At 48.8% G+C, this 69443-nt stretch overlaps 2 protein-coding genes and 2 long non-coding RNA genes across 6 annotated transcripts in view; 2 read left to right on the top strand and 2 right to left on the bottom strand.

Annotated features, from left to right (window-relative positions):
• The first annotated feature begins 16339 nt into the window (after positions 1-16339).
• Positions 16340-20528, top strand: RAX (retina and anterior neural fold homeobox). Its single transcript, XM_055559576.1, has 3 exons — positions 16340-16628; positions 16924-17180; positions 19946-20528. The coding sequence occupies exons 1-3, from the start codon at positions 16340-16342 to the stop codon at positions 20456-20458; spliced, it is 1059 nt and encodes a 352-aa protein (XP_055415551.1). The 3' UTR covers positions 20459-20528.
• Positions 20529-44470: 23942 nt separating this feature from the next.
• GRP (gastrin releasing peptide) lies at positions 44471-57822 on the bottom strand. Its single transcript, XM_055559347.1, has 3 exons — positions 57533-57822; positions 50223-50450; positions 44471-44670 (listed from the first exon to the last, which is right to left on the bottom strand). Exons 1-3 carry the CDS (start codon positions 57669-57671, stop codon positions 44633-44635), a joined length of 405 nt encoding a protein of 134 aa, XP_055415322.1. The 5' UTR covers positions 57672-57822; the 3' UTR covers positions 44471-44632.
• On the top strand, positions 45830-47137 carry LOC129636069 (uncharacterized). Its single transcript, XR_008706613.1, has 2 exons — positions 45830-46218; positions 46585-47137. It is a non-coding gene; the product is annotated as an uncharacterized LOC129636069 (long non-coding RNA).
• Positions 57823-65368: 7546 nt separating the features above from the next.
• LOC129636068 (uncharacterized) overlaps positions 65369-69443 on the bottom strand; it is a 10742-nt gene continuing 6667 nt past the window's right edge. For all 3 annotated transcript variants that reach the window (XR_008706611.1, XR_008706612.1, XR_008706610.1), the window contains 2 exons: positions 66430-66654; positions 65369-65801 (listed from right to left, as the gene is read on the bottom strand). This is a non-coding gene — a long non-coding RNA (uncharacterized LOC129636068). The remainder of the gene's footprint in view (positions 65802-66429; positions 66655-69443) is intronic.

The raw sequence follows: 69443 nt of genomic DNA, 5'->3' as shown, positions 1-69443 counted from the left end.
ATTGGCATGTGAATTATGATTTGTTTTATACCAGAAAGTTTGAAATATTCACAATTTTTAAAACCACAAATAAAGGATAAGACTTATTTTCAGGGACTTCCCTGATCGTCCAATGGTTAAGACTTCAAGCTTCCACTGCAGGGGGCACAAGTTTGATCCCTGGTCCGGAAACTAGATCCCAAATCCTGCAGCAGAGATCCTAGGTCCCACAGGTAAGACCCTGCACAGCCAAATAAATATTTTAAAAATAAAATGTAAATACCATTTTTAAAAAAGATTCCACATGTTGCATAGCATGGCCACAAAAAAAAATTTTCCTTTTAGTCCAATGCCTGACTATGTCATATAATTGGAGTGGATGAGCTGAATGGGAGATGCATGGGACCCTGTTTCGTCTAGTTTGTCGTGACATAAAATAGCATGCCTTCCTAATTATCCCACAGACCAGCTGCAGGATGATGTACAAGACTTGATTTCTTGTCAAAGATGCAGCCAGTGCTGCTCAGACAGTCGCTACATTGGCAGTTCTCTTGACAACCCAAACTGCTCCAATACCATTTGGAGCTGTATAACTGTAGAGGACTCTGGCCATGGGTATCTGATTCCTCTCATTTGACAACACTCCACACAGCCCCACACCACGGCATATCACACCACACCGCAGCACACCATGTCACCGCAGTACCGTGTCACATGCCTGTGTGGCGGGGGTTGGGGTGGGCAGGGAAGGGCATGGATTAGGACATTGAGAAGGCATTTTCCTTCTAGAAGGAAGACGTGTCTATACCATGGGACAGACACAAAACACAGAATCCAACAACAACTACTACTGCTACTAAGTCGCTTCAGTCGTGTCCGACTCTGTGCGACCCCATAAACCGCAGCCCATTAGGCTCTCCCGTCCCTGGGATTCTCCAGGCAAGAACACTGGAGAGGGTTGCCATTTCCTCCTCCAATGCATGAAAGTGAAAAGGGCAAGTGAAGTCGCTTAGTCATGTCCGACTCTTCGCGACCCCATGGACTGCAGCCCACCAGCCTCCTCCATCCATGGGATTTTCCAGGCAAGAGTACTGGAGTGGGGTGCCATTGCCTGCTCCAACAACTATAAAGGGCCCAAAGGAATCTATTCCACACTCACACACGGTAAAGTGATCCCTTCTACAATAGCCCAGTGGAGCCTTAGCTGAAAGCTCCCTGAGGTAGATCATGAAAGTGGCTCACTTGTGTCCGACTCTTTGCCACCCCATGGACTATAATATAGTCCAATTTTCCAGGCCAGAATACTGAAGTGGGTAGCCTTTTCCTTCTCCAGGAGATCTTCCCTACCCAGGAATCGAACCGGGGTCTCCTGAATTGCAATTGGATTCTTTACCAGCTGAGCCACAAGGGAAGCCCAGGAATACTGGCATGTGTAGCCTATCCCTTCTCCAGTGGATCTTCCTGATTCAGGAATTGAACCGGGGTCTCCTGCATTGCAGGCGGATTCTTTACCTACTGAGCTATCAGGGAAGCCCAGTGGTACAGAATTCACCTTCGGCTGCTGCAAGGGAATTCAGCCACCACCCCTTCCAACTGTGGGTTTGTGGACACCTCTAATTGTTAAAAAAGCCTTCCTTGTCTTAAGCTGATATCGGCAGCACCTCCGACCCCTTAGCCCCGGCTCTCTCGTATGCCGCTCCGCAGCTGAGCCTCAGGTCCCACTCAAGCCCCTGATGGTGCCCCCACTCAGCCTTCTCATTCCCAGTGAGGACGTCTTCAGTTCTTTCCTCAATTCTCACCGCACAGTGTTGACACCCTTAACCCACCGGGCAATACTGCTCTGACCGTCGCTGTCCGCAGGTGAAGCCGGCCTTGCAGAAGGCTCTGGTGCTGTCGCTCCCCACACCTGGCCTCCCTTGATGTTTGAGCTAGCTGATAGTCGGGAATTAGGATCCTAGCACCAGTTCTGCCAGCGCGTGACCTTCACCCAGTCATTGATTGTCTCTGGAAGTTCATTTTCACAAGAGTGAAAACGGAGGGGCTGGCTGACTTTACATTCTCTGATTCACGCAATGCTTTCAAGGGTGGTCGATATCCAGTGCAGATTTATCTTGTGAAACAGAGCAGATTGGCCCATGGTCACTGTTGCAGACCGGGGTTTCTTTACTAACTCCAGCTGAGCAGAAGGACAGCAGGCCCCTGGGTGGACAGGGGACTGAGTCTTCGTAGGTACCAGAAAGGAAAGGGGTCAAGAACACAGAGGGCTGCCCATGGAGAGAAAATTTAGGGGTCCAGGGAGCATTTCTAGCCAGGCCGAAGGAACCGTAGTGAGTCTGGGGAGAGGTATGGTAGAGTGGAGTCCAAGAAGACAAATTAAATGGACTTTCCAATTTGCCAGGAGTTAGTTTAGTCCTCACTTAGATATGCACCCTTCCAGTGTAATGAAGGAATATTAACACAGCTCAGCCATTCGGAGGCCAAATAATTCAGTTTGTGAGGTGTATGAGCACTTCCTCTTCGCTCTTTGTCTACCTGCTAGATCACCGCTTACAAACAGAACCATCAGAGACAGGGAGAAGAGTGAGACTAAAAGTGATCACAGCTTCTGATAACAGGATAATTTCCTACGGAATTAAACATCCCTCTGAAAAGAACTGCAAGCTCTGGACACAACACAGACAGAAACAACAGCCTGAAGGCACCAGAGAAGAGCCCAAAGCAGGTTTGCACTGGAGGGGAATCAGATCTACACTTGGAGGGGAAAAAAAGCACTCATGAGTTTTTGTTTGTTTATAGGTTACTACTGCCAGCTCGCCCCACTCAAACCAAGTTAGTTAAAACTCAGGAAACGTGCAGTCATATTGGCTGCAGTTGTATGGGCTCCAAGAACCAGCAGAGTCTGGGATAAAAGAGCGATTCCCGGAAGGGAGACGGACCTACGAGGGAAGTCCTGAAATCCGTGTAGTCAGTCACTGTCAGTCGCTCAGTCGTGTCCGATTCTTTTGACCCCATGGACTGTAGCCCATCAGGCTTCTCTGTCCATGGACTTCTCCAGGCAAGAACACTGGAGTGGGTTGCCACTCCCTTTTGCAGGGGATCTTGCTGACCTAGGGATCGAACCCAGGTCTCCTGCACTGCAGGCAGATTCTTTACCATTAGAGCCACCAGGAAATCTATGTAGATACTGGCTAATCCCTGACCTATGCATGCGTTAGGCTGACTGCAAGCAGCCCCGTTAACTGTTTCTTAACTGAACTAAGAATTCTGTCGCTGCCCATCCGAGAGAAACAGTTTGCAGTTGTATCCAGCTAAGTTCACTAACAGATAAACAAAAATACTCTTTAAAAAACATAACTCACCAAATAAGTAGAAAGGAAGAAATAATAAAGAGCACAAATCAGTGACATAAAAAACAAAATATGGAAAAAAAATAAACTCAGAAGTTTTTTTTTTTAAAGGATCAACAAAGTTGACAAATGCTAGAAAGACTGCTTAAGGGGGAAAAAAGACTGAACACAAATATCAACACGAGAAACAAAAGAAGGAATACGGTACAGGTCCTCCAGATACTAATAAAAAGTTGGAGTGCGTGCTAAGTCGCTTCAGTCGTGTCTGACTCTGCGGCCCTATGGACTGTAGCCTACCAGGCTCCTCTGTCCATGGGATTCTCCAGACAAGAATACTGGAGTGGGTTGCCATGCCTTCCTCCAAGGGATCTTCCCAACCCAGGGATCAAACCCAAGTCTCTGCATCCCTTGCAGCCCGGTTCTTTACCACTAGCGCCACGTGGGAAACCCATGAAAGTGAAAGTCACTCAGTCGTGTCTGACTCTTTGCGACCCCATGGACTATACAGTCCATGGAATTCTCCAGGCCAGAATACTGAAGCAAGTAGCTTTTCCCTTCTCCAGGGGATCTTCCCATCCCAGGGATTGAACCCAGGCCTTGTGCTTTGCAGGCAGATTCTTTACCAGCTGAGCCACAAGGCAAGCACAAGAATACTGGAGTGGGTTGCCTATCCCTTCTCCAGCGGATCATCCCCACCCAGGAATCAAACTGGGGTCTCCTGCATTGCAGGTGGATTCTTTACCAACTGAGCTATCAGGAAGTTTAATAGGCAGAAAACAAAACAAAAGTTTGATAAGGGAATATTATGGTGAATTTTGTGCCAATAAATTTGACAACTTTGTGAACTTGACACATCTTTGATACAACACACCTCACTAGTACTGACACATGATAAATAGAACAACTCCATGTTTATTTAAGAAATAGAAATAATTCTCAAAATTCTATCCACAAAGAAAAACCCAGGCCCACATGACTTCACTGGTAAATTCCACCAAATATTCAAGGAAGAAACAACATCAGCCTTACAGAGACCCTTTCAGGAAACAGGAGTGGAGGGTTTAAACTGGGAGCCGAGCTGCCTGGGTCTAAACCTCGGCCCTAAATTTAGCAGGTGGGTCCCTGACCAAGCTCATCCTCAGTCGTGTCTGACTCCTTACAGCCCCATGGACTATAGCCAGGCTCCTCTGTCCATGGGACTCTCCAGGCTAGAGTACTGGAGTGAGTTGCCATTCCCTTCTCCAGGGGATCTTCCCAACCCAGGGATCATACCAAGTCGCCTGTGTCTCCTGCGTTGCAGGCAAATTCTTTACCTGTTGAGATATCAGAGAAGAAAGAAAATATGAGAGGAGGGACTTCTTCCAAGCAAATTAATTAGGCAAATACCCTGACTCTCAATTCTGATCAAAACATTATAAGCAGACCAATTTCCCTGTTGCCTAGAGATTAAAAAATATCCTCAGCAACTAATAACAAATCAAATTCAGCAATATAGAAAACGGATAATACATCATAAACAAGTTAGCTTTATAAGCAAGCTTTATTTAAGTGACAGACTGGGAGAAATATTTTCAAAATGTGTATCTGATGAAAGACTGGAATTGGGGAGAAATATATTTCTATTTTTTCAGATCTAATTACATATAAATATATAGTTTAATGCATTTTATACAGATTACATACACAGCTTGATTCCAGTCTTTTGTCAGGTACAAATTATATAATTTGTAGAAATATATATTTAAACTCTTGCAACTAAACAATTAAAATTTTAAAAGCAAGAAAAGAAAGGCAAAATCATTGAGCAAGGAAGATACACCAATGGTTGAGCACGTGAAAAGGTGTTCGCTGCAACTGTCAGGAAAATGAAAATTAAAAACAACCGCAAAATGACTTTCTTTCTGTTTTCTTTCTCTTTGGCCACACAGCATGGCTTGTCGGGTCTTGGTTTCCCAACCAGGGGTCAAACCCATACCCCTTGCCGTGGACGTGCAGAGTCCTAACCACAGACTGCCAGGGGATTCCTTCTTTCTCCTTTTTTTCTTTTTTTAACAAAATGACATTTTACCAGTAAAGTGTTTAAAATTTTAAAAACTGACAGCAACAAGTGTGGGTCGAAATGTGTTGTAATTGTACTGTTTAGATATTATTGCAGGGAGTATTAACTAACACAACAACTTTTGGGAAAAGTTCTGGAAGTTTCATATAAAAATAACACACTAAGCTAAACTGCCTCTGACCTAGCATTCCGCTCTCAGGATTTGAAAGTGCATGTCCTCAAAGAAGATGTGCCCACGAATGTTGACAGCAGCTTTCTTCATAAGAGCCAGGAAGTAGAAACAGTCCAGGGGCCTGTTAACGGGTGCATGCGTAAACAGCCACGGAATATTCCCACAGCTCAGCAGCAAAAATGAATGGCCCTCTGACACAGGAAACAACACGGATCCATCGCAAAAGCATGAACCTGAATGAAAGCCGTCTTGTGCTAACGCAACTCCATTTGTAACAAGTTCTTGAACAGGTAAACTATTCAATGGTGAAAAACACTAGAAAAATGTTTGCCTCTACAGGAATGGTGGTGAGCGCTGACCAGGAAGGGGCAGGCAGGAATTTTCTGGGGTGAGTTTAATGCACCCTATCTTGATAGGCGTTTGCTACAAAAAAGCATATTAAGGTATACATCTTTGCCAAATTCATTAAATAGTACATTAGATGTAGACATTTCACCATATGTATGTTTTATTGAAAAAGAAAAAGAGAATCCTTAAAAAACTATTGAACTCTAGCCAACGATATACTCGCGATTGTGTATTTGGGGATAAAATGCACTGAAACCTGCAGCTTACCTTAAGAAATACGAAAAGGAACAAACAAAACCAAGAGATGGATTGATAGATAAGAGATGGGTAGATGGAGAGATAGAATAGAACAATATAGCAAAGTATTAATTTTAAAATCTAGGTGGTGGGTACATGGTGTTTATAATCCTTCAACTTTATTATATGTTTTAAATTTATCCAAATATATATTTTATATTTATAATTAAATGTTGGGGCAAAATGTGCAAACTTCTCTACTTTTGGCAGCTCTAGTGAAAAATGTATGACAGGAAGAAAGGCTGAAACAAACAAGTGAAACACAGTATTCTCCATACACGTTAATCTTTCACTTTCCTCTCTGCCTAAGCGTTTAAATGCAGAACAGATATTTGCTTCATACTCTTGTGTTCATGTGTAGGACTCTTATTTAAGAGTTCAGAGCATTGAACAATATGTAAATATCACTCCCACAAAAGATGAAACTTTCTACAAGAATTTCACATCTCTTAATGCAATTAAAATAGAAAAGTTAATGCATTTTAATGCTCATAGCAGCACTATTTACAATAGCCAAGACATGGAATTCAGTCAATCTGATTTCAATATTGACCATCTGGTGATGTCCACGTGTAGAGTCTTCTCTTTTGTTGTCGAAAGAGGGTGTTTGCTATGACCAGTGTGTTCTCTTGGTAAAATCCTGTTAGCCTTTACCCTGATTCATTTTGTAGTGAAGGCCAAACTTGCCTGTTACTCCGGGTATCTCTTGATTTCCTACTTTTGCATTCCAGTCCCCTATGATGAAAAGGACATCTTTTTTGGGTGTTAGTTCTAGAAGATCTTGTAGGTCTTCATAGAACCATTCAACTTCACCTTCTTCAGCGTTAGTGGCTGGGGCACAGATTTGGATTACTGTGATGTTGAATGGTTTGCCTTGGAAACAAACCAAGACCATTCTGTTGTTTTTGAGACTGCACCCAAGTACTGCATTTCAGACTCTTTTGTTGACTGTGAGGGTTACTCCATTTCTTTAAGGGATTCTTGCCCACTGCTGCTGCTGCTGCTAAGTCGCTTCAGTTGTGTCCGACTCTGTGCGACCCCATAGACGGCAGCCCACCAGGCTCCCCCGTCCCTGGGATTCTCCAGGCAAGAACACTGGAGTGGGTTGCCATTTCCTTCTCCAATGCATGAAAGTGAAAAGTGAAAAGTGAAAGTGAAGTCGCTCAGTCGTGTCCGACTCTTAGCGACCCCATGGACTGCAGCCTAGCAGGCTCCTCCATCCATGGGATTTTCCAGGCAAGAGTACTGGAGTGGGGTGCCATTGCCTTCTCCGATTCTTGCCCACAGTAGTAGATATAATGGTCATCTGAATTGAATTCGCCCATTCCTGTCCATTTTAGTTCACGAATTCTTAAGATGTCATATAAATTAAACTCAGATTCAGAAATTGTGAAAATTTTGTGCCTCCTAAAAAACTCTTATTATGGAAAAATTACAAATCTAATCAAAAGTAGAAATACAGGTATAACAAATCCACATGGGCCCACGTTTAGCACTCGGGTGGCACTTTAGCCAGTGCCACTGTCCTTGGAAAACTCTGTACTGTTGAAATTCCGTCTATAAACTGAAGCCATCATTCTTAGATGGTGTCTAAGCCCTTGAGCTGTAGAAGGATAATATAAGTAAATACAGTGATGCTTGCTTGTTTTCTTAGGTCATTTTAGAGATCTTAAAAGATTCCCAAGTTGTGTTTCTTTAACTCTCATTCCTTTAACTTACAACACATCTAACCTTTAGTTAGTGCTGCAAACTCCTGACATTTGAATAAAGATGACTTCTGGGGAGCATCTTGAAAACCCCATTGAAAGCATCTTGTGGTTAAAAGGGGCTAATTAGATTGGTCGGGACATAAGATCAGCATTTTTAGGGCTTAAGGGGTCAAAGGAGAAAGTACAATAAAAATTGACAAACAAATGTCCATAACGTTGCAGTCAAGTGTAAAAGCTCATAGTCTGCCGTAGAGACAGGAGCCCCTCTGGAGAAAGGAACGGCATTCCCTAAGACGGCGCACCCCGCCAGGAGAGAACGGCGCAGCGGGCTCCCGCAGACGGCAGTGGCGGCGTGGAGCCCCGGCTCCGGGTTTGACGAACATTCACATCAAAGGCGGAGCAGGCAACCCCAGCCAGCGCTGATGCTAACAAGACTGGAGTGGACTGAGCTGACTTTTGAAAGCGATCAAATGATTTCTACGGACTATTTGGGAAGGACAAGCGAAACAGTTTGACGTTTCCAAACGTCTGGGAAATAATTAATATTTTAGAAAAGCTCCAAAGGACTGAATAAAAGATGCAGAAAAAAAAAAGTATACCCATGCTCATGAATAGCTGTGTGAAATGAGACAATTTACTAAATCTGTGTCCTCCTCTGTGAAACAGAGTTCCTCACAGTTATTCATTAAATCAGCCACAACTGTGTCTCACACATGTTCTAAATGCTAGGGATCTGAAAACAAGGTCCCCTTTCTCATGCAGCGTAGATTCTAATGAGGGGAGACAGGTAACAAAGAAATCAATAAAGAGGAAGGCAGTTTTGGAGAGTGGAAGGTGCTGTGAGACCAATAAAATGAGGACGAAGGATCACGGGAACATGTGAGAGGGCATTGCAGGCAGCGAGCACAGTCAGTGCATCGGCCCTGAGCAGCAAGGGGCGCAGGCGTTTTCGAGAGAAAAGGCCCGTGAGGCTGTAGCCCAGTGAGCAAGTGGGAGCTGATGGGAGAGTGGCCGGAAGTACTCCAGGAGGCCATCCGGAAACTGGGGGAGAGACAAACAGGCTTATAAGAATCCTGCCCTTATAGGGTGCCAGGAAGACGAAATGAGAACTGACCCCCTGATCACTGCCCTTTCAAAAACGGGAGGGGAGGACTCTCCTGGGGTCCAGTGGTTAAGAACCGGCCTGCCGATGTTGGGGGCGTGGGTTTGATCCCTGGACTGGGAAGATTCTATGTATCTGAGGGCAACTAAGCCCGTTTGCCACAGCTACTGAGCCGGCTTGCTCTTAGAGCCCCTGCTCGGCAACAAGAGAAGCCACTGCCGTGAGAAGCCCGATCTCGGGAACTGGAGAGCAGCCCCTGCTCTCCAAGACCGTAGAAAGCCTGGGCACAGCAACAAAGGCACAGCACAGCCAGAAATCAAGTAAACAAAAATTCTGAAGAGAAAAACCCTGGAGACGACCAAACTCTGGGTGGCAGTTGGGTCAAGGCTGCTGCAAAGCGGGCATCCTCAGATTTGCCTTCTTAGCACCCTAAGAGGATTGATGGGCTTCAAGACCATCAGCCCCTTGAGATAAATGTCTCTTGTGCTTCCCCTAGACACTCTGAATTCAATTAGTTTAATTAGAAAACAAGTAAAGAGGAATTATCTGAATATAGCTTTGCTTTGCTTCTAACAATTAAAAAAAAACCAAAAAAGCACATTTCTTTGGCAGAAATCCAAGTTTCCCTTTATTTACCTATTATGAGATAATGATGTAAATGTCCCACATTTTTTGGCAAAAAGGTGAGCATCTCTTGCCCAAGAGGTCATATTTTACTTTTTAGAAGTAATGACACTTTCTGATTTCTTCACTCTTGAATGAAGTAGGAGCACTGATACGCTAGTCAATATTTTAAAAACATATTTTTAAAACATTAAAGGACATTGAGAGTGAGAATGCTCTGATTTTGCAGTGTTTGCTAATTTGGATTGTAAAAATACTCCCACTATGGCTGACTTCAAGCTACTTAGAGGAACTCAGAGCTGGCAAAAGGTGCTAACCTTTGGTGCACAAGTCAGGAAGAGCTGGTTCTCTTGAAGCAATGAGTCAGGATATCAACTGTTTGCTTCAAAGGCCCTGCAAATCTGTTGCCAAGGGCGCTTTTCTCCTCCACGAAGGCTACCTGGATTTGCATCAGCTGCAAAAGCAAGCTCAGGGCCAAGGTAACTTGACAAGTGACTGGGAAGTATCCTGAGGAGCAGCTTCGTTGCGTGTGCACAACAAACATATTCCTCTGGGATTCAAGCGCGGACCAGGTCTGTGTGCAAGCATGGGGCACCCAGTGACGGGTCCTGCAAGCTGAGGGGCAATGGCAAAGCCACAGCAGCCTGGTGGAGTCTGGGAGTCTGGAGCCTAGCCTCCAGCCCCGCTCCATGCAGATACGCTGTCCCATTAGGGTGATCTGGATCCACGTTTCCACACCCACTAAGGAAAAATGGCAGCTAGAAGCAAAACAGCAGATACCAAGCTTTGTCACCAAGCTTCCTCTTCTAATTCCTAAGCCTGTGCTCAGTCACTAAGTCATATCCAACTCTTTGGGACCTCATGGGTGCCCACCAGGCTCCTCCATCCATGGATTCTCCAGGCAATAATACTGGAGTGGGTTGCCATGCTCTCCTCCAGGGGATCTTCCACACCCAGGGATCAAACCCGGGTCTCCTGCATTGCAGGCAGATTCTTTACCACTGAGCCATCTGGGAAGCTCGTGGTCCTCTGAAATAACAGAAAACTAAACCGAAGGTTAGTTTTAAGTATTGTTGTTCCCAAAATGATGTAATTAGGAAGCAAGGAGAGTGCCAAAGAGGACAGGCTTCTTCCTAATTACTGGATGGTCTGCAGAGAGCTATGGTCCCTGTTCCTACATCAAAGGAAGACTTTCAAATGGAGCCTTCTGCAGGAAAACACAGCTGTCCCCAACGGGGCTGTTTCATTTTTGTTAGTACATGAGATGTCCATTTTCATCTGCTCTTCCAACAAGGCGCTCAGTTCAGCCAGAGATGCCTGTGAGGCCCATCTCTTCATCGGCTTATGTATTTTAGCCACAATTATGTTATAGGATTTTTATTCACTGCAATACACTTATATCAACACTTTTGTTTTCTGCTGCACTGCTCGCCTTGTGGGATCTCAGTTCCCCAACCTGGGGTTGAACCCAGTTCCCCAACCTGGGGTTGAACCCAGTTCCCCTGAAGTGGAAACCCACAGTCCTAACTAACGGATCACCAGGGAATTCCAAACACTTATTTCAATGTAGCCTAAAAATAGTAGAGAAGATTTAGGTGGTCATGTTGGCTAATAAGCTGGAATTTAGGAAGTGTGTTGATCATTTGTGCCAATTTGGTGGAAGTGACGAGGGATTGTCTACTTATAAAAAAAATCGAATTTGTGATAAGAACTCCAAGAACATTTTCCTAATATACCTTCTGTGACGCTTCAAGTAGGGAAGTGTTTCCTCAGTTGGGAAGATCTGATAGTGAGAGATAGTATATTTTATCTCTGGACTCAGTATGTCAGTATTAACAAGTGAGTTTTGCTATTGATTTTTTGGGCAAGGATTGTCAGTGGCCTGTATATTGTACTGATGATATACCGTAATAGACAGTATAGAGGAGAATGCGTGTGTGCACGCTAAGTTGCTTCAGTCATGTCTGATTCTTTTCGATCCTATGGACTGTAGCCTGCCAGGCAGTAAAGAACCTGCCTGCCAATGCAGGAAATGTACGAGATGTGGGTTCGATCCCTGGGTCGGGAAGATCCCCTGGAGGAGGGCATGGAAAGAATACACTCCAGTATTCTTGTGTGGAGAATCCCATGGACAGAGGAGCCTGGCGGGCTACAGTCCATGGGATCGCAAAGAGTCGGACACGCCTGAAGCGACTTAGCAACATGTATGTGTACACACACCATATTGGGAGGTGGTACATGAAGTGATTAGATGGATATTCCTGAAAAAGCACCAGGGTTCAAGTCCTAACTCCACCTGAAACCAGCTGTAAACCTCTGGCAAGTGACGTGTCCTCTCTGTGTCTCGGGTTCCTTGTCTGGAAAGTGGAGATAATAATAGTGTCTACTTCACAGGGTTATCGTGAGAATTATGATAAACAGGGTTATCGTAATTAGGTAATCTCCGTAAAGGACTCAGAAGAGTGCCCACTGGCATATAGTTAGTGTTCAATAAATAATGTGTCATGTATACATCAATTTTAACTTTTGATAACTGAATTCGTTTGACTTCAGTGTGTGTGTCTGTGTCTGTGTCTGTGTGTGTGCGCGCGCGTGTGTTTTCAGTGATTATATGTGTTGAATTTTGCTTTGGCTATAACTAAAGTTAGGTTGCTATGCCCAAATGAGCATGTATCAGCTTGCAGGAGGAGACGGTGTGGCAGGAGGAGATGGTGTGGCAGGAGGAGACGGTGTGGCAGGAGACAGATGGACTTACTCCCGAATTAAAAGGCATCTACTAAGGGGATAGTCTCCATGAAGACATCACGTTGGTTTTATACACTTTATGGAGTGATAACCCAAAGGTCTTCCAACAGGCACTTTATCCGCCCGAGCCTGAAACATCTCTTCAAGGTGAGATTACTAGATTCCAAAACCATGAGCTCACTTAGTGAGTATGCGCCGTGCACAGAAAAGTCACTCCGTAAATGCTCGTTTCCTCAGGAGTGTTGTGGGCAAAGCGGTCCACCCAGAAGGGACACCCTCTTACACATCAAAGGTGAAGAGCCACCGCCCTGCTAGTATTTGGACTTTGTTTGGACTTTGTTTTCTGCAAGCTTACCAGTCCCTAGCCCCTTTCTTCTCAAAATCTTCCAGCTCCGATTGTCATTCTAGATCACCTACTCCACATCACGCCCAGCCTCCGACCCTCAGACACCCCCTAAGTCCTAACCACCCTCTTTCTCCTTACTTCCGGAAAGTTTTCCCCAAACCACGCCAAGTCTGAAGGGGTTCAGCAGCATAAAATTCAATCCACACGGGGTGGGGAAGGGGGTTTTCTTTGATCTACCTAATGAATTAATGAATTAAACAGAAGTGGGGTTCAGAAGCCAGGCTTCTTACTTTTGCTGAAGCTGGGCTGATTACGAGCAGGCATAACTGCTGGAAAAATGCAGCTTTGGGCCAGAAGAATTAGGGACATGGCCGAGTCCATTCATCTTCCCTAATCGAGTTCTTGGGAAATACACATGTAGATTAGCCCCTAACAATGGCCCCCGGCTGATTGCTTGGAGGACCCTGCACTGTGCCCACAATGGTCCTGACTAGCTCTTTATGCCAGGCACAAAAGAAGCCCCAGCCTCCCCTTGTCCTGCTTTGCCCTGTCTCCTCTGTGGTCCCTTGCCAGTGGCTGTTGAAGTCCTTTCTGCTTTTCTCTGAAATAAACTCTGAAATGAACTGTAAATAGAAGCTAACCTCACCTGCACCTGTTGGGGAGTGCGGGGCAGTTCCAGAGGGAATTAACTTTGGAAAACAAGGCCGTAAGCCCCTTAGCATGTGGGCAGGAGCTTAAGAAAATGCTGCCAATCTTTGTTGAGCGGTGGTTACAGAGATCAATGTAATATTGGGCGAGTTGACAAAAAACGCATACTCAGAGGGGAAACAACAGATAGCAACCGATTATCCCTGCTGCTACCCTCAGGTCACTAAGGGGTCGTCAGCCCCCCCCTTTGTAACCAGGTGGGGGACCGTATGGGGTGCCACCAGCCTGTTTTCAGGGAGAGCGCTTCTGGCAGCCTAGGAAAGCTGAAGGGGGCTGGCCGCAGGCTTCTCCTGCCCTGGGGCGGGGCCCTGCCAAGGGTCTGTCCTTCGCCCTGGACCCCAGCGCCCAAAGGCCACTGTCTGAACCGCATCTCTCTGAGGAACTAAGCTACCTCTGCCTCAGCGTCTTGTACACAGGATTCAGGGTCTGGGGAGGATTAAAGACAGACTGCAGACTAAGATGCATCTTGAATCTGTTCAAAAATATCACACTCTGCCGTAAGGATTACAAATGAGGGACAGCCAGACAGCACTGGATAAGGAGTCGGAGAGTCTGAGTTCTGGTCCTGTCCGCTCCACTTAAGGGCTGTATCACTTAGAGCCTCAGTCTTCTCTTCTGTAAAATGGGGGCAAATATATTTTTCTGGCTCACCTTGCAGGGTTGTGAGGCTAGGATGGTATGAAGAATGTGCTGCCACCCATAAAGTGATATGCAAAACTGTAAAGTGAGTATTGATCTTCATTAATGTAGCTTTTTAAAAAAAAGTTTCTCATGTGAATCAGTAGCTCAAGTTTACCCACGGCAAACTCATGTGTTTGCTATTTTAATTTACCTTTTTATAGTTTTATTAAAAACAGAGAGATTAGTGGACTGAACCCCTCCCGTGTGCCCATTCTGGAGAATTAATAATCATTTCCATTTAAAGATCCTTAACATTGTCTCGTGCCCTTTTAAATGTCCTTCTAATATTAATTTAAAGGTGGAGGATCCTAAAATATGAGTTTTTCTCTTGTTGTTGGCAGAGGATGAGATGCTTAGATAGCATCACCAACTCAATGGACATGAATTTGAGAAAGCTCCGGGAGATAGTGAGGAACAGGGAAGCCTGGCGTGCTGCAGTCCATGGGGTGGCAAAGAGTCGGATACACTTAGCGATTGAACAACAGCACTTCCTTTGTCTTGCTGTCATACTGGAAGTTAAACCCCTGAGGCCATGGGCCCCAGCCTCTCCTTTCTTGTGTGATGTCAAGGCCCACATCAGTGTCCCACCCTCAGTAGGGACACAGTAGGTGCCCATCTTAATGCAAGATGAAGTCAATCAACATGGGGGCAGGGGAGACGCGCCTACCTAGAGATCAGAGGGCAAAGGAATTTTAAAAATCTCAGGTTTCTATCTGTATGAGATGGTGGATGTTAACTAAACCAGTAATCATTTATGTGTGTATGCATTTGTATATGTGTCAAGTCATTATGCTGCACACCTTAAACTTACATAGTCAACACAACTAGGAAACAAAAGGAAAAGAATCTCTAGATCCTTAGGCTTTTATTTGGAAAGCGTTTTGGTTCACACTTCCTGCCAGCATTTCAATGAAGGTCAGGGGTGCTTCCCGGGATCTAGCATCAGGTGTGAGCAGTGCTGTTCACAGCACTGGGAGAAGGTGGGGGCGGGGGGAAAGTTCACCCGCGCAAATCATCTTTCCACTTGGCCTGTGGAAGCCACTCCGGGCCATGGAAGTCTCGTGGAGTCCCCAAAGGAGAAAGAAATACAGGTCGATGGCGCCCGGAGCCCGCAGAGAGGCGAGACCTTGCCCCGGGGGGAATGTCCTTCCGTCCTCAGCCTGAGGTTGGGTCATCTCGGCCTGGAACATTGTTCGGTGGGGAGGGGTCCTCTCAGGACAAACACCCAGCGGGTCTCCCACCGGCTTGAGGCCGGCCGCGCGTCGTCGGACTCGGTGCCCCCGAGCCTCGGGCTGGGCGGTGGGCCCGGGAGGTCTACGGGCCTGGGGACGCGGATGGCCCCACCGCCCCTGGAGCGAGCGCCGTCGTCAGGGAGCTGCGCGAGCGCGATTCGAGGGGACAGGGAGAAGCGGTTAAGTCAAACACAACCAACCTGAAACCTAAGGCTTCAAACTACGGAGAAAGAGGAGCGCAGGCAGGGGGACATACATAGGGAGAGAGAGGAGAGAATTCAAACTGTTAAGGAGCGTGGACAGACTTCCGACGCCGTAGAGCCTGGTAGCTTTCTCCGGCTCTTTCCAAGGGTCGCCGCAGGCGCTCAGCCCAGCGGAGGACCGGAGCCTGGGGGGCAGAAGGCGGGTCTGGGGTAGCGGAGGGGGCTGAAAGGAAGCTGAGCCCCCGGGGGAGGTGGGACGGAGGGCGTCGGCCCCACGCGGGCAGGCCTGGGCGAAGCGGGCCCTCGGAGCCGGGCACCCAGGCCAGTCAAACAGGGCCTCCTGCTTGTGAACGGTGGATGGAGAGAGGGGAGGGGGAAGGTTCCGAGCGCGCCCCGCCCGGCTGGGTGGGCGAGGACCCTGATGAAGGGGAAGGACCCCGGGGAAGGACCCGCCCCGCTGCAGGGAGGGGCCAGGGCAGACGACGGTGCGGGCGAGGGGAGGAGCCGGGGCGGGCGCGCTCCCAGCCTTAGCACCCCGAGTCCCGGCCACCCGCGGGCGGAGCTCCAACTCCAGCCGGGACCCAGGCGCCCGCGGACCCGGCGCTCGCCCGCCTCTAGTGCGCGCAGGCGGGGCTGGCGGCGCTCGCGGCTCTTGGCCGCGGTTCGGTCCCCCTCGGGCTGGACGGCCGCCCCCGGGGGAGCCGACTTCGAGCCTCTGCTCGCGGTCTTCTGGGCCGGCTGCGAAGCCGAGAGCGCGGGCCGCGTCCTCCCGGCCCCGGCGCCCCCCATGCACCTGCCGGGCTGCGCCCCAGCCATGGCCGACGGCAGCTTCTCGCTCGCCGGCCACCTGCTCCGCAGCCCCGGCGGGAGCACCTCGCGGCTGCACAGCATCGAAGCCATCCTGGGATTTACCAAGGACGACGGGGTCCTCGGCTCCTTCCCGGAGGAGCGGGCCGCCCGGGGCACCAAGGAGCGGGATAGGAGGCCAGGCGCGCGGCCCGCCGGCCCCAAGGCGCCTGCCGGAGGCACCGAACAGTCTCCGCCGCCCGCACCGGCGCCAGCCCCGGAGTACGAAGGTGAGTGCACACCCTGGCTGCTCCGAGACCCTCTTAGGGCTCCCAGACTCAGGAGCTCTTCGAGAAGAGGAGAGAGCCCCTGCCTTCACTGTTATTAAAGCATCTGGGCGCGGGGCTGGGGGCTGTGTGCATAGCAAGGGCTTCCCACCTGAGCTCTGGGAAAGCTTAGGGACCCCTCGCAGCCCTCACCCCACCCCGCCTCCTTGGGCCAACTAGGAGCCCGCGTGGGTAGGCAGGGCGGCCCCCGTGTACCCCGAGCAAGTGTCTCTGACCGTCGGGGGTCTCGTCGTCCCAGCCCCCCGCCCCTACTGCCCCAAGGAGACCGGGGAGGCCCGACCGAGCCCTGGGCTGCCTGGAGGACCGTCCGCCCCCGGCGACTCGAAGCTGTCGGAGGAGGAGCAGCCCAAAAAGAAGCATCGACGGAACCGCACGACCTTCACCACGTACCAGCTGCACGAGCTGGAGCGCGCGTTCGAGAAGTCGCACTACCCCGACGTGTACAGCCGCGAGGAGCTGGCGGGCAAAGTCAACTTACCCGAGGTCCGAGTCCAGGTAAAGCGCGCAAACGGGCCCGGGGGAGGGCGGGTGGCCCAGGCTTCGGCCGGTGCTCCCTAGAATCCCCGGGCGGCCTCGCGTGTATGGCGGCACTTTGCCGGTGGACCTTCCTCGACTTGGCTCGACCAGAACCCTCCCCCCCCCACCTCCCGAGAGCGTCACTGATTTTCCAGGCGCCCCGCGCACCGGCCCTTGGACGGTCTGTTCCAGTTCGTAGTAGCATCTCCCCTTTGGGTCCTTTGCTTCTAAACTAAAGGAGTTGGGAATGGCTGACGAAATGGAGAGGCGACAGCATCCTGGACTAGGGAGGGAGCTCTGGGAGGGGGGTGGTCGGGAAGCCCTGAGTGGAGAGAGAGTGTAGGTAGCGGCTCCAGTGTAACCGGATTGAGGGCCCAAATGCTACCCTGTTCGCTAACTGTGCGCACCTCCGTGAAAACGAAAACCCTGTCTTCTTACGGAAGCCTGGCGCCTCGCAGTTGAAACTTTCGGAGGATTTAAGAAACTGACTTTTGCTTCTCTGGTGCACCTCCAGCCAAACTTCCCGCTGCTGCAGAGGCCCTTTTCTTTTTTATTTAAAGGGGTTTTCGCTTTAATTAAGGCTGAATTATCTTTAATCCCTGATCATTAAAATATTTGAAAGCCTTAAATATTTGCTAGTCATCTGTGAAAAATCTGGGAGGATTTCCAAATTGGGAGAGGCCTGAAGGGGAGACATTGGGAACAAATTTCGTGGCATCTGTAAGGCCCTGGGGCTGAGATGGGACTTCTGCGTGTGTCTAATGAATTGGATTTCCAGGAAGGGAGGAAACTCAGACGTTTGGAGCTTTTAGTCTTGTCTTAAAAAGTAAAAGTGGACAGACTCTTGCTTTTTGTCTTTTCTGTTTAGTTAAAGGGGTTAAACTAACGTCATGGTTTTAAAACATGGTTCCCTAATGTGACTTTAGCACTAACTGGCAGGGACAGTACAATTTCTTCTAATTCAGGGCAGAGGAGCTGCAAGGGTTTCACTGAAGGGGTGGACATTTCAGCACCTGCTTTACAGGGAGGGAGGGTGGGGTAGGGAGAAGGGAAGAAAACAAGTGGAAAATGAAGAAAAGGGAAAGGGCAAAGCCTGCCAGTGCCCCTCTGGGATACAGGCCCAGCCCACTCAAGGGCTGTCTCCACAGCACTGTCCCACCTTCCTTCTCCTTCACTTGTTCCTTCCCTCTTGACTTGTTCGGGGATGTTTGCTTCTTGTCTAAGATGTGTTCTTCTTGAGAACAGTGTCTGACTTCTCTATCCCAGGGCCAGCACAGTGGCCCAGCATATGGTGTGTGCTTAACACATGGCTATGATGTCATCAAATGGGGGGATCACAGGGTCCCCACTGTGTTGAGGGAGCAGTAAAGCAGGAGAAGAGCAGACTACCACAGGCTTTAGCCCTGGAACTCTGGATACGGGACCTAAAGCCTGATGTTTCATGGGATGGGGTGGGGTTTGGTGGCGGGCAGTGGGATGTGCCAGTGTTCATATATCTAATGCTTCTTGGGAAATTAGGGCCTGGGATACACAGATGAATCATTTATAGAAAGGGGCCCAGGGAATCTGCATTTTCTGTTCTTTCTCTCCCACCCACCAAATTCCAGCCTTGCAGATACTTGTCCTGCTCTGCTCAGGTGTTGGGTGGTTTTTTTTCCTCAGTTTTCCTAGGGAGTCCCTCTCCCTATTATTAACTCAGAACTGCTGTCTCCCTTGTGGGGTGTCAACCTTTCCCACATTTTCCTTCATAAATTCAACACTGAAGCCACCAGTTTGGCCAAAGTTCCTTCTAGATTCTGCACTAAACTGGACCAGTTCTCTGTGTTCTGTTTCCCCGGTGGTAACTTGGTAGTGAAGCCTTAATTACGCCTTCTCCTGTGCTTTTTATCAAATCAGCAATGGAAGTTTCAGCATTAAGCGACTTCAATCTTTAAAGAAGAGAGAGAGACTCTTGGCATGGACTCTCTAAAACAAAAAGAGAAACTTGAACTCATTGAATTCATCTTAGGGTCATGTCAAAACTAACTCCATACAATAAAAGTAGACTATTGAACTATTGTAATCCTTGAAAGCCATTTTTAAGAAATATCAGAAATACGAGTCAGATATCAATTAAATAAAAATGAAAATCTTAGGAGAGCAGCCACATGCATATTTAAATATGCCCGGGATAATAAAATCAACCCAGTTTGTCCTTCAGTTACTGTAACCAGTAATGTGGAGACAGGTCCATTTTAACAGCCAGTGTTGCCAGTTAGAGTACGTCGAGCCTTCGTTTATACCTATGTTTATAACGGAGGCAGAGGTAGATAGGCCACTGTGAGCCGTGCCACCCGGGGAGGAAGCCGGGTCTAAAGCGAAATGTCAGGATGGGCTGCCAGCCAGCAGTCTCAGAAATTTGGTGAGATCGGGTTTCCCACGGTCCGGTTCCAGGGTTAACTTCATCCCCCCCCCCCCACCCCCGCCTGTTTGGTGCCACGAGTTGGAAACAACCACAGCTAAGCGTGAGGAGAAACAAGGACAGGGTGGAACCGCCACGGAGGACCGGGGTGGGACAGAGTCTCCGAGCGCGTGAGGGAAGAGGGTAGCCTTGGGCAGACGGGACAGAACGGAAGGGCACCGCGGGTGTGCAGCAGGGCTCGCGGGGTGAGAGGGGCAGGGGGAGCCGTGGAGCCCCGGTTTTCCTCGGGAGCGGGGAGTCCTGCGCCCTCCGCACCACGACGGCGCTCTGCTGCCTTCCGCAGGTGTGGTTCCAGAATCGACGCGCCAAGTGGCGGCGGCAGGAGAAGCTGGAGGTGTCGTCCATGAAGCTCCAGGACTCGCCCCTGCTCTCCTTCAGCCGCTCCCCGCCCGCCGCAGCCCTGGCGCCTCTCGGGGCGGGCCCTGGGGGCGGCGGCGGCGGGCCGGCGGGGGGCGCCCTGCCGCTCGAGTCGTGGCTCGGGCCGCCGCTGCCGGCCGGGGGCGCTACGGCGCTGCAGAGCCTGCCGGGCTTCGGGCCGCCGGCGCAGAGCCTGCCCGCCAGCTACACGCCGCCGCCGCCGCCGCCGCCCTTCCTGAACTCCCCGCCGCTCGGCCCCGGCCTGCAGCCCCTCGGGCCGCCGCCGCCGCCGCCGCCGCCCGCCTACCCGTGCGGGCCCGGCTTCGGGGACAAGTTCCCGCTGGACGAGGCGGACCCACGCAACAGCAGTATCGCAGCGCTGCGCCTGAAGGCCAAGGAGCACATCCAGGCCATCGGGAAGCCGTGGCAGGCCCTCTAGGGGCCCCGGGGACCCAATCGGGCCAGACGCCGTCCCGTGAGCCGACCCCGAGCCACAGGCGCGCGCACCCCTTCTCCCTGGGTCCCCCGGGCTCGGCCCCTCCTGCCCAGCGCCACGCGAACAACTGGGTCCGGGTCGGGCATCTGCGCCTGGCTCGCACCGGAGGGCTGACTCCTAGGCCAGTCGAGGCCCTCTGGCCACCCCTACGTCCCCACGGACCCCTGGCCTCGCTGCTGGACGAAGACAGGTGGCCACGTTGCCCCCACCCGGCGGGCCCCGGAGCCTCCAGATTCAAGAAACCCGAAGCCTCTGACCTCGGCGCCTCCAGGGCGGCGTGGCAACCCCGAACAAGGACGGCTAGGAGGAAGGGGAGACGGAGAAGGTTTGAGGGACTGTTTGTAATAAGTAGCTTCAAAGAATTGAGGTGGGGCGGAGAATTAAAGATTGACCTGTTTTGGTTTGACTGGTTCAGCGCTCTCAGGACTGCGGGGGCGCGGAGGAAGCTGTGTGTATGAATGCGGGTTCTGGGCGGGGTGGGGGGGTGGTGCCTCGGGTGATGGATCAGGGCTTGCGGAAAAGCAGTTGGCTGCGGAGGAGCCGGGCCGCCCCCCCAACACCCCCACTCCCACCCCCCCCAACACCCCCACTCCCACCCCACCCCCCTGCTCATCCTCACCCGGCGCTGCGCTGCCGCCCGGACTCGCCCGCGTCTACGACCCCGTGGCGCCCTAGACCCGAGCTCCCCTTTCCTGGCGCGACAGGCGCCTACGAGTGTGCGGGGTTCTGGGTGCTTGGAGCCAAAGGTTCAGCTGCCTGCGCGTTCCCAGCCCCTCGATACCCTAATAGCCGGGCTGCCGCCGCTACTTGGAAGGACTGACTCCAATAGGAAGCATCCACCTACACCATCTTCCTAGGGTAAGAGCAGAACTTCCCGAAGCTCCTGGCGGCCCCGCCTCCCTCTTTCCAACCCGCGACGGCTCCAGAGCCTCTCAGATCCTTGTTCAAGTGTCCAGCTCGGGGCCAGCTCCTGCTACCCAGGGTTGATGACATTAGTGCTCCGGAGGCTGGAGCAGGCCGACGTTCGTCAGCTCCGCGTCTCAGGCTCGCCTCCCTGGACCGCTCCGCTCCTCCCAGCCCAGCGGTTCGGCGTGGCGCGCGTGGGGCTGGCAGCCGCACTCCGGAAGGATGTCCTGGAGCGCTGTGCGCCGCGACCCGGGGCGCACGTCCTCGCGGGCGCGTCGTGGACAGGATTGCAGTTCTTTGGCGCCGTCTCTGGGGCTGGGGGAGGAATTCAGAAGTCTCTATGGGCGCCAGCATCTCGCGGGGTACTCGCGGAGTACTGTCTGAGGGTCGTTAGGACGTTAGTGAACCACCCCAGCTCCCTTTCCTCCTGTGACGAGCCGGGCCTCCCTGGGAAATGGGAAGGATAGGTAGTTTACCGCATGGTGTAAACTCTTGGCGACCTGGCAGGAGGCAATACACGTTGTGATCCCACTTTTCTGATCCGGAGTATCCCTGTGTGACCCTTGGGTTCCTGAAACCTACCCGGGGAAAGGAGGACTGTCGGGGCTGGAAATGGAGGGAGCGTCATCACAGGACCCAGTCCTTGCCCTGTGGGTCCTTAGGGTCTGGGCATAACCAGGGCTGTGTACACCTAGGCCCTCCTCTGGAGCCTAACACATAGTAAGCTGGTCAGTAAGATTTTATTGAGTGGGTTGTTTTTCCCAAGCCGTGGTTGTTGCTATTTGGGTTATCCGACTCTTTTGCGACCCCAGGGCCTATAGACCCCCAGACACCTCTGTCCATGGGATTTCCCAGGCAAGTATAATGGAGTGGATTGCTATTTCCTCCTCCAGAGGATCTTCCTGACTCTGGAGGGTCAAATCCTGGAGCATCAAACCTGCATTTCCTGCATTGGCTGACAGATTCTTTACCACTGAGATATCTGGGAAGCCCCTTTCCAGGAAGGTAGGGAGTAATACATTTAATGCTTTTCTTTGACAATAAAAATGAATGGAGTGGCCCAAGTGATATCAGCTCTCGGCAGGAAAAAAAATAGGTAAACTCAGGATAAATAAGTAAGTAAATTTCTCTCACTTTGGCCTATCTTCTCTTTCATCCTTCAATGCCTTCATTTTACTAGGAATAATTTATTCAGAGAACTTCAGTGGTACCTGAAGTACCTGAAGTGTGGTACTCCACTTCAGATGAGTACCACACTTATTCCTCCCTCTTTCACCTTAGTCCTGGACACCTCTGACCTTTTCTTTCTCACCATTAGCATCTACTTTGATTTCCTTAAGGACTTCCCTGGTGGCTCAGACAATGCGGGAGACCTGGGTTCAATCCCTGGGTCAGGAAGATCCCCTGGAGAAGGAAATGGCAATCCACTCCAGTACTATTGCCTGGAAAAGCCCATGGACAGAGGAGCCTGGTAGGCTACAGTCCACGGGGTCACAAAGAGTCGACTTCACTTTGGTCATTTTCATTGCTCCTTCTGTCTCCTCTCTGCCACTTTCCTTCCTATTCTTTTTCTTTCTTTCTGCATATGCAGCTTTCCACCATTTTCCTCTCTTCTTTTACTCTGAGAATGAATATTCTAAACCATATCTTTAGGCACCAACAAACTGAACCATACCTGGATTCAGGAACAAGTCCCTGGAGGATGATCAAAATCCTAATAGCTAATCACTATTGAAAGCTTACTATGTGCCTGCACTCTTCTAAGTGGTTTTCATCTCAGTGAAGCCTCACAAGGACTCTACCAGGAAGATTCAACTAGCCCCATTTTATGAATGAGGAGACTGAGGTATTGGAGAGGTTGCACCAATCAACTCTGCTTGTAAGCCTTGGAGCTGGAATAACTAGAAGTCCTCCATCAATTCACGATCATATCGCGTGTTCAGGAAATATTTGCTGAATAAGGACTCCTTAATTCCAGTTCCCACGAACAGCTCATTAGGCCACACTGGGAATGAGATGCTGAGGAATGGATGCTAGCTGTGAGTGCCTTCCTGGGCTTCCTGGGGGAGATGTGGACGAGCCGAGGCCCCTCTCTCCGCAGTCCTACGGGCTGCCTAGCAGGGCGGATTTAAGGGCCCGTAGTGAGTCAAGCTCCCAACCCCGGGAGGAGGGGTGCAGGTGAGGCGGGCAGGCGGTACTTTACTCAGGCTGGACGTGAGAATGGCTTGCGGTAAAGAGTGTTAAAACCCTAGACGATCGAGAAATACCCGGGGCCGCCGCGCAAGCTCACGGCTACGGAAAGCAGTTTGCGGAGACGGCGGCCAAGGAAGAGCCCCAGATTCCGAAACAAGACTCTCCCGACTGTGATGGGGGCGGAGGGGGGGGGGGGGGCGGGGGCACCCGCCTTTCTAGGACTCTGGGGAAACTGTCCCCCACCCCAGTAAACCTGCATCCCTTAGGAAGTGGCCCTTGACTTCCACAATGAGGCTGCGAGTTTGGTCCAGACTGTGCTACATGTGTGCACCGCAGCGGGACAGTAACCTGTTGGCACTGGTTTCGCGGGGGTCGGGGAGAAAAGGCGGTGTGCGGCTCTAAGCAGGCCTTGGTTCAGGCCAGGTCGGATCAAGGCAGTCTAAGGGCGTCCTGGGGGACTCCCTCGAAGGAAGGAGGGTCCGACCCGCAGCCGGGCCGGGGAGAGAGGGTGGGACAGTCTGGACCGCGGCCCTCGGCTCCCAGGAGCATCGATGCGAGCAGCCCGGGGCCCAGCAGCAGGGCCGCGGGGGCGGGGCGGGGAAGGGCGCCTCTGATTGGACGGGCTGCAGGGGCGGGGCGGGGAAGCGCGCCTCTCATTGGAAGGGCTGCCGGGCCGCGGGGGCGGGGCGCCTCTGACTGGACAGCTCCGCGGGGAGGGCGGGGCCCGGCGCGTCCGGTAGAGCCGCTGCCGCAGGTTCCTCTTGCTCCGCGTGGACCGCGCGGCTAATGCCCAGAGCCCGGCCCTTGCGGAGGGCCCTGCTGGCCCATCCTCCGTCAGCCACGCCTGCCGCGCTGGGGCACTTCCGTTTCCGCCTAACCCTTTTGGAGGCATCTCTTTCCCGCCCGTAAGCGTGGCGCCTCCGCGCCTGGCGGGATGGCTCCGGACTGCTGGTGGCTATTTTGCTCTCCCTCGGGGGCGCGGGGTACCGAGGGCTCCGCCTCTGCGGGTCGCCAGTCTCCGGAGCCCCGGCGTCCAGAGGTGGCCGCAGCCGCGCGGGGTCTTCCTTGCTCGGCCCCCGCCTGCTCTGTGGCCCGAGGCCCGTCCCAGCTGTTCTACCGCCGTGGGCTTCCGGCTCTCGGAACCCGGTCCTGTCTCCTGCTGGCCCGAGCTCTCATCCCTGCTGCCAGGAGGGGTTGGGGAGGGTGTAGATGAGACGGGGTGGGAGGACTGAGAGAGAGAGCCCTTGTGGTGGGGCGGGCTTCTGCCAGAGGTCAGCCCCTGGACTGGGGCGGCCCCGCTGCATCCACTTACTGTGAAGTGTCAGTCGCTCAGTCGTGTCCGACTCTCTGCGACCCCATGGACTGTACCCCCATCAGGATCCTCTGTCCATGGGATTCTCCTGGCAAGAATACTGGAGTGGCTTGCCTTGCCCTCCTCCAGGGGATCTTCACAACCCAGGGACTGAACCCAGGTCTCTTAAGTCTCCTGCATGGGTAGACGGTTTCTTTACCAACTGCTGCTGCTGCTGCTAAATCGCTTCAGTCGTGTCCGACTCTATGCGACCCCATAGACGGCAGCCCACCAGGCTCCCCCGTCCCTGGGATTCTCCAGGCAAGAACACTGGAGTGGGGTGCCATTGCCTTCTCCGCTTTACCAACTAGTGCCACCTTATATGTGATTGCTCAGCTCAGTTGCTAAGTCGTGTCCAACTGTTTGAAACCCCATGGACTGTAGCCCACCAGGCTCAGACTTTGTCCATGGGATTTCCTAGGCAAGAATAGTGGAGTGGGCTGTCATGCCCCCTCTTCCAGGGGATCTTCTAACCCAGAGATGGAACCAGGGTCTCCTGCATTGCAGGCGGATTCTTTACCAGCTGAGCCACCAGGGAAGCCCTTATTCACTTATTTTAAATGTATAGTTAATTTCTGGGGAGATGGGAAATGTTACACGAAGGGAGATGATCCCTGCCCCCGCAAGGGGGTGCAGGGAAGTCCTCATGCTTGATCCTCTCCGCCAAGTTCATCACTTCAGTTCAGCTCAGTTGCTCAGTCGTGTCTCACTCTTTGCGACCCCATGGACCACAGCACACCAGGCCTCCCTGTCCATCACCAACTCCCAGAGTTTACTCAGACTTATGTCCATCGAGTCAGTGATGCCATCCAACCACCTCATGTGCTGTCCCCTTCTCCTTCCACCTTCAATCTTTCCCAGCATAAAGGACTTTTCCAGTGAGTCAGTTCTTCACATCAGGTGGCCAAAGTATTGGAGTTTCAGCTTCAACATCAGTCCTTCCAATGAATATTCAGGACTGATTTCCTTTAGGATGGACTGGTTGGATCTCCTTGCAGTCCAAGGGACTCTCAAGAGTCTTCTCCAACACCACAGTTCAAAAGCATCAATTCTTCGGTGCTCAGCTTTCTTTATAGTGCAACTCTCACATCCATACATGACTACTGGGAAAACCATAGCTTTGACTAGACAGGCCTTTGTCGGCAAAGTAACCTCTCTGCTTTTTAATATGCTGTCTAGGTTGGTAATAACTTTTCTTCCAAGGAGCAAGCATCTTTTAATTTCATGGCTGCAGTCACCATCTGCAGTGATTTTGGAGCCCAAAAAGTAAAGTCTGCTACTGTTTCCCCATCTATTTGCCATGAAGTGACGGGACCGGATGCCATGATCTTAGTTTTCTGAATGTTGAGCTTTAAACCAGCTTTTTCACTCAGTTCATCAGTTACTTGAAAGCTCTTACAGAGAGCACTCTGTGAACCCCGGGTTTGGGAATGGAGGGCTGCCCCCAGGCTCCTCCTGCGTCCCTCGCTCAGCCGGTGGACCGACTGGATCTCGGGCCTCTGATGTGCCCCTACGAGTTTAGGGTGAGATGTAGTGTTTTGCGCCCCCAGCCCCAGCCTGGCCGCGTGTGGTTCTGTCTCAGGTCCATGCGCTCCTTTCTGCCCACAGACCTTTACTACTAGTGGAACTGAAGCCTCCAGGAGGCCATCCAAAAAACTAAAAAAGACTTTCAGGGAAGGTAATATTAATGGAAAACTGGCCTTTCCTCTGCCCAGCCAGCGCAAGCCCTGGGGGCTCGGCCTGCATCCTGACCTGCCCAGGAAAGGGGAGGCCGGGCAGCCGCAGGCCGGCTCCCCCGACTGTTCAAGAGGCCAGTGCTGCGCTTTCTGCCCTGCATCATCCCCTTAATTGGGAACCGGCTCTAATAATCTGGCCCCAGCTCGTTAACTCTACAATAGTGGGCAGAGTTAATGACTCATTAGTGATTAATTCCTTAACTGTGCCTTAATTGCTCATTGTAAACACCCTTGGTAAAAACCGGATTAAATCGTCCAGGTCCTTGGCCCCAGTCTCTCACAGCCCTGGAAGACTCAAAGAGAGCTCATTCCCTTATCTTCGAAGGGCCATCTTCCTTTTTTTTTTTAATAGGAGAAATATCATATGACATTCCTTATATGTGGAATCTAAAAAGAAATGATACAAATGAACTTACCCACAATACAGAAAGTGACTCGCAAACATAGAAAACGAACCCATAGTTACCAGCAGGGGAAGGACTACTGGGGGCTTTGGGAACGTCATGTACACACTGCTCTGGATGCATGTGTATATCTGGCTGAGTCCCTTCGCTGTTGACCTGAAACTATCACAACATTGTTAATTGATGACACCAGCTGGTATCTGTGAATCATCCTGGAAGTTCGTGCTAGAATCATCCATGTAGACAAAAGGGTCTGGTGCGGGATTCTCCTGGACTATTTTGCTTGTCAGGAGTGCTGACATCTGGCAAGGAAAGCCTGTCACGACTTCCTATTGGCGTGCTTGTTTTCAAGCCGCTGTATGTGTCTCTAGAATGTGGTTCCTTTAGTCTGGTGGGTCATCTTAAGGGCAGGTGCAGCGTCTTCCCTTGGCCTAGAAGTCCTGAGGTCTCTGGTCCAGTCATGGCTGTGACATTGCCTGGTCATGTGACCTTGGACAGGTCCCTTGTGAAGCTAGATCTCCTAAATCTCCCTTTATCCCTCATCGCCCACCATAAACTTGAGAAATGGAACGCTCCATGTTAAAAGCAGTGCTCTTCGGCTCTGTCCATGGTATGAGTGTGTCCGTGTGTTTACATTAGTAGGCTCTGAATGCAGTGTGTACAGGCTAACTTTCCTGTCCAGAGTGGCCTGAGAAAGCTCTTTCTAGGGCTTACAGTAGCTGGGTTCTATAGTTTTCCCATTTGTAATTTTAAACATTAGCCACTTGTCTTTTTCACCTTCTTGATTTTCCTGCCATCTTTATCCATTCCTGACACTTGCAAGGCATGGTGGGCATGTAAGGATGGATAACCCAGAGTCACCATCTTCAAGGAGCATAACTTAGGTAGAGGAAATAAGAATGAAACTGTACACATGTTTTCCAACGCCTCCTGGTTTTCCACTTGAGGTTCCGCAGGCCACACCAAAGTAGATATGTTCCAAACAAAACTTATTTGTCCTTACTCTGAGGCTTCCTAAAAACCTTCTTAGACATCTCCTCTCTTTCTGCATTCATAGTCCTCCAATGGCTATGATGGAAATCGTTCTTGACCCCTTGAGGCAAGTTATTTTCCAGTTTTTTAAAAATCTTATTTCTCAGCCATACATCTTCCAAATTTTAGCTGTCCAGAAGAAAGACATCACCCAGCCTTCCCTTAAATTAGCTATGATTAAATAATGACCAATGTTATGTAAGGGAAAACAGTTTTAGGAAGTAAGTTCTTAAAAGTCAGCAGCATGGCTTCCCTGGTGGTCCAGTGGTTAAGAATCCACCCTGCAATTCAGGGGACGCTGGTTCAACCCCTAGTCTGGGAAGATTCCCACGTGCCATGGAGCAGCTAAGCCCCTGCACCACGATTACTGAGCCCACGTGCAGCAACTACTGAAGCCTGCACATCTGGAGCCCGTACTCCCCACCAAGAGAAGCCCCCACAGTGAGAAGCCCGCCCACCACAGCACAGAGTATCCCCTGCTCACTGCAACTAGAGAAGCCTGTGTGCAGAAACAAAGATTACCACAGCCAAATATATATATATATATATATATATATTTTTTTTTTTTTTTAAGTCACCAGCGTGCCCTACTCTGTCTCGTTCCTGCAGTCTGCTGGCTGCGAGGCAGGTGTGATGCTGGAGCCCCCATCTTGGACCGTGTCAGGAAGGCACTTTGCGAGGATGTTGAATAACAGGATGGAAGGGACCGTACGTGATGCATCCCTGGCACTGGCACACCATGCCAGCTCTGGACTGCCACCTGGGCTCTCCATTTTAGCAAAAGTGAAAGCTGCTCAGTCGTGTCCAACTCTTTGTGACCCCAAGGACTATACATTCCCTGGAATTCTCCAGGCCAGAATACTGGAATGGGTGGCCTTTCCCTTCTCCAGGGGTTCTTCCCAACCCAGGGATCGAACCCAGGTCTCCCGCATTGCAGGCGGATTCTTTACCAGCTGAGTCACAAAGGAAGCCAAACCTAACCTTCATTCATTCATTCCTTTCCTTCAATGCCGGTATGCGGCTAACTACTCAGCTCCATGGATTTCACTTCAGAATGTCTCCTAAATTCACCTAGCCCTGTCTCTCTCAGCAAGTTCTCTGGCTCAGGGCTTTGACTCTCACCAGGGTGCATGGCCTCCCGTGGCGTGCAGTGCTTCTCATGGCACTTACCACATATGGTCCCACTTTATGATTATTTACTCATTGATTCACCTACCCCTCACACTTACTGAGTTATTTCTTCATTGATTTGTTTATTATATTTATTGGGTTCTCCTTTTGCTAAATTCTGGAGCTATAAAGATTTGTTTTTTGTTGTTCAGTCACTCAGTCATGTCTGACTCTTTGTGACCCTATGGACTGCAGCACACCAGGCCTCCCTGTCCTTCACCATCTCCCAGAGCTTGGTCAAACTCATGTCCATTGAGTCTCGGTGATGCCATTCAACCATCTTGTCCACTGTCATCCCCTTCTCCTCCCGTCTTCAATCTTGCCCAACATCAGGGTCTTTTTCAATAAGTTGGCTCTTTGCATCAGGTGGCCAAAGTATTGGAGCTTCAGCTTCACCATAAGTCCTTCCAATGAATATTCAGGATTGATTTCCTTTAGGGTGGACTGATTTGAGCTCCCTGCAATCCAAGTGTAATAAAGATAAAGATACATCTTCCATATTATCTCCCTGTCCCTCAATCCTTTCAATCTGTCCTTCACACTGTGGTCAGAATTAAGTACTTAGACAGTTCCTTGTGGCTCATGGGAGCACCTGACGAGCCTCTGAGTCTGACCCAATGCACCTTTCCAGGCTTGTCTCTGGTCTTCCTCCTCACTCCCCTTCCCTCCTCAGCCTCTGCTCAAGTGGCACCGGCGTGCTCTGCATTTCACTGGTCTGCCACGTGCTTTTTCACTTTCTGGCCTTGGGTATGCACATTCCTTCTGCCTGGAAGGACTTCCTACCTTCCCCGACTCCTTCAGGACCTGGTTCAGGCACCACTGCCTCCATGCAGCTGGCCTGTGATCCTGCAGCGGTCGGTTCCTCGTTCCTCTGCCCCCAGGGCACTTTGCTGGTGGGGTCTTGAGCACTGTGCCAGCACTCATCCCATGGTGCTGTCCGTGGCCCCCAGGGAGACCGTGGGGTCCTTGAAGGGCAGCTGATTTTTGCCTGCATATTCAGTGCCCAACCTGATGGGGGCACCCAAACGGATTTCCAGTAACTAGCACAGGGATACATGATTCCCAGAGAAAGCTCCCATCCCTTAAGGGCTTACAGCAGAGAATCTGCCCCAGACCAAGAAGTCACAGAAGATTTCTCTGAAGAAGGGACACTCAGCCGGAGCTCTGAAGGGAAAACAAGTTACCCAGGCAAGAGGGGAGGGCAGGGTGTGTGCAGAGGAGGAGGGACCAGGGCCAGTGTGAGGCTCACGGAACAAGGCTGGTCGGGCAGAGGCCAAAGGACAAGAGAAGTGAGTCTCTACGACTAAAAACAGTCTTAGGAGGCAGGGTCTGTGTCCAACCAGGATTCTTAAGGAGGGAGTTTTCCAACACAGGAAGTGTGTTCAGCTGCTCCGGACGGCCAAAAAGTAACTAATGTCTGCTATAGGCGCTGACAAGATCATTTCAAGTAAATCGTCCTGTCTGCAGTATGAAGAACTGCAGGAAGGAGGCGAGAGAGAATTCTAGAAGACCAGTTAGTAGGCTGTTGCGGTGATCAAGGAAAAACAGTGAGAGCCTCTTGCGGTGGCAAGGAGGCCAGGTCTGATGTTGAATGAGGAGAGTGTGAGTTTAGTCTCGATCAAATGAGTTGGAGTGGAGAGACTGGGTGGGCAAGTCTTGGTACTGGCTCAGAGCTTAGAGCAAAGAGCTGGCTGCTATTTGAGCTCAAGATCACGGTACAAATGATCATCGAAGCCCTGGGCAGACATGAGATGAGACTGCAGAGGGAGGGGGACTGTGGTGTGAGCAGAGGAGACTGACGTCAGCGCCTTGAGAGGCTCCGGCTTCGTGGGCAGTGTTGGAGGAGGCAGGGAGTCGGGGGAGGAAACTCAGGGAAGTGTCGTGACATGGACGCTGAAGAAAGTTTCAAACGGCAAAGGATGAGCAACCAGATGAGCAACCAGATTGTTATTATTTTTAAAACTTCACACTTAGCCAGTGCTGAAGCAAGGACATACAATTTCTCTTCCTACAGGGGGACAGGGTGCAGCTATTGGAAACCTTGCCAGTGTTTCCCGCTGCCTGGGAAGCGGTCGCTGTGGCGGCCAGACCCCGAACGGTCACTTCTCCAGGACTGGGAGGTCAGCGCGGGATTGCATTGACTCTGACTGGCTTTCTGTTTGTATTGACCCCACGCCTGTCCCTCCTTCTAAACCTTTCCCCACCTGTTTTTTGCACCTTCAGAAAGCCACTCACCCCACATCTGGGAAGAAAGTGAAAAAACACAACAGTCCTAGAAATGGCAACTGAGGCTCTGAAACCCATCCTGTATGAAGGCTTTAGTCCTTCATTAAAGATGGCTCCAACTTAACCTTCTTCCGTCACTCAAACTTCTGCACACACCCTCTACTCTTGCCAGACTGTCCACCAAACTTGACCCAAGCTTTCCTACCTCTATGTCTTTATCCAAGTTCTTCCTTCTACCCGAATATCTTCCCCCACAGAAAATACTTTCAGATGAGTGAAGATGCGGCATACCACAACTTATGGGATCCAACTACAGCAGTGCTTAGGGGAAATTTTATAGCTGTAAATGCTGTCTTTATTGAAAAAGAAGATCACAGATCAATAACATAACCTTCCATCTTGGCACACAGAAAAAAAGATCAAACTAAACATAAAATGAGCAAAAAGAAGGAACAGTAAAGATTCAAATGGGAAACAGTAGAGAAAAAATACTTCATATAACGAGTCATCAGGGAAATGAAAAGTAAAGCCATGAGGTCCCACTTCCCATGCCTTAGGATGGCTATAATCAGAAAGTCAGCGGCAAACAATGTCGGTGATAAAGTGATGAATCAGAGCCCAGCGTACATGGCTGGGGAGACGTAAAATGGTGCAGTCACTTTGGAAAACCATCTGGCTCTTCAAATGATTAAATATAAAGTTGCCATAGGAACCATCAATTCTGGCCAAGACAAAGGAAAACATATCCACACAGAAACCTATACATGAATATTTATAACGTGCATTTTTCATAACAGCTAAAAAGTGGAAACAACCCAAATGCCCATTGCAAAATGAATTAATGCACAATGTGGTGCATGTGAATACATAAAGTGAAATATTACTCAGCCATGAAAAGGGTGGGGCACCGATGCATACTCCAGCGTGGGCGGACCTTGAACACATTAAGTGAGAGAAGCCAGACTCTAAGGACCGCATACCATGTGAATGGATATTCAGAGGAAATTCGGAATAGGGAGATCCATAGAGACAGAAAACGGAATCATGGTTGCTCTGTGTTGGGGGGCAGGGAGGATGGGGAGACGGTGGGAGATTAAGGGTGGCGGATTTCTTCTTGAGGTGATGAAAATGTTTTAAACTCAGCCGTGGTGGCGAATGATTGCATGTATCTTTGAACATACTAAAAACTGTTGGATGGGGCACTTTAAGTGGGTAAATTGTATGGTATGTGAATTATATCTCAATAAAGCCTTTTTTTTTTTTTTTTTTTTGGTAAAAGTCTACCCATCAAGCTCTTGCAGCTTCCATCCATTTCAGGTACTCACACTGGAAGAATTTTCCTAAATGCTGTGATGCTCCGTTGCCAAGGAGCCTCTTCAAAGTCAGTAGGATGTATCAATTCAGCTAACCGATAATGAGCTCCCACTGTCCTAGGCATTGTGATCAATGCATCCACCCACTTCTTCTGTCTTCAAGGCTCCACCCACGTGTCTCACTCCTGGGGGGTAGAGACCCTCTGCTCTAGACAACTGACCTTGCCAGCTTATCACTCTCGCCAGCCACCCCCCATACTGTTGCTCAAAGCAGACAACACCTTTTTTGGGGGCCACACCATGTCACATGCATGATCCTAGTTCCCCAACCAGGGATCGAACCTGTGCCCCCTACAGTGGAAGCAGAGTCTTAACCACTGGACCACCTCAGGAAGTCCCTGGACCACACCTTTTCTTCAAAAGGAGAGGCCATCCCAAAATGCCAGCTCTGCTGGGAAAGAGAACCATGGCTGAAATTCACCCTGTGACATCAGCGCCTGGCTGGAAAAATTTTTTCTGCAGTGGTAAGTCAGGGAGGTGAGGCTGGGGAGGGGCAAGTGTGACAAGAGCGTGACCTCAGGCTCCAGGGAGGCTGCAGGGTGGACCCAGTCCTGCTCTTTCACCGAGTGTCCTCTGTCTCAATCACCTCTGCTCCTCTCTGTGCAGCCTTCTGTCCCTAGTTCACGGCTCCTCTCCTCCAGGCGTCTCTCCTCGGCGTCTCCCCTGCCCGCTGTCCTCTTATTTCCCAGGATCGGTCTGTCCTGTTGTATTTCTGAAATCCCACTCCTTCCCCCTGGCGACTCCAGGCCCCTTTTCTGAGCAAACAAGCCTGCAGTAAATGGGACTGCCTGACACTTGCCCCAAAACCTTGCTTAGGCAAGACTTTGTCCTCAGACTCTAACAGCAGCTCCTTCTATCTTTTCTGTATTTTGTTCCATGTGGGGTGAGGAGTAATCCTTCAGATTACTGTCACAGAGAGATGACTGGATTCCTTCTCAGGAGGTCACAGGAACCCCAGTTCAGCCACCGCCTTTTTTTTTTTTAGCCACAGACTTGATATATGGCTTCGGGCAGGGTAGTTTCCCCCTGGTAGTTTCTGCAGCTTCAAATCTTGACTTCTCTTTCTGCCATCAAGGCTCCACCTGCGTGTTGCACTCACCTGTTTCCTTCCCCCACGGACTTCCTGGGTAATAGAGACCCTCTGCTCTAACATCTCGGAGAAGGCGATGGCACCCCACTCCAGTACTCCTGCCTGGAAAATCCCATGGATGGAGGAGCCTGGTGGGCTGCAGTCCATGGGGTCGCTGAGGGTCGGACACGACTGAGCGACTTCACTTTCACTTTTCACTTTCATGCATTGGAGAAGGAAATGGCAACCCACTCCAGTGTTCTTGCCTGGAGAATCCCAGGGACAGGGGAGCCTGGTGGGCTGCCATCTATGGGGTTGCACAGAGTCAGACACGACTGAAGCGACTTAGCAGCAGCAGCAGCAGCTCTAACACCTGACCTTGACAGCTTGAACAGGAAACCACGTTTCCACTGCTGTAAAATAAAAGGGTTATTAGAACAAGGAGTTCCCTGGTGGCCTCCTGACTGAGATTCCCAGCTTTCACAGCCACGGCCTAAAAACAAAAATTAAAAGGAAACGAAGTGAAGTGAAACAAAACAATTTAAAATATTATACCAAAGGAACTGGAAAATCTTACCAGCTGCAACATTCTCACTCAGCAAAGAGAGTGCTTCAGTAATTTGGCTGATGGCGACACCCGGCGGTCATCTTGACAACTTCACCTTCTGATTGGCCGCCGAGTCGCCTCTAACTCTGCGACCCCATGGACTGCAGCATGCCAGGCCTCCCTGTCCTTCACCAACTCCCGGAGCTTACTCAAACTCATGTCCATTGTGTCTGTGATGCCATCCAACCATCTCATCCTCTGTCGTCCCCTTTTCCTCCTGTCCTCAATCTTTCCCAGCATAAGGGTCTTTTCCAGTGAGTCAGTTCTTCACATAAGGTGGCCAAAGTATTGGAGGTTCAGCTTCAGCATCAGTCCTTCCAATGAATATTCAGGACTGATCTCCTTTAGGATGGACTGATTGGATCTCCTTGCTGTCCAAGGGACTCTGAAGAGTCTTCTCCAACACCACAGTTTAAAACCATCAATTCTTCTGCGCTCAGCTTTCTTTATAGTGCAACTCTCACATCAGTACATGACTACTGGGAAAACCATAGCCTTGACTGGACAGACCTTTGTTGGAAAAGTGATATCTCTGCTTTTTAATACGCTGTCTAGGTTTGTCATAGCTTTTCTTCCAAGGAGCAATCTGTTAATTTCATGGTTGCAGTCACCATCTGCAGTAATTTTGGAGCCAAAAAAAATAAAGTCTGTCGCTGTTTCCATTTTTCTCCCATGCATTTGCCATGAAGTGGTGGGACCAGATGCTGTGATCTTAGTTTTTTGAATGTTGAGTTTTCAGTGAGCTTTTTCACCCTTTCACCTTCATCAAGAGGCTCTTTAGTTCCTCTTCATTTTCTGCCATTAGGGTGGTGTCATCTGCATACCTTCTGATTGGGCACCAACAGTTTTCCAGTAGAACCCTTCCTTCTCAGAGCCATCTACAATGAGAAGGACATTTCCTCAACCAAGTAGCAGCCTTCCTTTCTGAGTCCTCCCAAGTCCGTGGGCTTCACACTCTCCTTGTGATGGAAAACCCTTGCTTTTCTACTCAGACTCCCTCCCAGGCAGGTCAACCCAACCCAGGGAGATCTTCTGTCATTAACGCCTCTAGGAGGCCAAGAAAGGTTATGCTTTCAAGTTTTTCATGCTCCTCCATCATTTAGACTAGAAAGAAATTGGTTCTAAATCAATTTATTCAAAGCATGAATGCCTTAACCTCTTACCACTGTCACGAGGAAATATTTGCATGTTTTACTGAAATGAGCCCTGAAGCAGGGAAATTCTTTTAGTTGAGTGTGTTTGGCATGTACCACTGAGCACACTGAAGATGGCAATGCGTCAGTTTGCATATTGCAGTGAGTGACATTTACCACCTCTATCACATTACACAATTTCCTCTCTTTGTAGTGGTTGAGATAATTAAGTTTCAGTCTTCCAGCAAGTTTGATGATTGTAGCACAATATTGCTGTCATTACTAAAGTAGAGCAATTCTTAATTCAAATTTAATTAAAAATTATCCTAAGGGTAGAACTTCAGATGCCTGTGGAGTAAAAAGCATTTGATACAAGCCATCTTCTTCCTGGTATCCTTTCAAATCACAACAAATAGATAATAAGTTTAGTCCTACCACTAGACATTATATACTATAGGATTTCCTCCCAGGTTAGTTTCTAATACCTGGTATTTAATGCCAAGGTATTAATGACTTAAATATCCTAATATGTCACCTACCTAGAAATATTTACATTCTAAGAGTCAATTTCCGGAGTACAATGACCAGCCCAAAGAATTAACAGTAGCATTTAGGTGTGTAAGACATCTGGTCAGGAAATCCTTTGAAGCTCAGTGACCTTTTCAGCCACCCGCTAATGGCTGAGATGCTGATGATACTTAAGGTTCAGAGAAGGGAAAGCAGATTAAGACTTGTTCCATTTATTCACTTCCTTCCTAGAGAAACAGACGTTAACTGTCCTGGGAGGGGAATTACCATTTTGACTCTGGAGTATTTGCAGGAGGCAGATGTGATATAAAAACTAGAAATTGCCTTAGAGTTTAAAGGATAGGTTTTATTCTGTTTGTTTATTTTTTTCCAATTTACAAACTAGGTACCCTTGAGCTAGCTCTTGGGCTTCCCTTGTAGCTCAGTTGGTAAAAAATCCACCTTCAGTGCAGGAGACCCTGGATTTATATACCACACGTTACTAATCTGCATATAATTGGCATGAAATCATCTATAACCTATTTGGAACTTCCAAGTTTGACTTCTTTACTTATTTATTATATTTTCTTGGCCATGCTGCATGGCATATGGGATCTTAGTTCTCAGACCAGGGACTGAACACACACCCCTTGTGTTGGAAGCATGGAGTCTTAACCACTGGAACGCCAGGCAAGTAGCTCCAAGTTTGACATCTATATATGCTAAATTGGTATCTGCTCCCTGGAGAAGGCAATGGCAACCCACTCCAGTACTCTTGCCTGGAAAATCCCATGGACGGAGAAGCTTGGTAGGCTGCAGTCCATGGGGTCCCTAGGAGTCGGACACGACCGAGCGACTTCACTTTCACTTTCATGCATTGGAGAAGGAAATGGCAACCCACTCCAGTATTCTTGCCTGGAGAATCCCAGGGACGGAAGAGCCTGGTGGGCTGCCGTCTATGGGGTCGCACAGAGTCGGACACGACTGAAGCGACTTAGCAGCACCCTGGGAGAGGAAAAGTCGAAGATGAAACCTCCCCCCAAGTGTGGGAAGGCCCGAGGGAAGCAGTTCATGGGAAAGGGAAGAAGTGTCGCCAGTGGTGAAGAAGGCGCCATAGCGACCCTAGTGATGATACAGGAAGTGATACGGGAAGGTTGGTGCTGGGAGGGGCAGAAATAGAACCAGGGAGGGGACCTCTGCAATCAGGTGTGCGTCCGGAAGGTGGAGAGGCAGACAAAGGCTCGTCCAGGGACAGCTTCTTCTCGGGGCCGAGTGGGGATGAGAAAGAAGGGTCTCACCCGAGAAGGAGAGGGTCGGGCAGGAGAAGGGGGCAAAGACAGCCTGCTTCCCTCGGCGACCTCTTTGCCTTGGCAGGGCTCCTTGCCCTGTGCTGCGCGGGTAACGCATTAAGGACAAAGAATCCCTTCCCTAGGCCGGTGGCTTTTTCACCGTAGCGTGGCGTTGTGTGAGTCGCTCAGTCGTGTCCGACTCTTTGTGACCCCATGGACTGCAGCCCGCCAGGCTCCTCCGTCCAGGGGATTCTCCAGGCTAGAATACTGGGGTGGGTTTCCAGTCCCTTCCCCAGGGGGTTTCTGGACCAGGGACCAAACCTGGGTCTCTTGCATTGCAGGCAGACTCTTTACTGTCTGAGCCCTCAGGAGGTGCTCTTTCACTGGGGGACTCTGAAACGTCAAGTAGCATGCCGCGTGTCACACGTCAAACGGGGAATGACGGACTGGCGGGTGGTGCGTCCTCTCAGCGCTCACTGTGGGTGGACAGACAATGGAAACAAATGAAATGGGCTGGTGGCGCTAGGGCGTGGCGGGGACGGTGGCACAGGGGACAACGTGGGCCCCCATGCCACAGGGCCATAGCAGCCACTGGCTGTCTTCTGGGAGAGCAGGCCCAGTGGCAGATCCTCTCATTTTGCAAAGGGCTTGCCATCTGGATTTGTAGGTGAAATCCCTTGATGTTGAAATGTCTGTGAACAACTGTCATTATTTTATCTTATTTTCTTTTATTCATTTATTTAGCTGCACTGGGTCCTGGTTGTGGCAACTGAGATATTCAGTCTTCCTTACAGCATGTGGGACCTTTAGGTTCAGGATGTAGGATTAGCTCCCTGACCAGGGGTTGAACCTGGGCCCCCTGCATTGGGAGTGTGGAGTCTTAGCCACTGAACCACCAGGGAAATCCCTGATTTTCATTTTTAAGACACTCCCCAGGCAAACATCTAAACCAGCAGGCAGCCAGTTCCTGACTGCTAAGTTATTAATAAATTGTTTTCCATATTATTCACGTTTCTTTTCTCCTTCCATCCCCAGGAGTTAAGTGGGGGCGAGGGTGGGGGGTGGGGAAGCAGGGAAGATGCCTCTGGTCTACGCATTTTTATTTGTTTGGTTTTGTTTTTTCCAAAATCAAGTTCAGTCCCCAGCCTCTCCATTGAGGCCATCCTAGCTGAGGCATCTTGGGAAATGGCCAGGCCACGGGGAGTGCCATCTGAAGCTCTTGATTTCCTTTCCATTTCTGTGTATCAGAGGAGCTGTTATGTTGATTGCGCTCTTGCAAAGCAAGGAGGAGTAAAGGACAAGAAAAGCTGGGTCAGAAGTGAGGAGCGTCCTGTCAACTGCAATCACAGCCTAGGGTTGCAACAAGAGAAACGGACTGTTGCTCTAAGGTATTCCTGGCCCTAAGCCCATCAGAAGGACTTTCTGTGAGCATCGAGAATGGAATAACACCCAACAGTGACTAATTTTTGAACTTGCTCTCCGGCTGGAACCATGGTTGTGTGAGGTCAAAAGAAATGAAGTTCATGCCCATCACAAACACCGCTGAAATTTCCTCCCACGTCCTTACTGAGGGAGTCTTGACTTTGCTTAGATTCCTGCCCCTCCTCCCACATGACTCGTGGGTAAATCCTAATCAGTGAGGTCAGTTGCAGTGGTCTGGTTCTCTTCATTAGTGGTAGGATTAGGCCAAGCATGTGACCCAGCTGGTCATTGAGGTGCGAGGGATTTCGAGTCCTCTGGGAAAGGACTTACCACTGTTAATAAGGTGAAGCCTGAAAAGATACGGCCTCTCTCCTTTTGAATGTGGTCTTGTCTGGATGTGACAGCTGGAACTCCAGCAGCCGTCTTGTGACCACGGGAGTAGTCAGCTTAAGGATAAATCTGAATCCTGGTGTCAGAGTGGGAAGACAGAAAAGACCCTTATCCTTGAGGGTATCGTTGAGTCACTGAATTAAACTGAATTCAACAACCTTGAATCCTATCTCCCTCTGGAGTTCTAGTATATGAGATAATAAATCAGATCTTTTATGCCAATTTGAGTTAAGGGTTTTCTGTTACTAACAGCCAAAGGTATCCTAATGGGCACGAATGGTCCTAGTGGTCATTCCCGGAGGTCTATGACATAGTCTGTTTTCCATCTAGAGTCACATGGACCCATTCATTCGTTATTCACTGCTTAGTTTAAGGAGTCTGATCACAGGGCAAAGAGAAGCAGGGCTATGGTTAGGACTGCCAGCAATCCCACTTGTGGGAACCCAGAGGAAATGAAATCCGCATCTCCAAGAGATACCTGTGTTCTCACATCCATTGTAGGGTTATTCACATGGTCTTTCTGCTTTGGGAATAGCAATAGTTTTTCATTGTGGGTTTCCCTTGAAGGGCTATCTCATAATCTCTGATTAAGGCAGCCTGTGGTTGAGGAAATGAATTATGTAAACCCCAACTTTGCTTAGATTATGCCCTATGCATCCAAGCTAGGTTAAAAATCTGTGGTGACCAAATACCCCAAGAAGAATGGAAAGGGGGGTGTTGTGGGGCTAGAAATCATACTGCACGGCTTGAAGTGCCTACTTAGTGAATTGCTGAGCTTCTGATCATAAGCAAAGACTGCTGAATTACCCACAGCAACCCGCCCTGTGGCACATAGGAAAAAAAAAAAAAGACTGTGGTTTTTAAAATAACAAATTTGAAGGCAATTATTGCTTTCTTCCCTTTTGGATTCTTCCTCTTAATTATCCCGCTTTGCTGCAAGGAGGCCTAAATACTGTCACCTCTTAAAAGCCACCCTCTGTCCTCGCTGTGGGCATACAGACACCCAGCTTGTGTGGTGCCGGGAACAATCGGAAGCCTCTTCCTTCCCCAGAGCCCCAGGCTGGGGCTGAATCGTTCTCTAGAATAGGAACAGGCAGAAATCAAAGAGGAAACTCTTTTTTGAGAACCGCAAGGGGCAGGGGACATCTGTAACCTGGGGCTGACCATATCTTTTATTTCTTATTATTTATGTATTTTCCTTCCCCCCGCCCTTGGACTGCACCCCATGGCACATGGAATTCAGCAACCAGAGATTGAATCCGTGCCCCCTGCAGTGGGAGTGCAGAGTCTTAACCCCTGGACCATCAGGGAAGCCTGACTGAAACTTTTGAACACACTGCCTTCTCTGATAGGGTCTATTGACTGGGGGGGAAAAAGGGGGTAATGTGAGAATTGTAAGCTAAGCTTCATTTGGGGCAAAATAGGGACTCTAGCCTGGAGGACAGCACTCAGATAGCTCTAGGAGCTGCTCCGAAGGGGTAGGAGGAAACCTGGAGTATTTGTGGTTTTGGGGAAGGGAGTTAAGGACAACCGAGCACACATTTTGGCAGAAGGTGGCCGCAGGTCACAAGACGGTGGGCGCTGGTCACGAGGAGCAGATGCGTCCATTAATTATTTTAGTGCTTTTCTAGGTATGAGCAAGAAACCGAGCTCATAAAATCGTCTCCTGGAAATCTCTGTCAACAACTACCTAAAGGCCTGTCCGGCCAGTCTCCCCAGAGCCCAGAGCGCCTCCCTCCTGATCTCCCTTCACTCCCGTCGGGGTGTGTTGAAGGTCAACAACTGTAGTGGCCGGTGAACCGCATCCTTGCAGAGGCAGATGGCAAGGACCCACGTTTAGGTCCCACAGCGTTTGTCCCGTGCTCCCGAAGCAGAACCTTCGTAACTACGTTTCCCAGCTTCCCTCGCTGCAGGCACGTGATCTAGGCTCTGCCAATCAGACACAGACATCGAAACCCGGATTCAGAAGCAAGTCAAGGGCGGAAGAGAGTTGGCCCCGTGCTGTGGGCACAGGGAGAGGCCGACGGCGCCGACTCCGTGGTTCTGCCGAAGGCTGCAGGGGCAATTGTCCCGTCGACCTGTCGGAGACGTGGCTTTGAGCCCTGAACGTGCAAGCTCAGCCTTGAACTCCATGCTTCCCCACTCACTGTCTGCTCACAGAGCTTTCCTTTCCTCCTTCAGCAACTCAAGGTGGATGCTGTTCCCTGCAGCTGAAATTTCCTGGCCCAATAGGCACTCACAGATAGGTGATAGGATTCCGCTTGCAAAACAAGGGTTCAAGAAAGCTCTCCGTGTAGGGAAAGGTATTATCTTTTCACTAAAGGGATTCTGATCTTTCTTTTTTAATTCTTATTTTTTGCTGGTCTATAGTCAGATAAGGCAATGGCATCCCACTCCAGTACTCTTGCCTGGAAAATCCCATGGACTGGGGAGCCTGGTGGGCTGCAGTCCATGGGGTCGCTAAGAGTCGGATATGACTGAGCGACTTCACTTTCACTTTCACTTTTCTGCATTGGAGAAGGAAATGGCAACCCACTCCAGTATTCTTGCCTGGAGAATCCCAGGGACAGAGGAGCCTAATGGGCTGCCGTCTATGGGGTTGCACAGAGTCGGACACGACTGAAGCGACTTAGCAGCAGCAACAGCAGTTGATTTACAATGTTGCTTGGTTTCAAGTGTATAGCGAAGTGATTCAGTTACACATACACAGTGATCTGTTCTTTTTCAGATTGTTTTTCCATGTAGGTTATCACAGAGTCTTGAGTCGACTTCCTTGTGCTATGGGTCCTTGTTGATTGTCTATTCTATATATGATAGTGTATATATGTTAATCCAAAACTTCTAATTTATCACTCCCCCACCTTTCCCCTGTGGTAACCATAACTTTGTTTTCTATGCCTGTGAATCTGTTTCTGTTTTATAAACAAGTTCATTTGTATCATCTTTAAAGATTTCATATATAAGCTATATGTGTCTTTCTTTTTCTGACTTATTTCACTTAATATGATCATCTCTAGGGCCGTCAATGTTGTTTCAAGTGGCATTGTTTTATTCTTTTTATGGTTAGGTAATATTCCATTGTATTTATGTACCACATCGTCTTTATCTATTCATTGATGGATGAACCAAGGCTTGATACAGGGGAGCTTGCAAGTGTCAGGAGATTTGAGTGAGCAATTCCTGTGTCTAGGTCAGAACATGTAAGGAAAAAACAATTGCAACCGAAACAAAGGATCATATCTGCTCTCGTGAAACAACCAAACAAGAGACATCTAGATGGGGTTATTCCAGAAGCATTGCCTTCCTCTTCCGACCTGACGTGCCACCCCTAGAGAAATGGCCCCTGAGTCTGGAAAGGTTGTTCCCATCTTTATGAGTGTCTTGTGTGTGTGCGTGCTAAATCGCTTCAGTCATGTCTGACTTTGCAACCCTTTGGACTGTAGTCCGCCAGGCTCCTCTGTCCATGGGATTCTCCAGGCAAGAATACTGGAGTGGGTTGCCGTGCCCTCCTCCAGGGGATCTTCCCAACCCAGGAATTGAACCCAGGTCTCCTGAATTGCAGGCAGATTCTTTACCAGCTGAGCCACCAAGGGAAGCCCAAGAATACTGCAGTGGGTAGCCTATCCCTTCTCCAGGGGATCTTCCTGACCCAGAAATCGAACCAGGTCTCCCACATTGCACGTGGATTCTTTACCAGCTGAGCCATCAGGGAAGCCCACGAATACTGGAGCGGGTTGCCCTGCCCTCCTCCAGGGGATCTTCCCAACCCAGGGACTGAACCCAGGTTTCCTGCACTATAGGCGGATTCTTTACCAGCTGAGCCACCAGGGAGGCCCCCTGGAGGCTTATCCCCCCCTTATCCCCTTATCACCGGCTGCCTGGCGGGCTTCAGTGTGCTCAGCCCAGGACTGAGTTCTTGAGGAAAGGGGCCTAGGACATCCCAAGAAGAGGAAGAGGTCCCCTGGCTCTGGATAAGCTGGGAGCCAATGTAGTTTTGAAAGGATTACAACACAGTACATCTTATGTGATTCTTTGATAATCAAAGCAAAGTCAAGATAAATCTCTTCACCGTTTCAAATGTGATTTCCCCAAACGAAAGAAATCTAAACATATGGCAAGAAGCTTTAAAATCTGTTAATGTGTGAATGCCATAATAAAAATGTAACTGGGCGTTGTGAACTGCCAGGCCATGTTCTCTGAGAATCAAGGGGCTCTTGGGAGCCTGTCTTCTCCCTCTGCTGTGGAGCTGACTAAATCTGGCTATGGGGACTACCTCTCCCAGACTGGCGATGGAATATTGAAGAAATGGCGCTACTTGCTAGGCTTAAATATCCTGGCAGAGGGTCTCAAAATGAGGTAATAGAAACACTGTGAAATGCTACAGAATATCTGATGACTGTAGAAGTTTGAATCCCAGTTCCCTTGACTGTGTGACCTTGGGCAAGTCAGCTGACCTGACTCTGTTTCTTTGGCTAAGTGAGAAGGGTCATCTCAGCTTACAAAACTCTTAGGAGGAGAATATCAGTAACATTGACCAAATACCTGGTCATGGTAAAGGCTGCAAAAATGGGAATTTTTACGTGATAAAGAAGGCCAGCCTCTACGCTCAACCTAGCCCATCCACTGGTAACGATAAAGCAAGCCTGAGCTTCTAGTAATGCCATCTATAAAGGATTCAGTATATATGTGTGTGTGTGTGTGTATATATATATATTCATCAATAAAGTGGCTTTCAGAGGGGAAAGCTAAAAATTCAGCCCACCTTCATCTATAAGCATACAAGTTTATTATGAAGCTGCTTGTTTCTTATTTGCTGTTGTTTTCTGGGGTGCGTGTGTGTTTGCACCCTGCAGCACGTGGGGTCTTAGTTCCCTAACCAGGGATTGAACCCACATTCCCTGCATGGAGGGTGGAGTCTTAACCACTGGGAAGTCCAAGCTGTTTGTTAGTCTCAGTGCTAATCACTCCCTCTTATCTGGAACTAAAATAAGAGAACTACCTGCCCTTTGGACAGTATGTTTAAGCTTTTATTGTGACTGGTAACAGGTTGGGGACTGGAATCTAATAGACAGCCTAGATGTAAAGAACATTAATTAGAAGACTCTTTACGGACAATTTTTCACAGCAAACAAGTTCAAACCAGAAGATGCTGCTTGAAAATCATGACTTTAGTCAAAGTTGAAAGGTACAAGAATAGTTAAGTATTTTGCACAAAGGAAATTTGTTGATGATCCAGTAGAACTGATGCCCATAGAATGCAGTTTCTTAAGGGTTTTGTTTTGCTTCTTTGAGGGAGGCGGCAATCTTCGTCAGTTCAGCTGGGGGTTCATTCCTTCATTCTGAGAACCTGGAGTGAAGAGTCCAAGTTAAAAAATATTAGAAAGAGTTAAGCAAATGTAGTTAGTGATGCTGAAGTCTAATACTAGAAAGTAAATCTATTCCCAACAAACCATCACTTGGGAGCTTGATAGACCTCCAGGTGACTCTGAGCACGTTAATACTTAGAACCACAACTGTCCCCCTAGAGGGAAATTAACTTCCTCTTTTTGGGGAGCCACATTATTTTCAGGTCTTTTTGGTATATCAGCTTACTTTATGTCCTGATGCGACTACACAGATGTAGTCACATATATATTTTCACAACGTCTTCTGTATATTCACAAAGTTTTAAGAAAACTTTTCTTAAAAATGTGTCTGATTGAAAGGTAATTGATTTGTAACGTGTTAATTTCTGCACTCTAGCAAAGTGATTCCTTACACATCCATGTGCATTCTGTCTTCTTGCTCTTTTCCGCCATAGTTTGCCACAGGATGTTGAATGCGGTTCCCTGTGCTGCACAGCGGAACCTGTGCTTCATCTGCTCTGTGCACAACAGTTTGTCTCTGCTAATCCCAAACTCCCGATTCATCCGCCCCCCACCCTCTCCCACCCTCGGCAACCGCGAGTCCGCTCTCTTTGCCACTGTTTCTGCTTCACAGATAAGTGCATTTACACAGGTACAGTTTGACTAACATTGGAAATGTAAATGTGTTATTTCCAGGAATTTGCTACTAAAGTAGCAGCTGGGTGGGGGAATTGCTAGGGAACAGTGGAATCTTAATTGCTACTTTGCTTCTCTGGCAAAGCCTCATTCCACAAGTCAAAGCTAGCTCATGAATTACACAGTTACACGTTATAAACCCATGACTGTAAATGGCAGTCGTGTGGGCAACTTGGGAAGAGGAGCTAATGTGGGTTTCTGCCAATTCTACATTGCTTGTTGTTGGCTTGTTGTGGGCTTCTGTTCAAATTAACTAAGACTGAAGAAAGGATGAGTAGCTTTGATTTTAAACCACAGCACCCTTTATCCACTGAGATGAGAAAACACTTTTCATCCAGATGAGAGCTTATTATACCTTCCAAGATTCTCCAGCAATTCAGGTTCCCCAACATCCAGACCAGCCATTTGTTCCTAATAAAGGAATTACTGAGATTCTCAGGTCAGTTATTACCTGCTCAGTGGCTCGATTGTTTTGACCAGGTGATAATGAAGCCAGGGCCTGAGGTTCAATTCCCACACAGGCCAATTAGCTTTGCTTTTCTCCAGGAGGCCAGGTTGCACTGTTAAGGGTCGCCCGCCTGCCTGAAGATGCTGCCACACATTTGTGATAGGAGCCCCGAGCACACAGGGGTCAGACGAGGTCAAGCCCATGGAAGTCCCCTGCGTTGGCTCAGAATATTGAATCTGCGAGCTTGGCTCAAGGGAATGGAAGTACAGTAACAATAAAAAGACAGATTGCGTAACCGAAGAAAATCAAGGGCCTGGAGGCGGAGAGGGTCCATGCTTAGGGTAGGAGGGAACTGTATTTGAGGTGGGGGCCGGCTTCACTCTGCTCCTTCATATAAATGGTCAGGGTAAGCAGAAGCTTTTTAGTATTCTCAATTGTATGTTGTTTTTACGATATATGGGGCTACCCTTAGAGCATTTCACATATTAATAAATAAAGTTATTCCCTTTGCTCATCTGATGGAACAGTCAGAGCAGTCCCTTAAAGGTGAGGGCAGGGAATACCCTGGTGGTTCAGTGGTTAGGACTCTGCACTTGTAATGCAGCGGGTACAAGTTCCATCCCTGGTCCAGGAACTAAGATCCTGCATACTTCATGGTGAGGACAAACTAAATTAAAATAGTACTAACTTAAAAAGAAAAAAAAATTTAAAGTGAGGGCAAATTTGTACATTTACTTTCTTTCCATAACACCCCTTGCAATGCATTCTCCAGGTCCTTTTCCCCACGTCAACCAAATAAGAGAAAAAATGCGAGGCTGAAAAAGAAGAAGAAGAAAAAAAGAGCTGGGTCCAGATTACAAAAGGAACCCAAAGACCAGCCTCAACCTTCACTGAAACTCAGGACAAACCACAGCCACCTCCAGGATTATGGATTAGATTCTGTAGCTGAGCTGAACACTGTTTCATGTTACGGAAACCGTAGGGGGAAAATTCCATTAACTTTTGTGAGAAGGGTAGAGTTAAAAGATATAGGTTTAACCTTGAAAAACTATTGGCCATCATTGCTAATAAAGTTCTGGATCCTGTTGGTCATGATATACTAGTCTAGGTTCAGTGTGCATTTACATAAATCTTTTCCTGAATCAAGTAAATATCTTTGTCATGAAACAGGAAGATGCTCAGTTGTAACTCCAGGTCTGGGAGGTTTGGAAACAGGACTTGATGCCTTATTACTAAAATGGGAGAGGGGAGCATGAAGATAGTTTTTAATTTTAAGAAAAGTCCTGCTGTTAATTCTGATAATGCTTGGCTGAATTATTAAACTTCTTTCTAACACTGAAAGATATAAGGATTTCTAATAGAATGATTCTCTTGGTACTTCCTCTGTGTAAGATAATTGTAGGATGTTTTCAATTTTCATATCAACTTACTTTCACTGAGGTGGAGTATCTAAAGCAAGAAAAGTGATCAACTGTTTTGGTCTCTGCAAAGACTAACTGTTGAATTTGTCTTTCATGCTGCTGGGAAATAAGTCCAAAAGAAGGGGACCAGTGTGTGCAATAGCTAGTTATTCAATCTGAGGTGGAATTAAATGAGATGGGCTTTCTGAAACTGTGAAAAGAGGAACAGAGCGTAAAGAGATGTAATGGAAAGCAGGGCCAGATTAGAAAAAGATGACTTCTTCAGCTCACACTGCATACTGATAAATATCGTCCCCTTAAAACAGCCATCCTCTGTAACTGCCCACCCAATCTATCCTATAGTTCTGCCGCTCAAAGACCTTTTTGGAGCTGCTGCTGCTGCTGCTAAGTCACTTCAGTCGTGTCCCACTCTGTGCGACCCCACAGACGGCAGCCCACCAGGCTCCCCCGTCCCTGGGATGCTCCAGGCAAGAACACTGGAGTGGGTTGCCATTTCCTTCTCCAATGCAGGAAAGTGAAAAGTGAAAGTGAAGTCGCTCAGTCGTGTCCGACTCTTTGCGACCCCATGGACTGCAGCCCACCAGGCTCCCCAGTCCATGGGATTTTCCAGGCAAGAGTACTAATCTTTTGCAATTGCTTTTGAAGTTTACAGAATGTCCTTCTGAAGATGGCAAAAGAACTTTGATCCTTGAGGGAGGAGTTGCACTTTTCAAAACATTCCAGAGTTATGCGGAGCTGGGTTTGGGGGAATAAAGCAACTCGAGTGGATGTCGTTGCTTGAGTCGCCGTGAGGCACTGTGGACTCATAACGTGGTAGGATGTGGTGTGTGTGCACGTGTGCTCAGTTGTGTCTGACTGTGTGCGACCCCATGGGCTGCTGCCCGCCGGGCTCCTCCGTCCATGGGATTCTCTAGGCAAGAAGACTGGAGTGGGTTGCCATTTCCTTCTCCAGGGGGTCTTCCCAACCCAGGGATCGAACCTGAGTCTCTTGGGTCTCCTGCATTGGCAGGCGGCTTCTTTACCCCTAAGACACCTGGGCAGCCAGGGTGTGGAGAGGTGGTATTCTATGAATGCTCTGTGAGGGTAAGTCCATTTCCGTGTTTGCTATTTTAGAGGGTTTTATGGTGGTGATCATGGTTAGTCTTCTGACCAAGGAGAAGGCCTTGCTGTTGGATATCTACCCATGGGAAGTCCAGCAAAGCACTTGACCAAGAATAGCCCAGGTCAGCTAGGGCCCAAGAAGTCAATCACAAATTCCCAGAACCCTCAGAGCCACACGATTCATTAGCAGACATGAGAGCTTATATAACACGAGTGTGGACCAGAGAATCAGTTCCTCGGGGCTCTGCACAAAGTTGGTACTTATTTCTGTATCAGTTGATGTAATCCAGATTTTCTTTCTGAAAAAAGGCTAGAGGAGACTTTCTCTCTAGGTGCTTAATGCAACAAATAAACTTTTTTTGTTTGCATTCAGCACAGAGAACCCACAGTAGACTGACATAGAAAGGCTGTAAGAGACCAGCTAAGGCCTGGCCACACCAGCCCGGAGCCTCTGTTAAGGGGCCATCAGTCAGAGGTAACCACGTGAGAGCTCCCCAAGGTCCGTGAGGGAAGTACGATGTTATTTTCGCCAGAAGCAGCAAGAGGGAAGGCTGCCACTGCCTCCCACACCCTTCATCTCTAGGATCAGCAGGGACCATCCCCCCCTCGAACGGCAGCGGACTGTCCAAGGCAGACCCCACTGGCTTTTCCCGTGAAAGGGTACATGACCGGCCTCCGAGTTTCCTCACCTTTAAAACGGAGAGATGAAGAGAACCTTCCTGAATCTCCCTCCTAAGACTGCTGTGAGCATCCACTCGAGGAAACGGGTAGAGGTAAGCTCTTGGATTACAGAAAATACTTACTAACACTAGTGGTTATTTTTCGTTTTAATTAATTTTTTATTGGAGTAGAGTTTATTTACGATGTTGTGTTAGTTTGGCTACTATTATTAGGAGGATTTCAATGATTACTTTTGCCTTTTGTCATAAATTTCAGGGAAACTTCTTAAAAGTTAACAAGACATCTCATTTTCAGTTGCCCTGCTTTCTTCCTATAAATTTTATTTTCTCTTTCATCTTGTTTACTGTCTTTGTACCTAACAGTGCCAATTTGGTATAAATGTTTCCCTCTGTCCTCTGTAAAATCACATACAGAATGGATTAGTTGACCTGAGATATTTTCACCAAGTTTTAAAATATTCGGATGAGACCCAAACTAGGTAAATTTGGAACAAATATGAAGGGGTACTAGCTTGCATCAGAAGTAGCAAACGAGAATGCTCTCTTGTAAAAGGCTCTTCCACTAGTGTTCATCAAAGAATAAACATATATTGGGACTTCCTTAGTGGCCCGGGGGTTAAGAATCCATCTTCAAATGCATGGGTCGAGGGTTCGATCCCTGGTCAGGGAACTAGATCCCACATGCTGAGGCTAAAAGTTCACGCGCCTCACCTACAGACCCTGCGCCCTGCATCTAAAGAGGTCTGAAACGAAGACCGAAGGGCCTGGGTGCGGCGGCTCAGAGCCAGCACGGCCAAATAAATGAATCTTTAAAATACATACACATGAACAAACATATCTATAGCTCCACAGGGATCAACTCAAATAATCTATGGCCTCACGGTCAAAATATTGGGGAAGGATGTGGTAAATTAAAAAACCCTACCAATGTACAATTGCTAACAAAACTCCTAAAAAGGAATTCGATGTCTTAGGAGGAAAGATAATTGATGACGTCAAAAAGAAAAGCTAGCATGGGGACTAGCCACGCATCCTCTGAGTGTGTACAGCATCTGCCTGCAGGAGCCGCCATGAAGAGCAGCTCTGTTCCTCCCTGCAAAAAAACTTGCCCTCTTCCAATTTCCCCATGCGCCTTCCACCCCCGCCCCAGCCCACCTCTCCTGACCTCCACCTCCCCAGTATGTTCACTGTACCCTTGAGTCTCGAACCTGTGTCTTTGAAGTTGCTGACGTCCTCGGAATCCCAGGCAGGCTGGTGAATGCTCAGGGGCTCCCATGGAGGCATCTGGTGGCCTCGGGCCGCCTTTGCTTGTAGGAGGCTTAGCAAGTTCCTTGTCGCTTCTTCCCACTGGGCATACTCCCTCAGCTGCTCCTTCAGGCTCTCCTCCTCATGAAGTTGTGGGGACTCTGCCACACTCTTTTTTCCCATTAAGTGTCCTGTTCAAAAGCAGAATGGAGAAGGAAATGGCACCCCACTCCAGTGTTCTTGCCTGGAGAATCCCGTGGACGGAGGAGCCTGATGGGCTGCCGTCTATGGGGTCACACAGAGTAGGACATGACTGAGTGATTTCACTTTCACCTTTCACTTTCATGCATTGGAGAAGGAAATGGCAACCCACTCCAGCGTTCTTGCCTAGAGAATCTCAGTGAGAGAGGAGCCTGGTGGGCTGCCGTCTATGGGGTCGCACAGAGTCAGACACGACTGAAGTGACTTAGCAGCAGCAGCAGCAGCAAAAGCAGAAACCATACACAGCCAATATTTTATAATAACTAGAAATGAAGTATAACCTTTAAAATTATGAATCACTATCTTGTACACCTGTAACTTACAAAACATTGGATGTCAATTATACCCCAATTTTAAAAAAGGATATTCAATGCCACATTCATAAAAAATAAAATAAGCATATACTCTGGGTCAAAAAAAAAAAAATCAAAACAAAACCCAAAACAGCATGCCACTAATTTAACCCAGGGGAATGAATGAACGAGAAATTTAAAAAGGCACCGACTGTGTTTGTGCTTCTTCCTCCTAAATGCGATATAAATTGCACTTTATTAGTAGGAGGAGTTAGTTTGTAAACAACAGACAGATTTTGCTCCCAGCTCAAAATCCCTAATGAATGGACAGAATTCAGAACCGCAATTCAGGAGCCCTGGGTCTGGTCCCTCTGCTCACTAGCCAGGTGACCTCTCTCAAGTCATTTTGCACCCCCAGCCTTCAATTTTATCAACCATAAAATGAACATGTTGGGTCACATGACATCGAAGGAACCTTCCACATCTAAAATTCTATCACCAGTTCTGTGTGCATAGAATTCTATTCCCAGCTAAAGGATGGCATCTGAACATCTTCCCCAGTCAATTTTGAATTTCTCCTGAAAAGTCTCCATGCTCTTCTTTGTGTGATTAAAAAGGTGTTGCTTTCATCTTATCTGTACCAAAGGAATTTTTCATTTAAACTTTCTTAGAATTTTAGCTGAGACTGAACCTAAAATTGTACCTAGAAATTACAGTTTGTAATGAAAAATAAATTGAAGACAAGTTCTGGCCAATGCGTTTCAGCCACCGAGATGCAGTATTTTTCTCTTGGAGGTTAAAATGGTCACAAAAGTCTATCAGGAGCTCCAGAGATGAGCATTTGCCATAAAAACAAATAAAAGTTGGTATGCAGGAGGCCAAACCACGAAAAACATAAAAATTCATGTACGCAAATGGGGATAGCCATAGGATCAGAAGGGGATGAAATTTAACGACTGCATTCCTAACACTTTAGCCCATGGCTGAAATATACTCACATTATCTTATTTACTTTCTTCGGTTGATTTTCCTCATTTCTCTGTAATTGGATTTTGTTGTTGTTTAATTGCTAAGTTGTGTCCAACTCTTCTGCGCCCATGGACTGTAGCCCGCCAGGCTCCTCTGTCCACAGGATTTCCCAGGCAAGGATACTGGGTTGCCATTTCCTTCTCCAGGGGATCTTTCTGACCCAGGAATCAAACTCGAGTCTCCTGCATTGCAGGTGGATTCCTTACCACTGAGTCACCAGGGAAGTCTGCGTAATTGAGTTTTAGAACACTTTTAATTTCTCACAGTAATAAAACTATGGTGCATTTGATTTAAAGTTCACAAGGAAAGAGCTCTTTGTGGCTTTAGTGTTGACTGGCATTAGAAGTATGTAAGGCAAAGGCCATGAAAAAGGTTATTGATAGACCCCGAGACCACTTGAAATGGAACGAGGCTCCTTCCTAACAGCTCTGTCTACCAAGAAAGAAGCCCAGGCCGTGACTTTATTGCTTGTGTGTGTGATGTACAGTCCACAGGATGTTTCAATGCGGACTACTTCATTTGACCCACACCCCAATCAATTTGATGAAAATGAGACTTGCCACAGGTTGCACACATGCAAGTAAAGATTCTGGATTCAAATCAGCTCACAGTCCAGACTCTACGGTATTACACTGCTTTCCAAGTGTCTTTGAACTTCCTAAGAATGTAAGGCAGTTAGAAATCATTCTGGGGCTTGGAAATAAGTATGAGGTTTACAAAAGGCTTTCTAATGTCATCAAAAGGAATGGCGATCATATATCACTATGTCATGACTCATTATGTGACTCAGAAAAATTAATTCTGTGCGCATTGGGAAGCCTGAAAATGAGGTTTCCCTGCATTGCAGTGTGAGCTTTGCCAAGTTGCTTAGGGCCTGACACGTCACACAATTTTAAGACTCGATTGAGGATACTGTCCCAACTGAAGGATTGGAATCTTGAAAGGCTGGCTCCCCACTTATCTGCTTGGTGAACTTGGTGTCCAGACATGCACTAAATAACCTTGCCTTTAGCCATCAAAATGATTATGTTGCACAACTTCCCAGGAAGTAGCAAGTCACTTGGCTTTATTACTATGGAGGAAATTGAATCATGATAATGGGAAAGCAGGATTAGAATCTGATGCTCCCAATGATGACCTCAGTTGCTCTTGCTCTTGGTCATTGCCTGTCATCTAGTTAGGATGCTGGAACTGAAGTGGAGGGACGATGGAGATGTTTTTACAAAGAAGGACTTCATTTTTGTCATGCTTGAGTAATTTTGTGACTTTTCTACAACGGAAGGCTAACGTAGGCCTCCACTCTGTGGGTGATTTAACATAGACTCTTGAGACCTTGGGGGCTTCCAGGGCGGCTCAGTGGTAAAGAATCCGCCTGCCGATGCAGGAGACACAGGAGATTCAGGTTCCATCCCTGGGCCAGGGGAGGAGGAAATGGCAACCCACTTCAATATTCTTGGCTGGGAAATCCCCTGGACAGAGGAGCCTGGCAGGCTACAGTTCATGGGGTTGCAAAGAGTCAAACATGACGGAGCCTAGCACACAGCTACACATAGCTATGGGGACCCTGTACTGAATTTCAGTATTTGCCATTTTGGTGGGTGGGTGTTCAGACTCCCTTCCCTAGACCACAGACTTTTGTCCTTTTCTAAGGAAAGTGTACCACCTATAACATCCCAGAGAAACACACATCCCCTGGGTCCTAATGCACTACTTACTTAGCTAGCGACCATCAACCAAATAATTGTCTCCATGACAACGTGGATGATATGCCCACTTCCATCTCTTCTCCCATCATCATTTGTTATGTGTCCATATCACATTAATGGAGATCTCAGCACAGACAAAAGACAGGCACTAGAAAAAATAAACCCTCGCTGGGGTGGGGGTGGGTTTTGTCCTTTTTTATCACTTAAAAATATCACTAAAATGGCAGGTTTGCAAGAGAAAAGAATTTTCTTGAACTGCAAACTTGAAGATTATCCTAACTTCAGACAATATCTATTAAGACAGAAAGTGTTGAGTATAAGAGCTGGTTTTTCTTTTTTTTGGGGGGGGATACTTCAGCCGTGTCTCCCAGTGGCTGGTGCAGCACAGTTATGTAAACCATTCTGCAGCTGAGCACTGGCGTTCGGAATGGAGCCTTCCACGGCACGCTTCACACCAGAGTCAGAACCACGACAGAAACACTGCACGGGCACACAGGGGAGAGGCCCCGTATTAGTGCTGACCTGTATTTGCATCACACACAAAACTTTTCCATGAAGATCAAGCCAGCTAAGAACTGGTTAAGTTTTCAGTCTGCTAACTTCTTTTCCACGGCCACATCACGTTCCTCTCAGCTGGAAGAAGCAAATCACTTAACAAACCTGCAAATTTGTGCTGACAGCTTCTTCATGGCCCGCGATATGTGGCTTTCGTTTGCTTTAATTAAAACCAAACTGCATGTCTTCAGTGATTGAGGAGGACAGGCATTCACTTAGAGCGGAAAGCTCAGTTTAAAACCTAGCGTGGTGTTCATGCTTGTGAGTGCTCACAGGCCAATAGCGGGCACGTCCTCCCAAAGTAAACTCCTCAGCCACTGCAGAAAAAAGTTGAGTCACTTTCAACTCAAATGTGATGCTCTGCATCACCTCCCTCTTTCCCTTCATCAACTCTGCACAACTCTGAAAAAGGAAAATGAGCATGTTTGCAAGAACATAAGAGAATAAGACAATTTGGGGTGCCGCTGGTCGGTACACTTTGGAGCTGGGAACAAATATATGGATACCAAGAGGGAAACAGAGGGCGGGAGGACTGAGAGCTGGGGATGAACACGTAAACACTGTTGACATTGTGTACAAAATAAATAACTAATGAGGACATGCTCTGAAGCACAGAGAACTCTACTTAAGGCACTGTGGTGACCAGAATGGGAAGGAAACCCAAAAGGAAGGGGTTAAATGCACACTACAGCTGACTCACTTTGTTGTACAGCAGAAACCAAGACAGCTTCGTAAAGCAACTATAGTCCAATAAAAATTAGAAGGACACTGTTGTTTATTTATTTTTATTTGGCTGTACCGGGTCTTAGTTATGACATGTGGGCTCTAGCTCCCCGACCAGGGATGGAGCCCTGGGCCCCTAAGTTGAGAGCACGGAATCGTCACCACTGGACCACTAGGGAAGTCCCCAAAATTAATCTTTAAAAAGAAACAACTTAACTCTAGCTTTCCCGCTAGCTCTCTTGTTCTGCTTTTGGCCTTCAAGGGTTACCTAATGATGAGCCTTTTTGGTACAAACACATGTATGAGCAAAAAGAGGCTGGAAATCTGGAGGTTTCCACCTTCTCAGCCCATTGGCTGCTGGCCAGACTAGGCAATGGCCACTTGATCTAAACTCCCAGGAGCCCTTTTTAAGTATTGATAAGGACAGAGTAAAGGGACAAAATAGGTAATTAAGTAGTTAACCCCACTAGGGGATTATAAGTAGGAAAAATATGGGAGACCCCTGTAAATTCACAATTACTCAAGAGAGCAGGTTTGCGTAATGACAAAACCAAGCAGGCTTGCTTACAACAAAACCATGGAACAGAAGTATGAGACATGTCCCTAAACAACAAATCAATGGTGGCATGAGACCCACATCCTGCCAGTGAGCTCAGTAACTTAATGGTCCCTAGGACATGCTCTATGGACACACAAAAAACAACAGTTTGTAGACCTAGTTTGACCACATAGGGACGCAGAACTGCCCTGCCCAACCTGGAGGAGGAGCTGATGGTGGAAGCATGACCATCTACTCAAAGCAAAGAAGTTCTCCCCCTCCCTGTTTTTCCTTTGATCATGAAAGCATAGCCCAGTAAGGTCTCAGGGTGCAGCATTTCTCACCGGCCAACTTGTCAACCTCACAAGCATCCTTTTATAATAAATCACTTCTTATCCATCTCTTTGCCTCTCCCTGAATTCTTTTCTGCACTAAGACATAAAGGGCCTGTGGAACCACAGCTCTTCAGAACCCCCCAAACACACCCAGATGTTTCAGTATCAATTCTAGGTTTGGCTTCTTTAATACCTTCCAAGTGTCCTTCTCTCTGGGTGTGCAGGGCTTTTCACTCATCCCAATCTTTCCTTTCTATACCCCGGCTCCTGGGCTTCGCTGTCTTTCAAAGATGACAAATACTTTCCTGTCTGGGGTTGAGAACTTGGCAAATGATTCCTTAAGTAGTCATGAAAACTGCGCTATTGCAACCCAGAGCTCTCCACTTCTCTGCGGGGAAACCCACACAAGGCACCGGATCTGAGCGCCTGAAGTTCTAACCTCACGCCCGCCACATAAACGCATCCTAGTAGGCACCCCACTGCAGTACTCTTGCCTGGAAAATCCCATGGATGGAGGAGCCTGGTGGGCTGCAGTCCATGGGGTCGCTAAGAGTCAGACACGACTGAGCGACTTCACTTTCACTTTTCACTTTCATGCATTGGAGAAGGAAATGGCAACCCACTCCAGTGTTCTTGCCTGGAGAATCCCAGGGACGGCGGAGCCTGGTGGGCTGCCGTCTATGGGGTCGCACAGAGTCAGACACGACTGAAGCGACTTAGCAGCAGCAGCAGCAGCAGTCTTCACACAGAGATGCTGTAACGCCTCTAAGAGTTGAATTAGCAGGTATCTTTCCAACACACCCTCCCACCTCTCCTAAGTAGATGACTAAGGAAATCGTGAAACACACACGCCGCCTGACATCTCTCTAGGGATCGACTGGCTTCCGGGGAAATGTTGGGTTGTTGTAGCTGGCTGTGGGATAGAGGGGAGGTGGCCGAGGAAGCCGAATGTTTTGTATTATTTGCCAGAGCCTCTGCTCCGCACGGCAGAGGGCTCCGGGGTGATGTAGAAGCGACGGGGTCGCTCCCGGCGGCCCGGGAAGGCAGCGAGCGCGCGCTCCGCGGCCCGGCGTCCAACCCGCCGCGGTGCCGGGCCGGGACCAGCACACCTCCAAGCCAGGAGAGCGGGACTTACAGGCGGAGGGGCAGGGGGAAGGAGCGAGGTTAGAGGGCGAGAGAGGCGGAGGAAATCAGGACTCTCGGGACAGAGACGCGGGATCCGCGTGGAGACCGGGCGATTCCCCGAGCGCGGAGCCTGCTGGACGGAAAGAGGGAAAGGAGGCAAAAGGGCAGAGAAAAGAAAATCGCTTCAAGGCAAAACAAAAAACAAACAAAAAAAAAACCCTGAGGAAATTCAGGCGGGCTCCAAACCGAGATGGGATTCAAGAGCTGAACGGATCTGAAAGGCGGGGTGGGCGCCGCGACCCGGGCCCACACCTGTGGCTTTGTGAGACGCAAAGGCGCAGCCGCCGGGCTGGACCAGGGCTCCGGGACGCCCTGGGGACCCGGATCCCCAAAGTTGTTCGGGGAGAGAACCATGCCAGACAGGGTTGTGATTAGGTGGATAAAGGGTGCTGCAGGGAGATGCCCACGGAGGGTTATCTCTGGGATTTGGGAGAGCTGCGTGCTGGGTGGGTGTCTTGGGGAGGAGAGAAGACAGCGGCAAGGACCGACGGCCTCCCTGGATGCTGAAGGGCAGGGTGGGCGTTTGGGTCGAAAGGTCGGAGCAAACCCAGCCCCCCCAAGGCCGAGCCACAGAAACGCCGGGAGATGCGGAGACGCGCGCCGGCGGCGGGCTGGCCCCGCCGGGACTCGAGCGCGCGGGACACTCACCGACCGCCCAGTGGTTGCCGCGCGTGTACATCTTGGCCAGCGCGCCTCCTCTGCCAGCCGTCACCGGGGCGGCCGATCCCCGGGGCGCCAGGCAGAGGACCAGCGCCAGCAGGACGAGCGAGACCTCGCGGCCGCGCATGGTCCCGGCGGAAAGCGCCCGGAGCGCCGCGGCGAGGCTGGGCGGAGAGCGCGTTCTCCCCGCGGAGGCACGCCTAGGACCCGGAGCTCGGAGGAGCGCCGCCGCCGCCGCCGCCGCCCGCCTCTGCTCCGGCCGCCGCCGCGCCGGGGCTTTATATGCAAGCCCGGGCGGGCGGGGGTGTGGAGGTGGGGGTGGGGGTGGCTCCTCCGCCGCGGCCCCGAGCGCTCTGACGTCTCCCTGTGGCGAGAGCCGGGGCGCTGAACCACAGTCTCCGAAAACCATCCATCTTCCCGCCCAGGGGTGAAAAGGCCGGGTGTACCCCGCGCGCCTCTCTCTTTCCCGCGTAGACCCGCCCGTCACACCACACTGGACTCCTTTCCACCCTCGACGCCGTCGCTCGAACACTATGTAGTGAACTCCTCCTTTCGCAGCTCGGCCAGGGCGCCTCCTGGCTAGCTGCCTTCGGATCCAGCAAGGGGGAGCAAGGTCGCGGCCGCCTGACCCCAGGGGAGAGGGGCGCGGCGGAGCGCGGGCTGTAGAGAGGGATGAACACGGAGGATGGATGTTTTTAGGCCGGGCTTTGCTGGAGGGGATTGGAGCCCGAATTGCAAAGCACTTCTGATTCTCAGACCTTTCCGCTCTGGGGACCACCTCCCTTCCTCGCGTCCCAGCCCACGAAACTTTTGCCTCTCTCCTGCAGAGCGCCCCTAATCCCCGCCGCTTCACCACCTCCAGCAAATACCCTCACCCGACCTGGGCTTTCCGTCCCTGCCCCTGAGGTGCAATGGAAGCTGGAGCGGGAAAGGCGTGTAATGTGACGGAACCGGCAACAGTTTTACCACCCTCCTGGTTCCCTTCATCAGCGTCCGCTAATGGAAGAAGCTTTTATGCCGGTGTCCCTAGGCTGCGCCTACCAGACGGCGCAAACTGTCCCTCAACTGCTGTTTACACACTTCTCTGGGGCTGGGCATCTTTGCTCTGCTCCTTCTGTTCTCGGAGATGAGGAAGGGCCACCGGCTCAACTCCCCAGATTCTCAATGCCATGGATACAAAGCGGGTGGGCGCCATAGCCATGCCGCAGTGACTGGAAGCGGGGAGGATGCTGTTGCCCACGATTCGGCTGCCAGAGCTGGGGGTGTGTTGCTGCGCTCCTGCGTGCCTGTTCCTCACCAAGTGCTGGTGAATCACTCGCTGGTGGGTCTCTGCTGGTGTTCCGTGTCAATACTGGCTGTTGATACCAATTAAGTTGAAATCATACCTTCTTCTCTATCGGGTGGCCCAATGCACCTGAGCCAGTCTCAGATGGTGACATGTGCATGTCGCATAACTGAGTGTTCTTGAGCTTGGAAGAGTATCTCCGTGCATGTGTCTGGCTAGAAGGTTAAAACAAGCACTAATTTCAAGAGCACTATTATTAGCCAGACAATAGAGTAATAGGATCCTGAGGGAATGCCCCCAAGTGAAAATTAAGGGGGAAAGCCCACATCAGCTTGGACTCCATCCCTCTGGGTTCCCAGGCTCTGCTTACTAGGCAGCAAATGTTCCACCTTCAGATGACCAACTGTAGGTCATCTGCCTCCCACTTGGCGGGGAGCTCGCCTGAACACAGGGACAGGGTCTCGTTCCCCTGTGGGCCTGCAAAGCGCCTGGACCCAGTGGCGCACAGCAGCTGTTTGATGAATGAACAGCTAACCTGAGAAATGCTCGCTTCCAAATGCCTTCTGCAACCCCATGCCTTCTGAGGGGCATTACACCTTTCTCTCTCCAGATTAAGCTATAGAAAAATATCCTTTCCCCTTAGTTTAATCAAGATTATTTTAGAATCTTTTAATAAAGTTTTTCCAACTATGAGACCAAGAGAAAGCAACTGTAAATATAATAAAATGTGGGAACAGTTCTACAGAAAGAGCTAATTCAGGCAGGCCACTCTTTCTTAGGTCTGTTACAGGCCAAGAGGCACCTGGGCTCCTCTATTCATTTCAGCTTTTGCTCTAAACCCCTGGTCTACAGGCTTTCTGCACCCAGTCTCCGGCTTAGATACATCACTTGCTTTGGCTCAGTGGGGCATTGCACCCTCTTATCACTGTGGCACAAATTAGGGTACTCCTTCATTGAAGTCCCCATTTGGGAACATTTCATCTAATCTTTCTAAATGGATCTTAACCCTTTAGCTGCTTCCACAAAGGATCGATGTATCCAACAGCCATGATATTTCAGTGGCATTTGTTTTGCACGTGTGTGCAGGTGGGCTGGCTTCCTGGCCTCCTGTCTTCCAACTCTACTGGAAACTGCCTCCATCTCTGTTTCCCAACTCCTGATTTCCAAGAGAAAAATGTGATGGACCCAGCTCATTATTTTGACCCAGCTACAGTACATGGATTCTAAATTGCCCGACAGCTTAAAGATGAGGGAGTCTACAATGTCCGGGGCTTCCTCAATGGCTCAGCAAGTAAAGAAGCCACCAGCAATCAGGAGACATAGGAGATGTGGTTCCATCCCCAGGTCAGGTCAGTCCCTGGAGGAGAGCATGGCAACCCACTCCAGTGTTCTTGCCTGGAGAATCCCACAGACTAAGGAGTCTGGTGGGCTACAGTCCATGGGGTTGCACAGAGTCGGACACGACTGAGCGACTAAGCACATACACCTTGTCCGATGTGCTCTTATTGGGGTCAGGACACATGGTAGAGACATGGCAGTGCTCACTCCCCAGGGCTCTGCTCAGGAAAGTGTTCCCTAAACAGAACGTGTGAGCAGGACAGGCACCCTGACATCTCACACACAACGACTGTCCTCCCCGGATGCTCAGGCACAGGCTTTGGCCTGACAGTTCATGACTTCTGCTGTTTCTATTTAGCTCGGTGACTCCCAGACTACATTAAGAGCATTTATTATTATTATTATTATTATTCTCTTCCATGAGTTCAGGTTTTTATGTTTTTTTGTTTGTTTGTTTTACGGTGAAAAAAGCCATATTGCTTCAATCTCATTTTCACTCATCAAAGACACAGGAACTGTCTGTCCATCACAGTCTCTAATCAGGTTGAAGTTGCCAGTGTTACCTTAGAGAGTCGGTGTCCTTCTAGCTCACATCAGTGAAACATTGCCTCTCAGTTCATCTTTGCAGCTTCATCAGGGGTGAATGAATGGGTTTTTGAAATATGGAAGATAGCTCATGCATCTCTAACTTTGTCCTAAGGAGAGTCTAGGTTCAGCGGTGGTGGGGGTGGGGGTCCTCTGTTCAAGGTTTAGGGGCTGGTTTTGCTGTCACTGGTCATTTATACTTCGGTGTCTAGGAAGGCTTTGAGGGCAGGTCTTGCTGCAGTAAGAGGCCCCACGAGCCCCAGGTCCAGTCCAAAGACGAGGAAGCCAGCTGGTGGAGGGGCTGGCAGGGAGGCACTGGTGTCCCGTACCCACATGCATTCCGATTCTGCCTCTGCCACTGAGGACCTACTGTGTGACCCAGGCCAGTGACTTGGCATCTGCATCCCAGTTTCTCCATTGATGTGACAACATCTCCCTCCCTAGGGTGTTAGGAGGATCAAGCAAGGTCATGTGTCTCTGTTGACTGGCAGCTACTTCTCTGTTTTAATTAATAATAATGGAGAACTATAATTAGGACAAGCTAATTTTTATCTTGGATGTGAGTGTCGAGATGGCGTAATTTCCTTGCCTCACTGCCTAACCCAATGCCATGTGCTATGTTGATCCCCGAGGAGGTGGCCCTATAAATGGTAGCTGCCACCCAGGGAGCATCTCGCGTGTCCCAAGTGCTGTGTGTGGGTGGGTGTGGAGTCCTCACAGCTGTCCTATGACATGGGTGTCATTTGTCCTGCTTTATAGACAGATGGCTTCCTTGGTGGCTCACTCGGTGGAGAGTCGGCCTGCAATGCAGGAGACCTGGGTTCGATCCCTGGGTCAGGAAGATCCCCTGGAGAAGGAAATGGCAACCCACGCCAGCAGTAACCTTGCCTGGAGAATCCCAGGAACAGAGGAGCCTGGTGGTTAACAGTCCATGGGGTCACAAAGAGTCAGACATGACTGAGCGACTAACACACTATAGACAGGGAAACTGAGGCACAGGAGGGTTAAATAACTTGCTCTTAGTGAAATTAAAATGGAGGAAATCTTGTTCAGGCTTCAGAAGCAGGAGAGCAGACCTCTGACCCACTTCCAACCTGCCTGGACACCATCTGGATTCTGTACCTGCCTACAAGCACAGCAAAGCAGGTGGCACTTTGGATAAGAAAGGAAGTGGGTCTTGGAATTCTTGAGTCCCTGGAGGTCTGGCCAACCCTCCAGGGTCCAAGACATCTTGGGGTTAAATAGCATTGTAAAAGTTACAGTAAAACCAGAGCTGCGATTTTGTGCACAAACTGATGATGATATCAGTTTGAGGACTGGGATCATAAGCAGGAGTCACCAAAGCTGCTATTTGAAGTCTCACCCGTGGGGTGGATGCACCACCCAGGACCCTTTCCCGGTTGGGACTGCAGATTGCTGTTTAGGAGGGACTTTGCAGTGCTGTTCAAGTCTGGACGCAGGCCCGCCCCGTTTGGTGATGTGTGTGTATATATATAGTTACTTCCCTCTACTGTTTCCATTTCTTTTTTTCCTAATGACTGTATATTGAAATTAAGTTAAATATTCTTCTGTTAAAAGTTGAAATTGCTTATTTGTGTGTAATGAATGCTTTCTTTTGTTAACGAATACCTTGAACCTAAAATGAAAGTAAGGACTTCCCTCGTGGCTCAGTGGTGAGGTGTCCATCTGGCAGTGCAGGAGACACGGGTTCCGTCCCTGGTCTGGGAGGATCCCACATGTGGTGGGACTGCTGAGCCAGCGCTCTGGAGCCCAGGAGCCACAGCTGGTGAGCCCACGTGCTGTAACTGCTGGGGCCCCTGTTCCCGGGAGCCTGCGCTCCATAAAGGGGAAGCTTACCGGAGCTGGAGCATGGCCCCCCGCTAATCAAGAGAGAAACAAAGCCCAAACAGTAAGGAAGACCCAGCACAGCCAATAATAAATAGTAAAATTGTTTAAAAAAAGAAGTAAAATTTCCAGCAAAACACTTGGCCAATGATCCGATGGTAATTGGCAAAGTCAAGAGTCAATGAGTCAAACTCAAGAGCTGATTTTCAAGCTCTGAGTGTGATAAATCTGGCAAAGATGAGTTTCTTTGAGGTTACAGGAGTTTTTTGTGGGTCAATAAACTTCATCACCCAGGAGGTATAAATGTATATTAAAATAATTTTGGAGGAGATATCGGGGATCATTTTTACAGGCCTTTGGTGTAACCGCGGGCAGTCCCCTCTGCTCGCTTGTTTTCAGCTGTCCCCCACCCCACCTCTAGATCTGTGCACCTGGCCTGCCAACTTGTACGTGGAAGAAGGCAGAGGTTGTGGGGACATGTAAATTTGCTTTTTTGGAGAATAACAGGCTCCTAGTTTGGGCTACAGCTGGGACAGCCAGAGTCGCAAAATGTAGCCCACAATGTCTGAAACTGCAGGTATATTTCTGATGTCTATTTCAGCATCTGACTTTGAAATCTTCCTTTAATTCCAATTCTTTCTGGTAGTTCACTGATTACCTTCCATGGTCTTCTGAGCTCCTGGACAGATTGCAGGGACAGTTACCCTAGACTCCAGCCTTCTAGCTTATCTACTCCAGGGTTTCTCAACCTCAGTGCTGTTCGGATTTGGGGTGGATGATTCTTTGTTGTGGGGAGCTGTGCTGGGCCCTATGGGGTAGTTGGCAGCACCCCTGGCCTCTACTCACTAGATGCTGGTGATGTGTCTCAGGACGACAACCAAAAGGTCCGCAGATGTTGCAATGTCCCCCCCGGCGGGAAGAATCACACCCAGCTGAGGGTCTTCCCTAACCCAGCTTCTCCTCCTTAGCGCCCGCCTCACCTGGTGCTCCCTGCACCTGAACATCTCCAGTGCTGGAGAACTCCCTCCTCCTCTTTGGAGACGGTGATGCCGGGAAACTTGTCCTTAGCGTGAATTTACACGCATCTCTCCAGCCTGCCACACCTGTGGGCTGAGTGGGCCTCTATTGCTGCTCTGACCCCACTGGGCCCGCCCAGTCCTTCTCTTCACTGCGTGTCTTCTGTATTGGCAGCACCTCCTCAGAGGCCAGGACTGCTCCTCCTCTCCCGTCCTCACTGATCTGAACATCCTCCAGGGTCCCCTTTATTTTTTTATTTGTGTTTTTTTCACATTTCATTGAAGCATAGTGATTTACAGTGTTTCGGGTGTACAGCAAAGTGATTTGGTTATATATTTATATAGATACAGATAGATATTGAATAGATAGACACATATTGAATATAGCTCCCTGTGCTATACAGTAGGTCTTTGTTGTTATCTATTTTATATATAGTCATGTGTATCTGTTAGTCCCAAATTCCAAATTTATCTCTCTCCCCATCCCCACCTTTCCCCTTTGGTAAACATAAGTTTGCTTTCTGTGTCTGTGAGTCTATTTCTGTTTTGTAAGTAAGTTCATCTGTATCACTTTTTTTTTTGTAGATTTCATTTGTAGATATATCTGCTATCATATATTTGTCTCTCTCTGTCTGCCTTACTTCACTTTGAATGATAATCTCTAGGTCCATCCACGTTGCTACAAATGGCGTTATTTTCATTCCTTTTATGGGTGAGTCATATTCCACTATATATATATACACACATATAAAGTGTATCTTCTTGATCTGTTCATCCGTCAGTGGACCCTGAGGTTGCTTCCCTGCTTTGTCCACTGTAATAGTGCTGCTGTGAATGTAAGGGTGCGTGTATCCTTTTGTGTTCCCTTTAAGCCTGAGAAAGTAAGAGACACAGGTGCTGAGAGTTGATCAGAGGATCTGGTGAGCAAGGGGCACTGTTTTCCAGAAGTGTCCACAGGTACATGCCTGTCACTTGGCCTTCTGGGGAAATGAAAGCTACAGTACAAGCAGCTGCCAGCTGCAGGTCAGACGTGCCTGGAAGGCGGGGATGCTTCAGACGCTGCCCCGACCCTTCAGAGAGCAGGCGCTGAGCGCAAGCGTGGAAGGAGGCCCAGCGCCTTCGGTGATGGTGCAGAGGCTGGGGCCGTTCCGGGCTGGAGCAGCTCTGGTTCTTCCTTCCAGGGACCTACCCTCAGAGGCTGCACACCTCGGCTTGCCTCCCCCTGGGATATTTGTAAGGACAACATACAAGAGGCCGTGAGCATGAAACCACTCTCAGACTCCAGGTGAAGAGCCGACTGCACCCGTGTGCCATGCGGTATCTCTCAGTCACCGTCCCCCTCGCCTGTCGACTTCTCTGGGCCGGAGCCTCTCAACTCTAGCCAGACTGAACTGCAACTGAGTTTAGTAGCAAGTCCATAAGGAAAACATTATTCAGGCAAATCTCTGAAATTCCATTAGCTTAATCTGATTTGAGTTATCAAATCAACATACATCTGTCTATCTCTCTTTTACTCCTTTGGATGGCGCCTAGCACTAAGGCACCCAAGTATTCAGATGGGCATATTACATTACCATGGAAATGAGGGGGTCTGGTGGGTCAAGAACACACATGGGGCCTCCCAGCACAGCCCCCTGGGGCCACGGGGGAGAGGTGAGTCCTGATGGGAGAGCAGGCTCATGACGGCGTGAGTGCCCACGGACAATGGGGATGACGGCAGTGTCAGCTCAAATGAACAGTCTGGAAGTTGCTTAAAACCACTTATCGTAGCACCTAATATTTAACAGTAAAAAGTACAGGTAATGTTTTTAACAGTAACTGACAGATACACACCAAGGATAAACTGCAATTTCACAAAAGATTGTAAACATTTGGCACACTTGTCAGTCCTTTCTGTTAGGCAAAGTGCTCTTTTGATGACAAATTAACAGATACACACTTGAGTGAACTATTTCCCGTCAACACACAAAGCAGTTTTAATCTGATAAATTAAACAATCATTTCTACCAAAATTGGAAATTGGATTCAAGTTTAAATTAGGGTGTTGATCCTCTAAAGGTTCAGAGAAGTATAGACACGTTGTCATCTGCTCAGATCAAGGCGCTGCTGGAATCAGGCTGCTTGAGTGAAGGGAAAGCAGGAGAGAAGGACGTCATCGTGAACCAGAAGGAAGCAGGCAGGGCATGGCCTTTGAACAAATGACACAGATCAAGGACGCAGCATAAACCAAACAGAATCAAATGAGTCAAGATGGCAGGCAAGTCAACGTCACTAGACCTCAATCCTCAGTACACACTCATTGTAACACATAGGCAAGCTAAGTGACACACCCAGAGGCGCCGTGACAGTTCCAAGGCTGACCACAAAAGATCAAAATGTGGGTGGTGGCCCGATCCCTAGAAAATAGGAACTTTTCTCAAAATATTTGGAATTGCCCTGTTCATTAGTCTATGAAATTACCCAGCCCATGAAAGCTAACCACACTACATTTCAAGGCTGCATTCGCCCTCTGCAACAGCCCACCCTGTCGGTGGAGTGTGACTCTCCCAAGGCTACTCTTGCTTTCTGAGATGGTCCAGACTCTGTCTGTGGAGAGTGTTTCTCTCTAGATAAATGCTCTTCTTACCTATCACTTAGTCTATCACGCAGTTCTTTCTGCGATGAGACAGTAAGAACCTGAGCTTCCGTAGGTCCTGAAACCAGGTATGTGGTCTCAGCTGGAAGACCGTGGGTTTCGCCAGGTTTGAGTCCTGGCATGTGAATTCAAGTCTCAATCTGAGATGAACGGTTTCAGTTATAGATACATAGTTGCTTACCCAATGGCAGCTCCAATTCAGTCATAACAATCCAGTTTCTTATCTTCCCAGTCTCTCCCCAGGCAGCATGCCCATGTGACCCCTTTTGGCCTGGGGACCTTGTGATGGCTTGTGATGGCTTCTGAGACAGCATCTGCCATGACGGCAAAGGAGCAAACGTGGATGGTGCCGCCTTCCCACCTCCTTCCTGCCTTGAACGCACATTCTACCCAGCTCTGGCACCATCTTGCAACCATGAAAGAAAAGCAAGAAATACACAGAGATGTCAGCCCTGACATTGCTGAGATGGGAAATTATCATTAGTGTCCGCCTCTGTCTTATTACATGTGACAAGTCAACTCCTGTTTAAACCACATTTGTTTTAAACAGCTGTGAATAAGGTTTTTCTTACAGCCAGATAAACCCCTAACCAATATAGGAGGTTCTGGAAAAGGAGACGGGAACATATTGAAAGCAAATGTCATGTTTCATGTTTCTCTAACTAGAGCCAACAAACAGAATTTGTCTACAAACAGCGTTCACCACTTTTCTCGGATTTGCCAGGAGTCTTCTAGGGTTTCTCACAACCTCTCCCTGCTGCAGGTTGTTGCCCAAGGAATATGGGTTGAAATCCTTTCTCTGCCACTTTCTGCCTGGCTTTGGGCAAAAACCTCTCTATGCCTCAGTTTCCTCACTTATAAAACGTAGAAATTGTAAGGATATTTTTTTAAGCTAGGGGGAAAAACCCTGAAGCATGCTCCTAGGCATATATCCAGAGAAAATCATAGTTGGAAGATATATACACCTCAGTGTTCATTGCAGAACTATTTACAATAGTCAAGACATGGAAGCAATCTAAGTGTCCATCAGCAGAGGACTGGATAAAAAAGATGTGGCACCTATATATAATGGGATATTCAGTTCAGTTCAGTCACTCTTTCATATCTGACTCTTTGCAACCCCATGAATCAGAGCAGGCCAGGCCTCCCTGTCCATCACCAACTCCCGGAGTTCACTCAAACTCACATCATTCGAGTCGGTGATGCCATTCAGCCATCTCATCCTCTGTCGTCCCCTTCTCCTCCTGCCCCCAATCCCTCCCAGCATCAGAGTCTTTTCCAATGAGTCAAATCTTCGCATGAGGTAGCCAAAGTACTGGAGTTTCAGCTTTAGCATCAATCCTTTCAATGAACACCCAGGACTGATGTCCTTTAGAATGGACTAGTTGGATCTCCTTGCAGTCCAAGGGACTCTCAAGAGTCTTCTCCAACACCACAGTTCAAAAGCATCAATTCTTTGGCGCTCAGCTTTCTTCACAGTCCAACTCTCCCATCCATACACGATCACTGGAAAAACCATAGCCTTGACTAGATAGACCTTTGTTGGCAAAGTAATGTCTCTGCTTTTCAATATGCTATCTAGGTTGGTCATAACTTTCCTTCCAAGGAGTAAGCGTCTTTTAATTTCATGGCTGCAATCACCATCTGCAGTAACTTTGGAGCCCAAAAAAATAAAGTCTAACACTGTTTCCACTGTTTCCCCATCTATTTCCCATGAAGTGATGGGACCGGATGCCATGATCTTCGTTTTCTGAATGTTGAGCTTTAAGCCAACTTTTTCACTCTCCACTTTCACTTTCATCAAGAGGCTTTTGAGTTCCTCTTCACTTTCTGCCATAAGGGGTGGTGTCATCTGCATATCTGAGGTTCTTGATATTTCTCCGGGCAATCTTGATTCCAGCTTGTGCTTCTTCCAGCCCAGCATTTCTCATGATGTACTCTGCATACAAGTTAAATAAGCAGGCTGACAATATACAGCCTTGATGTATTCCTTTTCCTATTTGGAACCAGTCTATTCCATGTCCAGTTCTGTTGCTTCCTGATCTGCATACAGGTTTCTCAAGAGGCAGGTCAGGTGGTCTGGTATTCCCATCTCTTTCAGAATTTTCCACAGTTTATTGTGATCCACACAGTCAAAGGCTTTGGCATAGTCAAGAAAGCAGAAGTAGATGTTTCTCTGGAACTCTCTTCCTTTTTACATGATCCAGCAGATGTTGGCAATTTGATCTCTGGTTCCTCTGCCTTTTCTAAAACCAGCTTGAACATCTGGAAGTTCATAGTTCACATACTGCTGAAGCCTGGCTTGGAGAATTTTGAGCATTACTTTACTAGCATGTGAGATGAGTGCAATTGTGCGGTAGTTTGAGCATTCTTTGGCATTGCCTTTCTTTGGGATTGGAATGAAAGCTGACCTTTTCCAGTCCTGTGGCCACTGCTGAGTTTTCCAAATTTGCTGGCATATCGAGTGCAGCACTTTCACAACATCATCTTCCAGGATTTGAAATAGCTCCACTGGAACTCCATCACCTCCACTAGCTTTGTTCGTAGTGATGCTTTCTAAGGCCCACTTGACTTCACATTCCAGGATGTCTGGCTCTAGGTGAGTGATCACACCATTGTGATTATCTGGGTTGTGAAGCTCTTTTTTGTACAGTTCTTCTGTGTATTCTTGCCACCTCTTCTTAATATCTTCTGCTTCTGTTAGATCCATACCATTTCTGTCCTTTATCAAGCCCATCTTTGCATGAAATGTTCCCTGGTATCTCGAATTTACTTGAAGAGATCTCTAGTCTTTCCCATTCTGTTGTTTTCCTCTATTTCTTTGCATTGATTGCTGAGAAAGGCTTTCTCAGCCATAAAAAAATGAAATAATGCCATTTACAGCAACAAGGATGGACCTAGAGATTGTCATACTTAGTGAAGTCAGAGAAGGACAGCTATCATATGATATAGTTTATATGTGAAATCTAAAAAAAAAGCTCATTCTAAAAATGAACGTATCTACAAACAGAAATAGAGAAGCAAGTAGAAAACGAACTTATAGGTGGCTGGGAGTAAGGGGAGGGGCGAGGGATAAATTGGGAGGTTGGGATTGACACCTACATACTGCTATATAAAAAATGTACAAAATAAGGGCCTACTGCACAGCACAGGGAACTCTAGTCAGTATTCTGTAATGGTCTATACGGGGAAGGA

This window comes from Bubalus kerabau, chromosome 21 (assembly GCF_029407905.1).
Source record: "Bubalus kerabau isolate K-KA32 ecotype Philippines breed swamp buffalo chromosome 21, PCC_UOA_SB_1v2, whole genome shotgun sequence".
Classification (NCBI taxonomy): domain Eukaryota; kingdom Metazoa; phylum Chordata; class Mammalia; order Artiodactyla; family Bovidae; genus Bubalus; species Bubalus kerabau.
Note: the sequence above shows the minus strand (reverse complement) of the source record. Positions and strands in the feature narration are given on the sequence as shown.

Coding starts and splice junctions, on each gene's coding strand:
- RAX (XM_055559576.1), top strand. CDS start 16,340: ATGCACCTGCCGGGCTGCGCCCCAGCCATGGCCGACGGCAGCTTCTCG. Junction 16,629..16,923: donor GCCAGCCCCGGAGTACGAAG/GTGAGTGCACAC, acceptor TCGTCGTCCCAG/CCCCCCGCCCCTACTGCCCC. Junction 17,181..19,945: donor TACCCGAGGTCCGAGTCCAG/GTAAAGCGCGCA, acceptor TGCCTTCCGCAG/GTGTGGTTCCAGAATCGACG.
- GRP (XM_055559347.1), bottom strand. CDS start 57,671: ATGCGCGGCCGCGAGGTCTCGCTCGTCCTGCTGGCGCTGGTCCTCTGC. Junction 50,451..57,532: donor CGGCAACCACTGGGCGGTCG/GTGAGTGTCCCG, acceptor GCTTTTGAACAG/GACACTTAATGGGAAAAAAG. Junction 44,671..50,222: donor CAGCAACTTCAAAGACACAG/GTTCGAGACTCA, acceptor TCTTCACTCCAG/GTTCTCAGAATGAAGGAATG.